Here is a 68229-nt window from a genome sequence, read left to right on the forward strand (position 1 = left end):
ATTAAGCAGACTTTCTTAATCTGGGGAGTAAAACCCAGTGTCTTATGGAGTACAGCTGTGGCTTCATTGTAGAAATAAATTATATCAGGGAACAACAGGACAGTGAGCAAAAGGTTATGACTGCATTATCTTGACTTAGGCTATCAAGCAAATCGCTGTGATGTGAATTGGGATTACAATTCTCTTTTGTAGGCAAACTATGGTTTGTCTGTACCAGGAAGTACAGTTGGGAGCAAGTGCACAAGATGAGGATGTGAGAGGGGCCAAACCCTTCAAAGGGCAGCTAAATCATGGTTTGGTCACTCTCTGTACAGGGAAATCTACCCAACTTTGGTCTGTTTATATGACTACTTGCCCTATAGATAGGTTGCTTTACATTTTGAAGGCAGGTCACTTCTTACAGCATTCTGAATGTAAGTTTATTTCCCATTTCTACCAAAGGAAAGAGAAAACTATCAAAGACCACCAAAAATCAGTCAGCAGTAAAAATTATACTTTTATTTTCAAATTGGCATCAACCAGAAGAGAACTGGTACTACATTTGATTCTATGGTGCCATTGAAAAAGGCCAAATGACTTTTGGAGAGGGCGTGCAAGCCCACAAAGAAGAAATACACAAAGAACAGATGAAAACCCCAAAATATACTCCAAAGGAAAAAAAATCATTCTAAGTTCAGACACTGAAATCTTATTTGAAAAGCTACAATGTACAAGAGACTTGACATGAATAAAAATGGCTACACAGATGCAAGTTAGCTGTTTTTCTTTCTTTTTTAACATTTTATTTAAATACAGGTTTAGGTGCTATTGGGGGAAAAGGCAAAAGTGCATAAAGAAGGCAGAAAAAAAATAAATCAAGCAGTGAGAAACCATTTCTCCCAGGGCAGGGTTGAAAAGACTAGGAGTTTTATAAAATAATGAGAGAGTATTTTATTGTAACTTTATTTGGTCCTCTAAAAATATTTATTCACATTACGTTATTTTTGTATCTTCCTCACAAAAAGCTGTCCTCTTAAGGATTGTCTATACATGATTTTGTCTTTTTCAGTTAGGAAATCAGCCAGTACTACGGTTGTGCTTCTGTCTTAGCACCAAGAAGAATGTGATTTCTCTTCACCCATCAGTCATTCTTGTTGGCACCTTTAGAAAGTTCACCCTAAGATTAGGTGGTCCCTAGACACCTGTATCCCTCTAAAAATGGTTGCGTTATAGAAAAACCTGTCACCATTCTTGTTGACCTTTTCATTTCTACAAATGGATCTCTCTGGGACATGGATATGGTGAAGAGGAGACCAAAACCCTCCTCCCTTTAATCACTAGTGCAAAGGAAAAGTAGGGACTAGGGCTTTTTATTTTTGAGAAAATATGCTAAAATGTTTGTGCTTCTATGACTTTATGAAAAGAATGATTTGGTCATTATTTCTGCCACTGATCTGAGGGGTGTGCAGGAACATCATCATTTTAAACTTGGATAGGGAGCCCCAAAGGGATTAAAAACCCTCCTGAGAGATTTAGCTACAAATCACTAGTGTGCGGTACTCCACCAGTCACGAAGATATGCAAGAGTACTTTGGGAATGACGAAATGTAGCATCCCTTTGCTTTCAAACTTCAGGGGCCTAAACATTGAGCAGGCAAGTTCTCCTTAACTCTTGCTTAACGTAAGCCTATTTCACACCTCTTGTAAAGAGACTTAAGCTCGTGCTTTTAACGTTGCATATGTATGTTCTCTCTGTACCACAAAGTCCACGGGCAAGAGGGAAAGGCAAGGTCCTGATATGCCTCTATGCACAGAAGGGGAGGAAAGGGGAAAGGAAGAGCACATACATGCAAACAGCACTGGAATGGGAGAATGTGTGAGGGCGACACGTGTCTTTGAACTTGGTCCTTGTACTTTCCAGGTGCTTGAGAGGCGACGACTAAAAACCACCAGAGGATTCAGTGGACTGAGCACCTCTCTCTCTGTATGTGCCTCTGATGGGCGTTCTTAAAAACGAAAAGGTAAGAAGTGTGCCTCCGGAGGTCCACTTGCCAAACATTTCAGTTATCCCAGTAAGAGACAACTACCAAATAAAGTGGCTTAGAGCCACTTCTCTCATGTTAGATTTAAAGACACCAGATGTTTTCCAGAGGCCTCTTCCATAGGCAGAGCTTTGCAATCACATCACAGCTAAATGAGTTATTAGACACAGGCTCTAAGACCTACTTTTAAGGGTTTGTTGCACCGCATGGCTGCTGGCTGTTTATTATTTAACTGGATTTGCCTTCTGTCCCAACACAGAAGTGACCTCGGGGAGTCACTGCACTTCTTTAAAAGTAACAGGAGAAGCAGCAATCAATATGCGGAGAAGGATGACTTTCAAGAATCTTACTCCTGCTTAGAGGAGCTCAGCCTTTGCTCTTCCATCACACCAGCACAGCCCTATAAATTTCCAGTTATATCGTAGTTCCCTGCTATACTGACAGCAACACTCCAAAGAATTTGCTTTTGGTCCATGAGACTATCCCAAGCCAGCAACAGCATCTTGAGGGGGAGGAAGAGGTATGTTTCTAGTGCAAGGCAGTAGTTCCCCTGATCCCTTCATCCAATTGCCAGGCTGGCTTGGGGGGCAGTAGAAAGAGGAGGAAGGATTGTAAACATTGCTTGGCTCAAAAAGTACAAGAAAGGGAGATGATGCTTTCTGCAAGTCTGCCTTTGGGCTGACAGGAATGTGGGTTCAGGAGAAAAGCTCCACATACGGATCTGCCTTCAGTAAGAGCCCCATGAATACTCCCCAAAGCAAGGAGCAATTGGTCCCTATGCTTACATCTCCACAGTAACTGGGATTCTTCTTGCCCAAGGCTACTGTAGTCAAGGTTACTCCGAGGAGTGCCCACCTGCCTCTCTACAGGTTAGGTGTCAACAGAATTTGGAATTCTACAAAAACAGCGGGAAGGGCATTGATAAACACCAGGAATCTGCGAGAAATGACTATTTGCAGGCATTAAGCTAGGGGAGTCTTGCATAGGCCAGTTCAAAAGTTTACTTGAAGCTACTTTTGGGGTGGTGAGGAGGGCAGCAGGAATGGTCAGAAGCATCTAGAATATGCTTCTCTTCCTCCTCAAACACTCTCAACTCAAGGGGTAGCACCAAATTAAGCTGTGCAGAGTAGTATCCCTTAGCTGCAGAAACTTGGGCAACAGTTTAGGTCCTGTGCACATTCTACTCCAAACTAATTTTCCCCAGGAATGCAGGGTGCATGTTTTCCTCATGCCCTATAATATTAAGCCTATAATATTAAATGTACACTCTTATTAAGACACGGCATCCAAGAGTCCTGGATAGAATTATTATTTTCCTCCCAAACCTCCCCTTCTGTACCTCTGCACCAGCTACTGCTTTCGCTTTCATCTCCCTTCTAGTTATGACAGATGCGCTGGTTCCTTTTGACTCCAAAAGCTCTCCTGCTTTTAACAAATGGTTTGACTTATTTCCAGCTGATAAAGATTTATAGAAAGGAAAATTAATGAGCAAGAGTCGACATGCAAACAGAGGCCTTGGACAATTTTTTTCAATGGGAATGATCAGAGACTTGCGCAAGTTACTCAAAGCTCCACTCTCCCAAAAGGAAGCATGGCAGTGGTTCCTGCCCCTGGGCCTCCCTACACGAATTCTGGTTCCACATAGCAGTTTGGTTAAGTTGTGCACATTTCAATCGGCATCAAAATCAATTCCCAAAAGGGCAGGTCCCTAGGGAAGGAGGAGGGCACAGTGCCATGCTTCATGAAAGCTGCGGGAGAGGATGGAAAGACAATTGATCTTTGATAGTAAAAAAGACACCCACCCCAAGTTCAAATGCCTCCAAAACAAGGCTATGTTGGCAGAAGATTTTTTTTTAAATGGCCATGTCAGAGGTTCGGAACAAAATAACTGATGTGTGACAAGACAGCAGAGAAGGGATAATGGAACAAGAAGCACACAAGAGCCCTCCCCCTGCTTGCTTTCAGGGTGGCACCCGAGTGGAGCTCATATAGCCTCCACATAGTTGGCTGGAAGCATGCCTGTGTCACCGGTCCGCTCAACGGTGCCATACATCCAGCCGTCATCAATCTGCTGAACATTGATTATGGTGTCACCGTCCTGGAAGGAGACCTCGTCCTCATCGGCTGCGTTGTAATCGTAGACTGCACGGAACCGCTTCTGGGGCGGGGAAGAAAAGAGCAGGGATGGATTAGAGTTCAGTGACTTTGGGGGCTCCTCGCCCACCCTTTAAGTACACTGGACCTCCAAAACTCGTGGCTCCTGAATCCCAACAGAAAGGTACATCCCACCTTATTTTTTTAGCAGGCATTTTGCAGCCCTGATCTCTTAAATCACTGTTCCAAGCTGCTGGTAGTAGCCTAGACCTAGAGTGCTCCAGCAGCCATGCTTTATGATCTTTTGCATGCATGTATGCAAACACACACAAATGTGGCAACAAAAACTTAGGTTTGATGCTGGCATGTGGCACAATCCGAGTTAACACCAACCTGCTGCTTTACAAGTTTATTTCTAAAATTTATACCCTTCCCCTTCAGTGGTCAACTGGCATTTCCAGGATGGCTTAACAGAACGGGATATAAAACTAATTACATGCAATACATAGCAAGACTGAAGGAAGGTCAGGAACCATCTGTTCCACAGGTTAGGTTTATGGAATGCTGTTCTGTGAGTTGATCTGCAACGTATGATGGGATTTGGTCAAAGGATCTTACCTTGACACACAGGGCTGGACTTAAAACTTATCTTAGGATCCTTTCCAGCCACATCATTGTAAAGACAATGTTTCAATGGCTGGAAACCGAGGTGTAACAGTGGCTTCAGATCAGTATAGGGCAGAGTCATAGAGCCAACAGGCAGCTCAGGGTAGGATACTGCCATCTCTTGGCCTGTTTTACATGGTTTCCTACAAATGCACCTGTAAAGCACTTTGTTCACTTCCAATCAGATTACATCTGCTATATATACGCTTGCACACTTTTTCCTGCCTTCCCCAATACTCAACCTTAGAGATGGAACATTTCACAGGGAAGAGCCAGGCTACGTATATCAGAGTACATAGTACTTTTTGCATCCGTGTGTGTGTGTGTGTGTGTATGTCTATGCAGGCAGGCAGGCAGGCAGACTTCTGCAAAAGGCCAGGTTTAATTAACATTTCAGTTTCATTTCTTCCTTCCTCCCACAACTGTCAGCTGATGACTGGCTACTTTCCTTCTTCCTAGATCACACTTACCCCTCCGCTAGATGGGGCGTTACGCTGTATTGAGACAGGTGCTGCTGGTTCCTTGTAGCTGTAAGACTGAGAGGCTGGTTGTGCTGGTGGCTGGTGGTGGTAAACTGTGGGACACAAAGATTACTGTTAATTGTCTATTGACCAGATTGAAACTGCAGAACCTGCCTCAGGCCCTTAGGAAACAATGCAGAATTTTTGCAGGTGAGTAAATCTGCAGTGAGTAAATGTTACAGGTAGAAATATTTGACAGCCACTGTCCAGACATAAATCTGGTACAGCATAAGAGCTTCCCCCCGCCTTCCCTCCTAGGCCTTTACTAGCTTTGGTGGAAAAAACTAGTTGGGTTCCTTTTCACTCAAGAACTTTCTGCACCTTGTTTGGAAGTGACTGCAGTTTGGCATCTTCTTGTTGCAGAAATCACTGTTTTATCTTTGCAAAGCACACAGTGTTGCCCCTTTTTTAGTTTACCTTTGGAACATGGAACTCTGTATTTTGCTGCTAAGGTCCAGAAAATGTTCAAGTAGCTATCTTAGCCTGCCTGTTCCTTGAACAAAATGCTATCAAATTCAATCAAGTTATTCTCTAACAAACCTTGAATGAATTTTAACAAATACTAAATTCTAACACTCATAAAACATGCTATTAAATGCATAATCATAAAATAGCCTAACTATAAATTCAATAAAGGAAAGAAGAAGAAGAGTTTGGATTTGATATCCCGCCTTTCACTCCCTTTAAGGAGTTTCAAAGCGGCTAACATTCTCCTTTCCCTTCCTCCCTCACAACAAACACTCTGTGAGGTGAGTGGGGCTGAGAGACTTCAGAGAAGTGTGACTGGCCCAAGGTCACCCAGCAGCTGCATGTGGAGGAGCGGAGATGCAAACCCGGTTCCCCAGATTACGAGACTACCGCTCTTAAACACTACACCACACTGGCGAGTCCAGACAATTTTCACTTGTAATTTGTTACTTTCAGCACTTCCACATTCTTCTGTAGTCTCTTGAATTAATGGTTTCTCCTAATACTTTCCCACACATCTGCAGATACACCTACCCCAGAGATCTCACACAATACTGACAGACCTAGTCTAAAGTGGTTTCTTTCATTTCAGACTCTCAGCCCTCAATTACTCTGTCAGCTGTCCACATTTGGCTAGGACTACAATTCACAGTTGCATAGTACATTTGAAGAAGCTGCAGATGGATAGCTACAATACCCGACATGACTTGGAATATTCTCTTTCCGGTAATGTCTGCTTTACCTTTCAGTCTACTTTGATTCTACCTTCAGCGTAAGCCCCACCCTCCATCTCCTTAACTGCCATGGAATTTTCCTGATCAGAAAAGCAATTCAATCATTCTAATAGGTCCTTACAAAGGCACTATGTTATCATCACACAGTGAACAGAGTCAAACTGTTGGATTTCCCTCCCATTCAAGTATGTAGGGTGGATTGCTGGTATTTTCCCAACCCCTTTTCTCCAGCACAACTTATTACCAGGGGTACTTGGTTGGACATGATGAGGTTGCTGGTGTGCTGGTGGCTGCTGCTCCACTGGCCTCCTGTAGTTGGCGCCCTCCTGGGAGTTCTGGCGTTCCGATTCGCCTCCCTCTCCACCAGGTGCACCCATCCTGCTCTTCTCAAACTCTTCATGGTACTTTATCTGCAGAGGAAGGGGAAGAAAATATTAGAGCAGCACCAATAGCACACATAGTGTGAAAGTTTTCGTGTTGTTTAATATATTCTCCACACAATCAGAAGGTGCCTTTCTGCCTGGTCTATAAAGTTCTTACAATGCAAGGCTTCTCCCCCCACCCCCACCCCAGTCTCCACTGCTTTCAGCCCTCTCTCTAGTATTCCAGATAAAACTCAGTGGTTGTGAATGGTAAACTGGCAGCTGCAAGTGAATGAACTGATAATCCCAAGGGTGGAAGGCTCAGTAATATAGTCCTATCATTCTCTCTTCAGAAACGCCCCCTTCAACCTCCCTCCCCATCTGAGAAGTCACTGCAGCACTACATATAAACCAGAAGGTGGCAGTGAACAACTAGTACTTCACTTACTGTGAACTGTTACCTCCCCCTTCTCCTGTGGCTGGAGAGTACAAGCAAAGGAATGGCTTGGCACATACCGCCAAGCTCAGTGCTAGGCTCTCCCTCCAGACATTTCAGCTGCTTTTTTATCCAGTAGATGTAAGACAGAAATTCTACAATCAGGAATACCAAAGCCATCACTACTGTTGGTTACTTGCTCCTGCATCTTAGCTGCTTTTGATGTACAGACATTAAACACCTACTACCTGAAGATGCAGGGCAAGGGCCAGCGTCAACATCCTTGGGCAACGTCCAGGGCCTGCTACCCATGCCTGCCCCTGGCCCTCCATTTAATTTTACAGGCCTAGCACTTCAAACAGCACTATAGTGTCTAGCCACCATTTGCATTTTCCCCAATGTAGTGTCACTTTACAGCAGGTCTGGGGACCCATTTTTGGCTGGTGGGTCAGATCTTTATCTCCCCACTGCCCTCCTGAAAACCACATGATGTAAGTGACATCAGGCAACGCTGTACTTTGAAGCCCCGGACTTCAAAATGTGGCATCGAGCTGCTTGAAAGGTCTTTTGCAAGCAGCCCAGAACTGCTCTTAAATGTCTGAAAACCAGAGGTTTAAAAGAGCAACACAGGACAGTCTGAAAAGGGCTTTCAAGCGACCCTGTCATGAGCTTTGGGTACATGCACCAAACTCCAGCAGGGGAATAGTGGCACACAGCCAAAATGCTGAGCAAGCTTTAACCCAGGGGTCAGCAACCATTTTCAGCTGTGGTCCGGTCCACCGTCCCTCAGACCATGTGGCGGGCCGGACTATATTTTTTTTGGGGGGGGGGGGAAATGAATTCCTATGCCCCACAAATGACCCAGAGATGCATTTTAAATAAAAGCACACATTCTACTCATGTAAAAACACACTGATTCCCGGACCGTCTGCAGGCTGGATTGAGAAGGCGATTGGGCCACATCCAGCCCATGGGCCTTAGGTTGCCTACCCCTGCTTTAACCCCTGCTCATCAGCTTATAAACTGAAGTTAAATCTTGATGCTTTAGCTGTGCATTACTGTTCCCAGCAAGGGAACTAGTGTACACAGTGAATTCAGAATAAAATCCTGTGCCCCCCCGCCAATGATATCATCTGGATTGAGTGACGTCAGCTGGTGGCAGATGGGCATTTTTGTAAAATGGCTTTGTGGGCCATGTCTGATAGCTTAAAGGGTCAGAAGTTCCTCACCCCTAGAGTCTAGGGCATTGTGGGATATTAAAATAGGTACCGTATTGGCCTGAATATAAGCCACATTTTTTCCACTGAAAAGTTAAAGTGTGTCTTATATTTGCAACTTTTTACCATATGCTTCTGAAAGCAGCTGGGGAGCGTGTGCACTCCCTAGCTGCTTGGCGGAGAGGGGGAGCGTGCGCAGGCCAAGCAGCTAGGGAGCGCACGCACGGCCAAGCAGCTGGGAGGCGGACGAGCCACTCCCCCCCCCCCATGGCCAAGCAGCTAGGGAGCACGTGCACTGCCAAGCAGCTAGGAGATGGGCACCCAGCTCCCCAAGCCGGTGCCGGCACTCGATTCTGAGCGCACTCTGCTCCCACCTCCCGGCACTACCACCCTGAACAGGGGCGGCTAGCACCAGCTTGGAGAGCGGGTCGCTGAACATCGGCACTGGCTTGGTGGCCGCACCTGCAAATAAGCCTTGAATTTTAAGGGTGCAGCTTATATGCCGGTGTGGCTTATATTCAAGCCAATACAGTAAACCCAGCCATCTAGTGTAACTTGCAGCATGGCTACCACCACCACCACCAGGCAAACCTGCCAGAGCCTACCGACAAGCAAGGGGCAACACCAGAGCCCATGCTGCCCACTCAAAATCTGAGGCACTCTGTCCAACATAAAATTACAACTTTTTCAATAATTAAGGTCAGTCCCCAATTTCTAAAGTGAGAAAAGTTGGGCCCTAAAGCAGTGAGGAACTTGAGTTTTCTACCTGGGAAGAAGCCCATCTGAGTGTTTTGATTTAAATATTTATAAAATGCAGCAAGGTGGTATACAGCATATAGAATTGCAGTAACATTGATAAAGCATTAAAAAAAACTGGTTGGGAAAAAGAAACTAATGTTTCAAAGGCCTGTCTGAATAACAGAGTTTTCAATAGATGCTTAAAAGTCAAAGCACCCCTCTACCAACCCTCTACTTCAGACATGAGGAACTTTTGTGGCCTGGTGGACCAAATCGCTCCCTCTCCCCAACCCGCAAGCAAACTTTGACAGGTTACCCATGTGTCAATGCTGATGGGGGGGGGGGGGCAAGGATATTTCCCTTCAGGAAATATGCTGCTGAAGCAGCACCCAGCATGATCACTCAGGGATGTCAGCTGATTGACATGTGGGCATGGTTGGAGGGAAATGGCCTGTGTGCTGGAGGTCCCCCATCTCTGCTCTGCTGGCAAGGCCTGCTACAGCAAACGCCAACACAACCTCAGAGCAGCTCCGCATAAAAAACAATACTCATTGATGAGGGTATGGTTCTCTATGTTGAAAGATATGCTCATTACAGTCTACGGCATGCCCACAGCCATACAGGAAGCTAGCTATATCATAAACGTTTGGGAAAACCCTGCACTGCTGAAGAAAGGTTGCTATTGGTAACAGTCCTCTATCTCCAGTTGTGTTTAGCAAGGGCAAAGTCTGGCTGCAAATTCCCTACATGTGATCATATCTGCGGTCACAACTCTAACAACTCTCTAACCCATTACATGTTATACCTCATCTTCCTCCATAGCAACACGGTCCCTGAAGCGGTAAGAGTAAAGGAGGTGGAATAAGGGCACATTTTGTGCAGGGATAGATCTGAGCCTTTATTTGGGTGAGCATCCTCTGCTTGATTAGGGAGCATAAGGATCAAAACCTCATCCCATCATGTGGATATATACTTTCCACAGCTTTTGGGGTTCAGAGGTATTAGCCAGGCACCACTCACATTTTATTAAAGATTATCTTTGCTGCCATTATAGGAATATACACAGCCATTCTTTAACTTCTCTTTATATAGCAGTGGCCCACTGCCTCCTTTAAAAAAAACAAAAAATCCACCTAACAGGATGGGGAAAGCCTTTCCAAGGTATCTGGCTCTCTTAAGGATCATGCAAACAAGCTGGAATCTACAGAGACAGACCCACATGTGGTTTTGTTGCTTCCGCAGGTTTCTCTAAGGAGTGTAGGCCAAACTGGGTTTTGCTATAAGCATCAGACAAGCCCTTTCCCAAGACACACATCCAATTGCAAACCTGGGAGGTTTGCAGCCAAGAGGGCACAGAACTGAGTCTGCAACCGAAGAGGGGAAAAAGCAGAAAATGGCAATTACTGTACTTAAAAGCTCAAAGTGTGTCTGGCAAAAGAGACTGTGGAGCAGAGGGCCTGGGAAGGGAATTCCTGTGGGATTAAACTCATCCTACAGGGCTCCCCCCCCCCCGAGTTAACCCCCAGAGCGCCAGCTCACGCCAGATGGCCAAAGCAAATTATTAAGGCCAGATTAGTCAACAGACCTCAAAAAAAGTATTTTGCAGCGAGGATTAAACAGAAGAAATCACCACACACTAATTTTAACCATGGAAGTCTTGATATTTCACATTCTCCTTGCTTACTTTATGCCATTTGTCACTTCCTTGTTTTTGATCTTCAGAACTCTTCACTCCTACTGTATGTAAATTCCTTGTAGGGAGGACCCTGCTCCCATCGGTTTAGTCACCTAGTGCAGTCTCACCCACCCAAATCAGTGTGAAAAATGGTGCTCACAGCTTGGTACTGGGGTACATGGGTTCAACTCACTTATTAAAATAATTACTGGGTGGCCTTCAGGAAATTTCATGCTTTGTCCACCATTACCCACTTAGTAAAATGGAAATAAAACCTCTTACTGGGCTTTGAGAATAATAAGTAACTACTACAGTCAAACCTCAGATCCTGGACGCCTCCGTTTTGGAATGTTTTGGCTCCCGAACACCGAAAACCTGGAAGTAAATGCTCCGGTTTTCGAATGTTTTTCGGAAGCCAAACCTCCGATGCAGCTTCCGCTTGAGTGCAGGAAGCTCCTGCAGCCAAGCCGCACCTTGGTTGTTGAACATTTCGGAAGCCAAACGGGCTTCCAGAATGGATTAGGTTCGACAAGCGAGGTTTGACTGTATAAAGAGTCACAGGTGCCTGGTCACATTGTTAATTGGTGCATTCAGAAACTGGAACATTTTCTTCCACCTCATTTGGAAGCTCTGTATAGTTAGGGTTAACATCTCCCACCAACCTCAAAACTGTTGTGTGGTAGGAGTTGTAGACCACACCATGTACTAAAAACTATATAAATTATCCATGGAAGAAGATAAGACTATTTTTCCTGTTTTCCTGAAAGAGGAAATCAAACTGGTCATCTCTTCCCACTGGCTCTCTACAAGGCGTCAAGCTGTCTCCGTCCCATTCCATCACAGCTTCCAGCAAGAGCAGGTGCCGGGAAGGCTGGGCCCATTCCTTCCAACACATATGGAAGGAGTACATAATAGAAGAAAGCTAGCAGCTGGTTCGAATCCTCCAGTGCCTGCGCTGCTGAAGCCCTCTGTGTGCAGCTGGGGGTGGAACAGAGGTCAAGAGGGAAAACAGCCAAAGATGACAATACGTAGGCAGTCTCAGAGTGGGAGGGAGAAATGTGCCTGCATTGGCTCATAAGAGCCGTGGGTGCCTGGGCACCCACAATAATATAACTGAGGGGGCCAGGTACCCACAAAGTCAATGAGAAAAGCCGGCAGGCGGCCGTGTTGCAGTGGCAGGCACCCACAATCCTAAGCGCGAGAAGGCACCCCTGCATTGGCTAGAGACACAATACAGCAGGGTTAAGCCACAGCTACTCAGTTTGCCTATGGGAGAATTTGGATTCATGGATCCCTGTAGTCTGATTCTTCAGCTACATATGGTTGATTACTATATCCTGTTGTGGAACAGTCACAAGATGTTTAGTTCAAGGTCTCATGGACGGTGTTTTTCTGAGAAGCAGGTCAAGTTCTGCTACTGTTTCCTCATTTTGCAAATCACTCAGAGCACAGGGGAGGAGAAGTGAGAGCTCAAACAGTAAAAATGTTCCAGGCTATGCTGTTGGTTCAGCAAGGTTCAGCCCTCAGGAGGGGAAAAAAAACATTTCAAGCCCTCCTGGCCAAAAAACCCCTGGAGGCTGGTAAATAATTTACAGGCAAATTCAAGGGAAAGAGGTCTGGGAGACATTAGGGCTATTCAGAGAATGGTACCTGACTCAGAAAAAGTACTTCATTTCTTCTCATGGGTAGAACTGACTGCCTCCAAGATTCCTATCATTTGTATACTACAAGTTCAAATTCTACTCTGCCTGCAGGAAAAGAAAGTAGTCAAGATCCAAAAATTAGTTTATATTTCTTGCCAGATATTTTCTTTCTATGCCTTGGTGAAATTGTTTACTAAGTTGTATGTGGGAGGAAACAGTTATGTAACCCAGTTCTTCAGCAACACTGGACATTTAGTAACCTGAGTCCACAGTTCCTGCTTAAACCCACCCACTTCCTATTCCTTTGTTTCAAAGAAAAATTCAATGTAGTGAGCGATCACCAGCGTGGTTATTTTATTTTTCCTTAGGAAAAACCAACACATGCTGTTAACAATTAAGACTTTTTGCATAAAGTGGTCTTCTTTTATCAAGTTCTGAGAAATAGGTACAATCTAGATTTTCTAAAGCACCAAGCCTTTCTAGAATATAAATTAAGATGCTGAATGGTCTTAAGAAATATTGTTGAAATAGTGTATATACTTCCTGTTTTTATATTATATTCCAACATGATAAAGCTCAAGCATTTTTATACTATTTGCAATAAAGAGAGAGAGAGAGAGAAAAGACACTTCTGTGTAACACACAAACTCACTGTCAGCATTTGAAACTTTTGATAATACCTTTAACTGTATTGTTTTCTGTGCTGTACAGAACAAGCAAGGCTAAGGCTGCGAGAAAAATTCTGCAACACTGCCCAGTTTCAAAACAACTATAGAATTTGGGAGGTTTGCAGCAGGGATTTTGAAAGCGAAAACTCGCTAGACGAAAGGGTTTTCTGTTTTTTGAGTCGTTCCGCAAGACGAATTTCCCTATGGGCGTCTTACGAGTTCTTGCGAGTTTGTTTCCTTTTTCTTAAAGCCGCTAAGCCGTTAATAGCTGCTAAGCCGCTAATAGCCGCTAAGCCGTTAATAGCCGGTAAGCCGCTAATAGCCATGCTTCGCAAGACGAAAAAACCGCAAGACGAAGAGACTCGCGGAACGGATTAATTTCGTCTTGCGAGGCACCACTGCAGTACCTGCCAAGGGGAAAACCAAAGCTGAACAGTATAATACATGCAGACAGAAAACAGAATATGCAGGGTGGCTTACGTTACTGATCTGATCCTGGGTCTTCTTGATTCGCTGCAATTCCGGGGTGTCAGCCACCACGCTGAAGCCCTTCCCTTTATTCTTTTCGAACTCCTCCTTGTAGCGGACCTGTGTATGTGAATGAGGAAGCATATATATGTATCACAATACTCTCCTACTATCAGCAATTTCTTTAAAAAATACAATCCCTGACTTGCAGGGGCAGCAAGTGGGACACCTCCATGGCAAGAAAACCTAACAGTCAGCCAAAACTCAGGGTTGCAAGACCTTGCAGGGTTTTGTCTCTGGAAGTATAGCATAGAGTCATCCAACCTCAGGAGGAAGGATGGAGTTAATCCATCTCACAGTGCATTTTTAGGTGTTCCGAAAACTTCCTAAAGGCAGTACAACAGAAGGGAAGCTTGGATGTGAAGAGGGAAGGATGACAGTCACTACAGCTCCACTGAGCACCTCAGAACCACAACACAACTGTGGGAAGAATTCCCCATCTTCAATCTTTGAAGAACTGAGACTCTCAGCATAGACAAAGGAAGGAAAGAATAGGTTGTCCAGCAAGGCATTGGAATTCGTAGACTACTGCCCCCCCCCCACTGTCTAAACATACCTATAGGCTCAGGTCATTAAGCGGATATACATTTACCACCTACCTCCAAATGATTTGGCAATATGAGCACAACAAATTCTGTTCTATGCTTCTCAAATATGTCAACATCACAGTTCAACTATCCTGTGAGTCTCTAATACAGACATCTGGTACAATGGTGTTCTGTATCATCTTCCAATGCCATCAAGATTGATAGAAATTTACAGCTATCAGGACATCAGGCCCCAAAATACTGTCTAATATGTGCTTCAGCTATCTAAAAATAGACATGCAAAGGCAAATGCAGAGGGTAGTTTATCCAGCAAGGTTCTTGGTGGTTTAAACCTCCCTAAAAAACATGAACTTTTATCTCAAGCTACCCAACAAGAGTGCAGAGGCTTAGATCAAGTTCCAGTAGGGAGACATCTGGAAAGTTTTCTCCTCTTTATGTTTGCTTGAAATAATAGTTGTTGATACCCTGGGCTCACACAGAACACTTCTCAAAACGTTTGCAACTCACAAATGCTGATCAAAAATTGCTGGGAGGTTTCAGTCTGAACCATATGATCATATGAAACAGGTTTTATGGTCAAAACAAAAAAAAATCCTTCCAGTAGCACCTTAAAGACCAACTAAGTTAGTTCTTGGTATGAGCTTACGTGTGCATGCACACTTCTTCAGATACACAGGAAGGGAAAACCATAGGCATGTAAGAAAAGCCTGCTGGATCAGGCCAATGGCTCATCTAGACCAGCATCCTGCTCTCACAGTGGCCAATCAGATGCCTGAGTGAAACCAACAAGAAGGATTTGAGCACAAGAGCATTCTCTCCTCCTGTGGTTTCCAGCAACTGGTATTCAGAAACACTGCAGCCTCAAACTGTGGAGGCAGAGCATAGCCACTGTGGCTAGTGACCATTAATAACCCTCTCCTCAGTGAATTGGTCCCATCTTCTTTTAAAACCATCCAAGCTGGTGGCCATTACCGCCCCTTGTGGCAACAAGTTCCATAGTGGAGGCAAACTGGATACAAACAAACCCCAAGCAAAAACAAATATTTTGTTTCAAAGCAGCTGACTGGCCTATGTGATATATTTTGAATAAAATTCCTCCTCATTTCCACCAACTGATCAAATAATTGATAGTCTTAACATAAGCCTGAATAATGCCTAGAGACAGACTGCTCCACAGATATGTAAGATAATGAAGTTTTAAGACGCTCTTCACTTAAAAGATTTCTTAACCTGGCCAGAATGTTATATATGCATGTGTCACAGTGGCTGCCATGTTGGCCCCACAACAGACAAGAGTTACAAAATAATTAGAATGAATTTTATGGACTCAATTTTGTCCATCCCCTAAGTTTGATTTTCTTGAATGCTTCTGCCTGATGACACTTTCCGTGAAACTCAAAAATAAAGATACAATATAATTCTTTACCCAATAACTCAACTCTGTCCTCCAAGCAAGGACAAAAACCCTAAAATCATCTGCTTGGTAGATGCGAACAGCTTTACTGGCAGTCCCAATGGGAGCCAGAATGGAAAAGAAGAGAGGGAGCCTTGTTCTCATAGGCTGTGGAGAGACAGCCACAGCTGCAAGCAGCTTCCTAGATCTCAAATGGTTGAGAAACTTCAAATAAATAGAGCATGCCAATACAGAAGAGTAGTGTGGGGTTAACAGGGACAGAGACATAAATGACTGCAATTTTAGCTAGCCATGAGGGATCATTCTCGGGGGTGTGCCAAGTTGTGCATAGCCTAGCAGCAATGTAAGAGCTGCTTCAGGAGAACTACTTGCCAGTGCAAGAAGTCTAAAAAAAACCACTTGTTTGTTTGCAATTGTACCAAGTGTTAAAAATTCTGTAGCTGATGGCTTTATCATTGGTCCCAAAGGCAGGCTATGTGGTGTAGGCAAAATGAAAATATGATGCCTTAGGTTGGTACAATATGCAAAGTTTTGACAATACACATAAGGAGCCAATATATGTAGAGCATGCTGCCTCACAAGTATATTTGCACAGTGCGAACATCAGTTACCACAATCAGTTATGTACTGGCGCAGTAGCCAGCTGCTCTGCAGAATTCTGAAATTTGGCTCCTTTGAATTCTGCCTGTGGCCGAGCTTTTTGGGAAAAAAACCTTACAGAGTTGCTTACTGCTACACTGACCCATGTTAGTCCAAAGTTACCAAGATAACTATTTCCAAAAATCAGAAGACTTCCAGCTGCCGCTTGGACTCAACCTCACCTGGGTTAACACAGAAGACATTTATCTAGGCATAACAATTCAACATTCCAGTATGATGTAAAACAATTGCCAACTTCTCTTCTGCAAGGTGACCTGAATCTCACCTGTTAGGGCTGGGCAATATCTGCTTTTCAACATTGTGATGTATCACCAGCGAAACATTGTGATACACTGTAGTGATATATCTGAAAATGAGGAGGGAGGAGGACTGCAAAGTGGTTTGAACTGGCTCGGTAGCCAGCCAGCCCACCAACTGCTTCTGCCGCTTAGTGAATGTATTGGTAGGTATTGCTTAAGAATTCCATCCCACTATTTTATTCCATTAACGTCTATTTTCACCACGAAGGGCTGGGGATGGAAGCAAAGAATTTCCCCTTGTCTTGACCTTGCACCTCTGTCATCAAATTGCAGCTCAGGCACAAACTCACTGACATAAGGCAAATAATACAATGAGTTCCTGACTCTATCTGTAAAATCAGAAATCAAATCTCCCAGAGTTGTGAGAATTAGAGAAAGGATTAAAATGTACCTTGTAAAAGGGCTACTGTATCAATTATAACTGAGAATTCAACATAGAAGTGTGATCCCTGCTGAAGTTTTGCAGACTGTGCGCAAAGCGAGACATTTCTTTTGCACACCAAAGAGTGAAGCAACAGAGTGCTACATGCAGAGGAAGTGCTCAGACAAGGCAGGCTTTCAGTTTTTTCTGTCCTTTTATGGGCACTCAGCTGGAATCAACTCAGTTCTGATGCTTATGGAAGGCCAGACATGAGTGAGTCAGGCAAACTGGTTAGCTTTTTCCCATGTCCTGCTCAATGCTGGGCTATTATGAGTTGCTAAAAAGGACTGTGAGGGTGGAAGACAACAAGAAAGTGGGAACACAATGGGGCAGCCAGAAGAAGAGAGGACTAGAAGGCATCAACCAGTCTCAGTAGAGAAGCGATTCTATTCACCAGATCAAAAAGTATGCATTTTCCGCACAGTTAGTCACACCAGTTAAAGAGCTATGGAAGTTTAAGCAAGCCATGACTACAGTCCCCTTACCCCTGAACAGTTCTAAAATTAACCCCAGTCAGCTCCAGAATAAGTGGCCATTTCAATTGTCTCCACCAGTTCATATAACTGGGTACTGGACACAAATCACCATCTTGACAATCTCAACCTTCATTAAAAAATATATGAAAATCAAGCTTCTAGCTCTTAATTAAATAACATGCTTGAAATTTTGGGAAGTATCAAACTAAGTTGGGTGGTCTGAATATTTCCCTAGAACAAGCAGAATGAACCCTGCACAATGAACACACGTGTAAATTTCCAAGGTTCACAAAGATTGTAGCCAGCGTTTGAAATTCACCAGGTGCCAGGCACATTTTGCACCTGGCCACTTGCAACCATGTGAAGATGCCTGGGCGCCAGGATGGCACCCGATGTCTCCACTATCTGGAAGTGCATGCCTGGGGATCCGTGGACCTTGACTGTTTTCACACAGTAGTTACACATCCTGTAGAATTCTATCCGTTATATTTTATCTGCACAATCACACTGAATTTCAGGAACCAAAAAGTTGTACAGTGGTACCTCGGGTTACAGACGCTTCAGGTTACAGACTCCGCTAACCCAGAAATAGTACCTCAGGTTAAGAACTTGGCTTCAGGATGAGAACAGAAATCACACGGCGAAAGCGGGAGGCCCCATTAGCTAAAGTGGTACCTCAGGTTAAGAACAGTTTCAGGTTAAGAACAGACCTCCAGAATGAATTAAGTTCTTAACCTGAGGTACCACTGTATTGAAAAATAGGACCTTCCAGCTGTTTAACCCAAAAATGACAACTAGGCATTCCGTTTTGGTGTCTGTAACCCTGGTTTAAGGAGCCATTTGGCACCTAAATTGTGTAGCTGAGTTTCTATCACTGGTTGTAGCCTCCAGCTTTCCCTGGTACAGATTTTTGCGTGTTTTTTAGTCGCACAGAGTATACTGACAGGGCTGTTCCAATACTACACTGACAATATGCAAAAAGAAAAAAAGAGTTTAACAAGCAGTAAGCCATTCTGCTTTTCTGTTCTTCTGCTCTAAATAACACAATACAGGTTTCTCTTTTCATAAAAAACCCCAAAGTCTGTACTAAAGACTAGGAAAGTCAAAATATATTAATGGCTGCCTTCACCTGAACAAAGGCAAACTGCCTTAATTCTCTTACAGAGAATATCCCCTACTTCACATGCTCTCATTTTTACAGAAACATTTACCCCCAAGAAGGATTGAGATTCCCCACTCCCCGCAAGGTACTATTTTCAACACATGAGAAAGCCAAGCCACAGGAAATAAGCCCTCTTATTTCATGGTCATATGTGGGCTGAAGGCGTTAAAATTAGTCCAACTGGTGGACTTGTTTACTCACACAGAAAGTAATTGTGTGCTTCTGGCAAGCTATCGGAACTAGCTACGCCTTCTTGGCTACTCAAAATAAATATACAGAACTCACAGAGGTATGTGGGAGGGCCTTCAGTGTGGTTATTTCTGCCCTAGATGCTTGGGGGAGGTCTAGTAGGAGCTACCAGATGGACAAGTGGACAAAAAAATCTAAACCCTCTGGCAAGAACTAAGCCACTTTTGCATCCAGCGGTTTCTAGAATTCCTCTCACACAAAAAGCAAACCTAGAGCTATCTGCCTCAGCCAGCAAACTTACAACACAACGCTATTTCACCTGTGGGGCAGCTCAGTCCACCTCCTGACCTAACACTTCAAGGCTACCACCTCCCCTGTGCCAACTCCAACTGATAGTGGTTTTGTGTTCCCCAATATGCTCACACATAAGGCCATTAGAAGAAAATAATGTGAAGAAGACAAGGTTTTACTGCTACCCCAAGCAGCAAAATATATGGAACACAGAAAATGAAAAGGAATAAAAGGCTCAGAAGGCCTAATGTGTGCAAGGGCCATGTACTGAGGAACAGTAATATAAAACTAAAAATGTAAGAACAGTGCAGCCACATGTATGTGAATGTGTAGAAATAGCAACTACAACCATTTATAAACAGTGATGGCCAAACTTGGTCCTCCAGCTGCTTTGGGACTACAATTCCCATCATCCCTGACCACTGGTCCTGTTAGCTAGGGATGATGGGAGTTGTGGTCCCAAAACAGCTGGAGGGGCAAGTTTGGCCATCACTGATTTATAACATAGACATAATAGTCACTATAATTTGCTACCTTCCACACATTCACATACCTGTGGTTTGTTAATTTTGGTTTTATTTTATATTTGTTAAACAGTGATCTATAATTGTATATGGATTGAGTATATTGCCCCCAGATCCTGTTTGATAACATTGTATTTTGTAGAAGAAATAAAAAAGAAAAACAGTGAGTTCTACTATTCTTCAGTTAGAGAAGATATATGTGTTGGGGGGGGGGAGTAGGGAAGAAGAGTATGAGTGATCCTTTTCAATCCAATGCTATGTGCTCTGCTGAAATGTTTTAACAACCTTCACACTGCTGTCCAAAAGGGAAAAAAATTAAAACTTCCCATGAATTTTCTAATAGTTGAGTTGCTTTTAGATAAGAGATTGCAACACTAAGAACAGGCACCACACAGCAGATTCAAGGACTGAGTCATTCCACACTAGACCTTGGGCTCTGGGCATCCGGGACAGAAACTTCTGGGTCACTTTGTTAGGCTATACAAAGCTCTCCTCTAAGAGAACATCTTGGCACTTGGCTGTGCATCCTTCATTCCCTGAAGCCACTACAATTGGGTACAGATGATGAAATCAAAAGCTAGCCTCCCCAGGTGGCAGATTAAAACAGAAAGGGGGCACATCAGACTTCCTAGAGAAAAACAGCACTCCCCTCTAGATGAGGCTACAAATTCAGAGAGCAGTTAACTGGCAACATGCAATCAAGTTGGCAGCCTCCTCGTCTCTCACATGGCATGAAGAGGAGAAAAAGAACCATTCCTTGATGGCCTCCCTCTCACAAGCTGCCTTGCAAAAAACTACACAGGCTTGTCTTCTAAAGTGCATTCCCCTGATCTCCTGACCTGAACACCCTGATCTAATTATTTTAATTGCTATTTTAACAGGTTTTATTGTGCATTTTATTATGAATGTTCTCAATGTTTTAATAAAATGGTTTTATTGCATATTTTGATTGTGGGCTGATATATTTTTATAACTGCATAGAAACCATTTTAGCAAGTAAGTGGTATAAGAAACAACAACATTCCCACCTTAGAAGTCAGATTACCTGCCTCAGTACAAAAATGTGGGCTCAGCAAAGAGGATTTCTAGCTAGAGGAACCCAGAGCAAGACCGTTCCAAAAAGTACAGCTGCACAAAAAGTAACACCTCAAGAACTTCAGCATTAAAACACACACAAACTGCTGAAAGACCTCCTGATTGCAATCCACAATCAATAGCATTTAGGTAGAATGTCTGCTACCTCTGCTAAACATGGCACTGTGTGACCCTCTTTCAGATGACTTTGAGATCAAGGTTAAGATAAGAAAAACAGCGATTTTGGGGAAAGAAATCCAGTCAGGGATTGAAAATGACAAGGGAAAGATTAAGCAGGTGAAGAAAAACAACCTACCTAAGCCATTGTGGAACCCTATTTATTTAACTTAGCCTAATAAAGGGTCTGCCGTCCTTTTTGAAGCAGTAGACATGTTCTGAATTTTGAGACGGTGCTGTGGGCACTGGTCACAAAATGGCTGCCATGGGGATGTGGCATAACACAACTTAAGAGCAAAAGTCATAGGTGCTTGATTACTCCACTGCCCCCAGAAAATATCATGATTGCTGTGGGAAGTCACCTGTGTCCTGTTGGTCCTGACTGTGGGGATCATACATTACACAGATACACATAGTTGCCATCCAACAGGGAGCTTTCTTTAGTACAGTTGTACCTTGGAAGTCGAATGGAATCCATTCCGGAAGTCCGTTTGACTTCCAAAATGTTTGGAAACCAAAGTGCAGCTTCTGATTGGCTGCAGGAAGCTCCTGCAGCCAATCAGAAGCCGCGGAAGCCCTGCTTGATGTTCGGGTTCCAAAGAATGTTCGCAAACCGCAACACCCACTTCCAGCTTTGCGGCATTTGGGAGCCAAAACATCTGAGTACCAAGGCATTCAGGATCCAAGGTGCGACTGTACAGTCAAACCTCACTTGTCAAACCGTTCTGGAAGCCCGTTCGGCTTCCGAAATGTTTGACAACCGAGGCATGGCTACCAATTGGTTGCTAGAGCTTCCTGTACTCAAGTGGAAGCTGCGTCGGATGTTTGGCTTCCAGAAAATGCTCGAAAACCAGAGCATTTACAGTGGTACCTTGAGTTAAGAACTTAATTCGTTCTGGAGGTCTGTTCTTAACCCGAAACTGTTCTTAACCTGAAGCACCACTTTAGCTAATGGGGCCTCCCGCTGCCGCTGCACGATTTCTGTTCTCATCCTGAAGCAAAGTTCTTAACCCGAGGTAATATTTCTGGGTTAGTGGAATCTGTAACCTGAAGCGTCTGTAACCTGAAGCGTCTGTAACCCGAGGTACCACTGTACTTTCAGGTTTTTGGCGTTCGGGAGCTGAAACGTTCCAAAATGGAGCCGTTCAGGAACCGAGGTTTGACTGTACCAGGATACATGTTGATCACAGCACACACATGTATTTCACTCTCATACATTAATGCACTTCACAAATGCACCTCTCCCTCTCTCCCTCTCCCAGACCACATATACGGTATACTGCCTTCTCAGTTACTCATACAAACCACACAAGCCACACGAATCTCTTTCTTTGTCCATCTCTCTTAATCACACACCGTGCACCCCCTCTGAAAGGCCTCTTTACCAGTGGAGAAGTGCCTGCCATTTCAACCACCCCCTCCAAAGCTATTCACATGACAACTGGTTGGCAATCACTGCCCTAATGGTTGACTGAACCCTAAGTTAGAGTAGCATACAAATTCCCGAGCAATCTAGACCAAAAAAAATAGCATTAAAACAATTACAAAGAAGGACAAGATGTATTTGTGTGCAGATATATCAAGAGAATCTACAATCTCATACCATCATATCTAAGCATCAAATTCTGTAGCCAGATCACATTAAAAGCTTCAACACAACATGTTTTTCCCCTCTTCAAGCTATCCAATGTTTCTTGTGGCTCATAACAATTCCTAGTCAAGTAGGGCATGGGACAGAATAATTTATCACACCCCTCAGAGGGAGAGATACCGATAATAAACTGTCACTATTAATTTTTAAAGCACCAAGCAGCATCCTCTAGTTGGACATTCCAGGATAACTGCTTTTCTTTTAGGCGGTTGTTGTCACCCACTCACAGGGAAGAAATGTTTCCCTCCTCTACCAAGTAGGTAGTCTATGCCCACTCCTCCTCGACTAAAGGCCACTAAGCATACTATGCACCAGGGAACTGGGCTCACTATCCAGACAATTAGTTGACTGCCACCGACAGAAAGCACTGCTTTGTCATTTTCAGGTGTGGTTGAGATTCAAAGTATGCCTACAAATGGACATTTTGCTCTGCAGATTTACAAAGATGGCTTCAAAACTGATCCACAGAGAAAACCGTTTGCAGGCATGGTTTGGATTCAAACTGTATCTGCAAATGGGGCTCACTGTGAGCATTGACCAGTTGATCAATCAGGGTTTTCTGCTTTACCAAGGAACCATCGGAAACTGAAAATATGCTCTTGATAGTTCCTTTGCAGCTGCATACTTACCTGCCCCACACCTGACATCACATATAACATCAGGTATGTGCAGTTTGGGGGAAGCGGCTTCATGGGCCAAATTAGCACTAATTAGGCCCATGAGCTAAAGGTTCCTCACTGATGTTATACACAATGTACAACATCCCAGATTCTATTCTTGCTCTGGTAACCTTCTCTGGCATTTCTAGCAGGCAAAGAGCTTTCAAGTCATTTGCCCAGCCTTCCAACAAACCTGTGCAGGAGATTATTTGTCTATCCACTTACAGTGAAGAAACAGGCTAAAGGATGAGATGCATCCTGAGGTACCATTATGATCATGATAGAGAGAGCTATGTGAAAAATAATTTGTGTCCTGTAGTCCTCAGAGTTGACTATGGCAGCCAGTACTTTGTTCAGGGTATGAAACTGTCGCGTATTCCACGCGGCGTTTTCAGCGAAGCACTAAGAGTTCCAGGTTTTTCAGTGCAGTCCTTTTAATGTGAGCTATATACAGGCATTTACAAAAGAAACAGTCCATACAGAGTACTTACAAACGAATACTCTCCACCACAGCACCACCACACTACAGCACAACCACCACACCCACTGTTAAACAGGCTTTCCTTTTAAAACAGGTGATAGCCAATCACACTAATCACACTCCTGCTGAGTCACTCTGACCCAGCAGAGTATTGCATCATCCTGTTGAAGCCTGCAGACTTATCCAGTATCCTGCGAATCCCAACACTCCTCCTTAAGTCAAAGGCTTGAGACCTAATAATTCTCTTAAGTCTCGAAATTTAGGAGCATCCAAACATTTTGTATACAAATCTGCCACATTACATTTTGTGTTACAGTGCTGTACCTTTAACACATTTCTTTCCAAAGCATTTTTCACATTTCCGTATCTTATAGCAATATGTTTACTCTTGCTTTTAAAGTTCTGTTGGTTGGCAAGCTGTTGTGCAGCCATGTTGTCACTTAGCACAGTGATTGGCATTTCAGAAGGTATTCCAAGCTCTTTTGTTAGGCAAGCAAACCATTCTATTTGTGATACACATTCACTTATGGCTGAGTACTCTGCTTCACAAGTACTTGTGGCAACAAATGTTTGTTTCTGGGATTTCCACTGAACCAGGGCATTTCCAATATATATGGCATAGCCAGTGGTAGACTTTCCATTTTCTCTGTCCCCCCAGCTGGCATCAGCGTATGCATACACTTGCTGATCATATCCTGTATCCAGCACCAGTTTGTAATCTTTTGTGCCTTTCAGATACCTTAGGATTCTTTTAAGTGCTACCCAATCTCTCTGAGCCGGGTCTGCACTTCTTTGGCTTAACATGTGCACTGCCAATGTTATGTCGGGTCTTGTCCAACAACTTAAATATAACAGAGAACCCAACAGAGAATGAAACGCTGTTGCATTCTCACATTTTTGCCCTTCTGGTTCATTTTTGTACTGGGTAGTTATGGGAGTGTCAACCTCATTTGCCCTCTCCATTCCATATGTCTTCAGTAACTTTTCAATTTTTTCCTTCTGACTCAGAGAGTAGACGCCCTCTTCATTTCTCTGAACCTCTACTCCTAAGTAATTCTGAATCTCTCCCAAATACTTCAGTTTGTATTTGTTACCTAGGCTGTTTATAAACCAAGACACTTGCTTTTGTGCAGTTGTTATTAGACAGATATCATCAACGTACAAAAGTAAATAACAAACACTTCCTTGCACCATTGCTGAATATAAACAGGAATCAGCCAGGCTTTGTTTGAATCCCATCTTTTTCAAAGTTGTGTCTATGCATTCATGCCATAGACGTGCACTTTGGTGTAAACCGTATAGTGCCCTTTGCAGTTTTAACACCATGCTGTCTTTTTCCAGCTCATAACCTGGTATTTGCTGTAAATACACCTCGGCGTCAATAGGAGCATTTAAATATGCTGAGGCAACATCAAAATGATTAACTTTTAACCCTCTCAGACTTGCCATTGCTAAAACTGATTTTACTGTTTCAGCCTTTGCTGTTGGGGCAAACACTTCATCATAATGTATCATTTTCCTCTGTGTAAAGCCCCGTGCAACCAACCTGGCTTTCCTCTGACAACTACCATCAGCCAGTTTTTTCACTTTAAAAACCCACTTACAGCTTATGGGCTTTTTACCTTCAGGCAATTCTGTAGGTACAAAGACATTGTTGTTTAGCAGAGAGTTATACTCTGCCTGCATTGCCTTTAACCACGCCTCTTTCTCTAGAGTAGGTAACTCTTGCACTTCTTCAAAGTTTTCTGGCTCAGTTACACAAACCTGGTTTATGGTGGCTGGGAACCCATAACGGTCTGGAGGTTGACCTTTATTACTTCTTGCAGACCTCCTTGGTTCATTAATCTCACCCCCTGGGCTACCTTCAGGACTGCTTTTGGGGTGGATTGACCCTGGAGATTTACCTCCTCCTGTCCCTGTTGCACTTTCTTCTCTCCCCTGCTCCATGCTAGCAGCTGGGGAAAAATGCTCAGTCTTTACCTCCTCCCTTTCAGTTTCTCTGGGAGAGCTGCCAATTCTCAGCTTTGTTTCAACTGCCTTATCAGGTATGCTCGGCAGTAAAACTTTTTCTGGCAGCAGGTTTGCATGTATCTTGGGCCAATTTCTTTGCTCATTAAAGCTGGCTGATCGACTATAACTCAAAAGGTTTTTATCATCTTCAAACCTATAGGCTTTCGTACCACTTTCATACCCAAGAAATAGCAACTGCTGTGCCCTTTTCCCACCTTTTCTTCGGTTCTTTACAGGTATGTCAACCCACGCCTTTGTCCCAAAGATTCTTAAATGTTGCAAACTGGGACTTTTGTTATAGAGAATTTTATAGGGTATGTCATCTAGTACCCTTGACCACAAGCGATTCCCAATATAGTTCGCAGTCTTAATACTTTCAGCCCAGTACTTAATTGGAAGATTTGCATCTGCTAACAATGCTTTCATTTGTGTCTGCAAGACGCCTCCCCTACGCTCTGCTACCCCATTCTCCTGAGGCGTCGCCACATTGGTAAGCCTATGTTTAATCCCTTGGGAACGCAACCAGTTTCTTAGGGAGCTTGCCATAAACTCTCCTCCCCTGTCTGTCTGAATAGAACACACCTTTTCGCCAAGTTGCCTTTCTACCCTTCTTACCCAAAACTTCAAAGTTTGGGCAACGTCAGACTTTTGCTTTATTGGATAGACCCAGCCAAATCTAGAATAGTCATCCACTAGGATCAAACAGTACTTGTTGTGGGAGACACTTGGTGGAAAAGGACCAGTTACATCAGCATGAATCAACTCCAGTGGTTTTTTGGTTTCTCTCTGGCTTGCTCTTGCTACTGGGCAAGCCCTGCTTTTAACCTCCTTGCAGATATTGCAGTCTAAGTAATTATCACAACTTTTAATGTTTTTCATCCCCCCACACAACTCCAATGTTTTGTTTAGCACCTTATAGCTTGCATGAGCCAGACGCCTGTGCAGGAGATGAATACACATATCATGGGTTGGGACATTTTGCACATTCGCAACCTTAGACTCACACTGCAGTACATACATATTAGTTCTAAGGTTAGCATTTGCCAACACTGCCCCATTTTGCTTTATCTGGCACTGATCTCCCACAAAGTTTACTTCGAAGCCTGCTTTTGCCAAGTCAGGAATGCTCAGGAGATTGTTTTGCAAACTAGGCACACACAACACATTCCTGAATGTGTGTCCCAGCTGTGGGAACACAACCTCCCCCTCACAAACCACATTAGCTTTCTGGCCCGTAGCAAGACTTACATGTTTTTTGTTTGAAGCCCTAGCATCAGTTAGCAGTCCTTTTCTTTTACAAAAGGTTTGAGAAGCTCCACTGTCCAGAACCCACAGCTCTTCATTTTCTTGACCATCTGCAGACACCCAAGCGGTAGACTCCCTCTGCTGCCTCTTGTGCTTCTGCTGTTTTTGTTGTTTTCTTGGGCAGTCCCGCAGCAGATGTCCACTGGACTTGCAGCAAAAACACCTTTTTACTTTGTTGACCACCGGCTGGTCCGCAGCAGCTCCTCCTGGCTGTTTCTCCGGCTCCCAACACCTCTGCTCTTCCCGGCTGTTGTTCCCTCTGGGATGCTCCAACAGCTGGGCTGAGGTCATCTTTCGCTCTGCACGCCTGTCCTCCTCTGCATACAACCGTCCGGTAACGTATTCCAGAGTCAGCTTATCAGTCTCTACAGACTCGAGGGAGTTGACCAGCATATCATAGCTGTCATCAAGGGAACTCAGGACTATAAAGACTTTGTCCTCTTCCCCCACAGGCCTCCCTCTTAAGGCTAGCTCCTGGAAACAGCCTGTTAGGAATTTTAGGTGGTTTACCAGGGAGTCCCCCGGTTTCTTCCGACACCGGTACAGTCTCCTGGTCAGTGTTATCAGTGAGCCAGCTGTCTCTCGCACATGGACAGCCTTGAGCGCATTCCACGCCTCACTTGCCGTCACCTTATCAGCTACATAGACTAGCTGGCTGTCGTCCACTCCAAGGATGATCGTAGCCAAAGCTTTCTCATCCTTTTCAAGCTGGGCCTCTTCTAGTGCCAGCTCTTCATCGTCGTCCTCATCCTCCTCAGGGGGCTGCGGTGGAGTTTCCACCACCTTCCACAGGCCCTCACGCTTTAGGAAGTGTTGCATGCGGACCGACCAGATGCTGTAGTTCGTGGCTGTCAGCTTCTCCAGCAACACGCCAGTTCTGGACTGCTCCATCCCTGCAGCTCACCTCCAGCACCCACGGCTAGATAACTGCCACCTGTACTCTTGCGCAGCGGAAGCGTGCTGGGCCCATAACCCTGTCGCGTATTCCACGCGGCGTTTTCAGCGAAGCACTAAGAGTTCCAGGTTTTTCAGTGCAGTCCTTTTAATGTGAGCTATATACAGGCATTTACAAAAGAAACAGTCCATACAGAGTACTTACAAACGAATACTCTCCACCACAGCACCACCACACTACAGCACAACCACCACACCCACTGTTAAACAGGCTTTCCTTTTAAAACAGGTGATAGCCAATCACACTAATCACACTCCTGCTGAGTCACTCTGACCCAGCAGAGTATTGCATCATCCTGTTGAAGCCTGCAGACTTATCCAGTATCCTGCGAATCCCAACAGAAACTCATTGACCTCATCCCCCAATGCCCCTTAATTTCTGGCCATGCTGCTCCGCCTTCATCTTATCACCATCTTGACTATAATATTTTAGAGTGCTTGGCTTGTGTGCTACACCACAACTTATTTGCTCACCTAATTACTGCATGCTTGCAGCCTGCACTTTTCACTGAGCGGTTTAATTGGGTACATTTTAATCTGCAACTCCTTCCATTTCTCCAGATTCCTCAGCTGCTGCTGCTTCTTCTTTATTGGCGCTTCAAATTCTTGTCCATCAATTATTGTATCATAAATATCATCTGTTTGTAGGGGGGATGCTTGTCAGAGCTTGTTAATTTCATTTCAGCTTTGATAATTTCATTTCCTCAGGCAATATTTTAGTAGTTTTCCTTTCTGACAGCTAAGGAGAGAGTTCTATTTTTAAAAGAGGTTGAATATACACACATCCTCTTTGGGTGCTGTTTCCAGAAGACCACTGAGGAAAATACTGTAACTGAGAGAATATAGCAGTAGGCAACATGTGAAGAAACTTTAATAGCCTTACTTGACTCTGAAGCTCGCTCTGCTGTTTAAGGCGCAGGTTTTCTGGAGTGTCTGCCACCATAGTGAAGGACTGCTTTGGGTAGTGTCTGCAAAGAGGGGAAAAAATAGGCTGTGTTAAAAAGGAATCATTCTTAACCTGGTTTGGCCAGATTAGATGAAACCAACACCAGCACAGTCTCTATACATATCATCTGCCCCCCCCCCCCCAGTCTGTGTCACTATGATCTTGCTCCTAAACAGACCAATTGTGGATTTTACTCAGCTGTTCAAGGTGCCTCTGGTCCACCTAATATAATGGATGCTGCTATACTGCAACTGTCTTTAATACTGTGGAAGATTGATAGGAATAACGCAAAAACCTAAAGGAAAATTTTGACGTAGCTTCTGTGACATCACTGAATTGGCTCAGCTACACTGTACCAAAATCCAGGGAGTAGGGAAGGAAGTAAGAGCAGATAAAATGTATTCCTGCACAGATACCTTGTGAAAACTATACCCTTAGTTGGCAAGTTTTGTACTTATGCCTCTCCCCACAATTTAGCTCATTTAAATATATCCAAATTTAGATGCAATTGTCCATTGCCTACCTTAAGAGGCAAGTGGAAAAGCATCTGGGGGCAACTGAGACAAATCAGGCCAGTCAAAATTTGTCAAACAACCTGTAATGCTTCCCTAATCCCTGCTGTTTGGTAGCTAAGTTAAGCATTGGTCCATGAATTCAGAGGGGGCTCTATGTGCAAAACCACTGAAGATGTGCATAAGGCTAAGCTAAGTACAGTATCATGAATTTAGCTTCCATGAGCATAAAACTATCAACTGATTCTTCCTCCAGAAGAGCCAACAAATCAGAGAGCTCATCAGGGGACCTGTTTCACATATATCTAAGGTGCTTGGCAAATAAGGGATACATTTCAAACTTTAATCCATAAATTTCGCTTTCATAGCATTTCCCTCCTTATTAGCAGTAGGGCACACATTTGTGCCACTGTACTGTGAGGAACCTAGATTTTCTGGAACAACTTTTTATTGGATTTTATTTAAAAGGATCATAGGTATGATAAATAATACAAATGAATAGACCAAGTCTTCTCCTGTTATCTGTATATCACAAAAATAGCACAATAAATCTGCAGTAATGTCTACAATGTATGGTTCATTATTAGTGGTCAATGTATAGGTTCTTGGTTCATGAATTAATTAAACAAAATCAAAAGGGAAACAGTATACAACAGAGGTAACAGATAACATTCAACATTGCATAGCTAAACACCTACGTAATCAGGAGCCCTTGTGGTTGTGTTTTTCCTCTTACTTACCAATGAAACAATATAAAGTATTGGTATTTTGATGAATGTGGGCAGGGGGTTCAAACAGAAGGTAATAATTTATGTTTAAGTTAAAAATTAGATAAACCAGACTAAGCCAAATGCTGATGTGTTGTTTATTTTCTGGAATACTGGGATATGTTATGAAATTACACCACACAGGGTAAAGCCATTTTTCTTGATCTGCCCACAAGTCAACCGTAGTTTATTTGTTAATCTTTCAAGGAGGGATGTTTCCCAAACTGCTTTGTATCAACTGTCTATCATTGTGCCAGAAAGGTGTTTCCAGTGTCTGGTTATGTTGTGTCTCACTGCTTGTAGTAACTGGCATATTAATTCTTTATTATTATGTAAATCCAGATTGTTATCTTGAAATATATTTAATAAAATTATTTCTGGTTTGACTTCTAATTGTTGTTTTCTTCTGGGGAACCTAGCTGTCTTATGCAGAACATTTAGCCATGATTGCAAAGTCGGCATCAGTCTGCTAAAAATTCAGAAAGTAGAAGGATGTTACATGTGGGTATACAGTGGTTGTTTCTGCATACTTAATGCCCCACAACCTTGACTTAAATGAGCACACAACCACAAAAAAAATAAAAATAAAAAATAGCGAGATCTTGCAACTACAGTAATTTGGGGAAATTAATGGTTGTTATTTGGCCTACATCTACATAGTTGGACAATTTTTGTGCCTTCATTGCACAAAAATAAAGGTTCTCCAACCTAGAAGGCATTGTAGCCAATCAAAATCACTTAGAAGAACATGCCTGCAGAAATGCAAAGTTATTTGGTGCAGAATCTTTAGCTCAGGGCTCATTTTCTTTAAAAGCAAATTTCTAGCCCTTATGTGTAAAGTCTGAAAATGCGGCCAGTGATTGGTGAATTTATGATCACATGAACACAATTCCAGTTGCTAAGGAGCGGGGGGTTTTGCACCCTTCTTTACAGCTAGCAAAATAAAACAAGCAAGGATCTACAAATATTCACAATTCTTTTGCACCACAACATTTGGGTTACCTTGATGCAAAATTCAGAGGCCTTTTAAAATGCAGTCTACATAGAACTGTTTGGCTCTGTGAATCTCATCTGTCCTTGGGCCACACCGATGAAACAGCCAATCGCTTTTCCCATCCCCTTCATGAGCACTGCCAGTGTTGCTTTCTTGGCATATAAAGTTCCACTATATTCTTGTGACGAGAATTAGCCTCCGCTCATTGGATAACCTCCACTTTTAACACTCTGGATGAACCCATTAGAAGTTAAATACTCCAGGAGCAGAGAGCCCCCTGCCCTTTCTGATTTCAAAGCACCCACTGGATTTTATAACATTCAAGTTTATGCACAGGCTGACCTCTATACCACACCTTTGCAAAGCTGCAGAACATCACAGTATTATCCACCGATACCACACAAAGATAAGACACTAGCCACAGCAAGGATGAAAAATAACCTGTGAGCACAATGTAGCAGAAAGGCAGGAAATTCAGGGTTAAAAATAGAACTGACTACTCAGAAAGACCAATTAAGAATGAGTATATGTTTAACTGTGCTTACAAAATAAGCAAGCAGCAAGCAACTGCATGCTCAGTACCAGCACTCCCCTCCCCACAAGTTGTGGGGTACAAAGTATACAATTCCAGGCCATGCTGTTATTTCTGGGAAGGAGAGGGGAATGGCCCCCTCTTGTGCAATTTAAGGACATCAGCGGTAGATTACACTGGGTGACATGACACAGAAGGGACCACCTAGCTAAGGGTATTACATCCCACATATTAAAAGGTGAAGGAGGAAGAAAGAAAAGAAGTGAAACTGTGGCAGCTAAATGCTATTCAATAAGATCTATGGAGAGGTCTAATTCTGAAGGGAGAAAATAGGAAGGGGAACAGAAAACCACCCTTTTTTTAAAAAGTGGGAAATGTGCCTTAATTTAAGGGCTGTCTGACAATGCACTGCGATTTTTAGTACTGGTGAAACAGAAAGCAGCTTGCCTGCTTGAAGACCATCTCCTAGCCTGTAAACCTGACAAGACTAATGCATGAGCAAGAATTATGCAGTTCCTATGTTTGCCCTAAAATATAAACCCCCAAAATTCCCCTTAATCCCAATTCAGGTTAACCCGCTTAGAGCAGCGAGATATTCTGCGTACACACACAGTATCGTCACAGAACAGGAGGGATAGCTAGCTTGAGCCCACATAAGAGCATTAGACCTTGAAGATTTAGGTTTTAGTTCTTCAGCTACAGCCTTGTAGCAAACCACTCTCACTCAGTGGCCCAATATGTAGTATGGAACAGAAATAGTATTTCAAAGAATAATTGCCAGTGAATGAATTAAGATAGCACCTCAATACAGTATGTGGATTAGAGTTAGATATGGTTTTCACTTTTCCTTTTCGATTAATGAGAGCATAAAAATGCTAAGTGATTTTGCAATTCTGAATCCCTTTCAAGGCAATCTTGTAATACAGTGTAACGAGATTGCTAGGAACCCAAGCTGAAATCCCTGAAGAGCAGGATCATCATGTGGACAGAAGGCTGCCATTTTGAATCCTTGTCACTTCTCTGCTCCAATTAGCTTAGGGCCAAATTTGAAGTTAAACCTGCATCTGCTGCCAAAAACAGCCAGATGTCTAGCTCTCCCTTTTCGTGAATCTGCAGCAGAACTCTTCTATGTTGTAATGCTGTGTACTACCACTAGGATTGGAGGTGGCATATGGGAGTGCTAGTTGCTGAGGAATGCAAGTAGAGAGAGTGCTCTTGCATTCATATCCTGCTTCAGATGCGACAGAGGGGAAGGTGGAAACAAGACATCTGATTTTTTTTAATAAAAAATTTGCCAGCAGTTAGAGCAACATGCAGGGTCTGTAGTAAGCGTAGTATTAAGATTCTAAGTGGGAGGCTTGAGAAATTGCTCCTCTTGAACCAATTCCAAGCCTAAATCTGAACATGTGTTGACTGGGCCAGGCGGTATGATACTGACTTTGAATAGTGTACTGCACCACAAACATCAACTCTGCAAGAAACAATCAAAGCTGGCACACACACACCCATCTTCTAGCCATTTATATTTTAGGTTATATTTGGTTTATATTTCAGTTAGATAAAATTAAGGTAACCTTTTAGTCCCTGTCTAATTGGCAGTAGTTAATCCAAGTAGCACTTCCTGGGAGCTGGCAGGGATATACATTTTGGGTGGTGCAGGTTCTAATGTTAAAGCTTATGGCCACAGCTAGTCTTAATATATCAACATATTCTAACCTTGGTGCAAATGCATTTCTAGGTTGAGAGAAGTCCTGATCATACACAGTGTATTTATAATTAACAAGTCTAAGTGGTGGATATGGTTAAAGTGTATTTTAATTTTTATATTCATCTGGTTATCCTCAATATGCATTTTTGTACTTTAAAATTAAATATTATTTGTGGCGTAGGTGGAAGGGTGGCTGCTGCAGTCTAGCTACCATTCATACAGCAGAAGCCAGCAATAACAAGAGTAAAAGGGACAAATAAGAGAGGAAATATAGGTTTCATCAGGACATTTTAACTGTCAGTATTTGCTTGTCAATGAGAAAAGATTCTATGGAAGGCAGCTACCAGATGTTCATTCTAACCTGTTGGTTAGCTTTTTTAAAAAATTTACTAAAGATACAGACTATAGACAGACACACTGGAACATTTATGGTTGTGCAGTGAGCTTTATGCTGCTGCTATGAAGAGCCAAATTTCTTAGCTTGCCATGGCAACCACTTCCAGTGCTTGTGTTCCAGAAGGGGGTTCCCAGTAGTGGCCACGTGTTTTGGTGCAGAAGAATTTTTTTAAAAAACAAACAAACAGGCAAACACACAACCCCCCCCCCCAAAAGAGATCTGTTAGCATTCTAAAGAGATGTACAATTCAGTTCTGGGAGTTGGTACTTGAAATCCTAGTATCGCTGCCAATAATTGCAGTTCAAGAGTATTTGCAGTGTAATGCAAGGGAAAATCTCACAACCACAGACTTGGCTTATCGGAATCAGGAATTAAAACATTCATGTTTAAACTTAGTTTTCTATTCTCTAAATAACTTCTGCATCAAAAACACCCAGTTTCACCAGCATTTAATTGTTTCCTGTACATATCAGGTTGGCATAGTCCCATAAACTACTGAAGGAAACAATAAGGGTAAGGGTCTGATACTAGCTCATAATTTAAAAAATTATTCTGAATGCTAAATGTTTCACATATTGCAGGGTTGTTTGGAATCACTACTTGAATCCACGTGACAGCGTAATGGATTTAACAGTGAACAGTCACTGTGGAAATTCATCCTTGCAGTAGGAACATTGTCAGTGGTTGACCTAACAGCTAGAGCAGGGGTCAGCCAACTTTTTCAGCAGGGGGCTGGCTGGTCCACTGTCCCTCAGACCTTGTGGGGGGCCAGACTATATTTTGATGGGGGGGGGGGACGAATTCCTATGCCCCACAAATAACCCAGAGATGCATTTTAAACAAAAGCACACATTCTACTCATGTAAAAACACCAGGCACACCCACAAATAACCCAGACATGCAGTTTAAATAAAAGGACACATTCTACTTATGTAAAAACACGCTGATTCCCGGACCGTCTGCGGGCTGGATTGAGAAGGCGATTGGGCTGGATCCGGCCCCCGGGCCTTAGTGTGTCTACCTATGAGCTAGACTACAGCAAAGATACTTTCTTACTAAATGCAGCATGTCCACATAGATTTCAGTTTCTCAAAAGATACTTAAGTACTGGCATTAGCAATGAATTTTTGGAATCAGGACCAGAAGACTAAATATTTGGGGGGAAACCCAAAACCAGCCACTTTCAGTAAGAGGCCCAAGTGAACAGCAGCAAGTTATTTTGGCAGAACCAGTTGTTGAAATCTGCTCTGTGGAAAATGTATATTGCTACCATAATTACTAAGCAAGAGACAGAAAATGAGTCCAAGTGTAAAGGAGGAAAAGTTTGGATTCTCCTTCATAATATGAATAAGAGTGGCCATGTAACTCTTGAATAGCCAGCATAAATACAAATGCTTAGAATAAGGCAGAAGCAAATCTCATCTGCACAAGAACTCAAGACACAAGAAATGCAGTAAATGCACTGCAGTTATTTTAAATGTTTTAATTAGCAAGTGGCGGGTCTCCAATAACATAAGCTATTTTTGTGGCTCCTACCTCTTAGTTCTACCAAACAAATGTGGCCTTCACTTCCATACTTATGCCATTCCTAAAAAAACCAAAACCCTCCCCTATCATCTGCTATCACTTAGCAAATGTCCACCTTCAGCCTTTGTAGATTCTACTTCTTGCTACCTCATAGCAAGGGACGCGGGGGGGGGGGGAGAGAATTTGTATTGCTCACTTTCTATTGAGTAAGCTAGTTATGAAAGTATACCTACATTCCCCCCCCCCAAGATAAAGAGGTGAAACTGGCACACTTTTATAATGTATCAAAAGGTAGTAAAGAGAAAATTCCCAGTACAGTGGTACCTCGGGTTACATACGCTTCAGGTTACACACTCCGCTAACCCAGAAATAGTGCTTCAGGTTAAGAACTTTACTTCAGGATGAGAACAGAAATCGTGCTCCAGCGGCGCGGTGGCAGCAGGAGGCCCCATTAGCTAAAGTGGTGCTTCAGGTTAAGAACAGTTTCAGGTTAAGAACGGACCTCCGGAACGAAGTAAGTACTTAACCCGAGGTACCACTGTACTGTATTAATTCCTTAAGTCACAAACTGGCTTGCACACATTTCAGAACACTGAGGAGGAACTCTTTAATGGAGAAAATTAATCTGATAGTGTGCAAAATTTGGGGAAAATATGTTAAGTTGGGTAGAGGGGATTAACAACAATGCAAAAAGTTCAAGGCCTTTTCTAAAAATGTGATGCACTTCAACCGTCATTACTAAAATGTATTTCCACATGAAACTTTAGAAAGCTTTTAGATAAAAAATTAAATATTAAAGTTCTTCCATTTCCACCTTTATCTTTACTGCAGGTGCTTGTGATCAGTCTTAGTTCATATAATACTGTGCTACCAGCAACTCCTTTGTAAGCTGCAAAAAAGCAACTAATAAGTCAAATAAATAATATCATCCATTGTCCTAAATTCTTGAAGGCAGGCTCCAAAGCAGGGGTTGAAAGAAAACAAAGTAACAGGTGGGAAGCATGCTGATTGCTGACCAAATACTTGACACCACACATCCTATAATACTTTGGAGGTGTAGATATGACATTGGGTTGTATACTGGAAGATCTGTATTTAAAAGGGAAAACAAAACTGGAAAATATGACAAGTTTTTTACAGTTACCTAGAAGCAGACACAATAGGTAAGTGACAGCTATTTAAAATCTTCCTACTCTACTGAAAGCAAATCATTAGCATCATGCATTGCAAAATGTGACATTTGTATGAAGGCTTGCAATTTCTGAGAAAAAGCTTTCAAGAACTGAAAAAGCAGGCTATGAGGTTGATTTGGAAGGGGGGTACAATATAAATCCAATAAATAATACAGCAGATTAATTTGGAGCACAGATTCATGAATGGAGAGATTTCAAATAGTCACTCTTAACTAAACATGTGTGTTAAAACGCCGTAGTTTTCCAGAAAGACCCGTATACAGCTCAGGAGACAGTCTTTGACAACTTTAACATCCTGCAAGTTCCATACAATTCAATCATAGATTCTGATTCAGTTTGGGAATCATTCATTTCCTTCCTGAGTTAGAAATGAAAGTATCCTTTATTCACCACCAGCAACAGAACAATTCCCATATTGATTTCTAGTGAGAATCAATTTCAAGTCATACATGCTGTTTGTGACTAATCCGGGCTCAACCTTCACCTAAAGGAAAGGTTCAAGATGAGATGATACTCCCAAAATATCATTCCAAGAGGAAAACAATTTTATATATTTAAAGAATTTTCATCCCACACTTTAGTCAAAAAAGCTCCCAGAGCAGCTTACAGTTTACTACAGAAAGTGCCTATCCTCAGGCTTACAATCTAAAATAAAAAATAATAAAAATTGACACAAAAATAAAATGGATTGGAAGGGAAGGGAAGGGGGGAAGCAAATCCATGTTCAAGTTCTTAGTTACAAGTTCCTATAATGACCTGCTAGGACTGAAGAGTTCAAGAACAGAAGCCAAAAGCTGCTGGTCTCTTAGCTGTACAGTGGACCCTCCGGATACGAACTTAATTCATTCCAGGGGTCCGTCCGTACCCCGAAAAGTCCGCATCTAGAGGTGCCACTTCTGCGCATGTGCGCGGTGCAATATAGCGCTTCTGCGCATAGGGCAAAACCTGGAAGTTTGCCGCGTTCGCAACCCTAAAGTTACATTACCTGAAGGTAACGTAACCTGAGGGTCCACTGTACTGATAAGAGTGGCTCTGCATCCCTTCTCTACTACAGTCTGATGTAATGGTTGCTGCCAAGCGATAGCTGATGGAAGAAAAGAGCCTGGATTCTCAGCAAAGCTAGTACGGAACTAAACAGAAGATCACTTCTGGGATGGTTTCTTCCAAATGACAGGGGCTAATTGAATAATAGTTATTCATTCATCAGGCAATAGCATTCATCAAACATTAGCACTCCAGCAGCACAACAGAGTAATGAGATCTCCCTAGTACAGTGCCATTTTTAAGAGCAACAGGGATGCAAATAAAAAAGCTGCAATATTCAGATCAGAGAAATAGCACTAGACAGTTGAGGATTATAAAACAAATGCTTTGAACATGCCCCCAAAGAGAGCAAAGACCTAAAAGTGCTGATCTTACAGAGCACCACAGCATTTGACTTCCTGTGTGCAATTATAACTGCAAAACAGAGGGAAGGACATGGGGACAGCCACATGGAGTCTAAGAATGATGATAAAGTATATGGGTGGTGTGTTGACCCACCAGAACAGCAACAAAAGAGACCAACGAGGCAAACCAGTCATGCATTTCCCCCCCTCCATGGCGATAATAAATCGCTTCTACTAAAAGGAACCACATTTATTAGTTTCCCAAAACAGAGAAACAAGAAATAGATGCTACTGAAAGAAACACGGAAATGTAGTCATCCAATAGTATTAATTCATCCAGTAAAAGTCGCAACAAATAAACAGACAAAAACCGTTTTAAAGCAGCTGCTCTGCAGAAAGGAGTGCTGCATCTTCCTTCCAAGCAGGGGGAAGAGGAAATAACTGTGCAACTAGGCCACTCACTTCCTGCCATCTATTCTACAGCATTTCAAGAAATAAAGAGGTCTGCTCAGTGGGGTGTACATAAGTGAGCCTTCCAGATTCACCACACTCAAGCAATTCATTACCAGCACCCACTTCCTTTTAGTGTGGACGGACAATAGCCTGTTCCAGAACTCTAGGAAACTTTGCTGCTTCTGTGCAGAAAAATCATGTTCTGTTCTGAACTTTCCTCTTCTTACTAGTAAACTGGAGATGTAGAGAATGAAGTGTGCTTTTATGCAATAGTGTGCATTGTTGCTCTGTAGAATATCATGAGGCATTTACTAGTGACAAGGTATGTTTTGTTTCTGAAGTAAATGTATGTGAGAAATGAAGAGCCAGATTTTACACCCCTCCCCACTACTGTATTATAACTTGTCAAAACCGAAAAACCTAGCCTACTTGATCCTATGACATAGCTGCATCGCAACAGGAACAGACTCCAGCCTGCAGCCTCCTCTACCAAACCAGCAGAGGCCCATTTTGATCAGTGGAATTATAAACACACTTTTTACAGAAAAGTTCTGGGTCACAAAAAACCAAAGTTTTAAAGGAGGTGTTTTCTTCCATCACAAGTAGTAACTTTTATACTAACACGCCCTTCAGAGGTTTGCATATTTAAATGTAATCAATACAGCATGTACGTAACCCAACCCCCTTAGTAAAATGACACCTAAAACAGAACATTTGTTTGTCTTGAAATCAAAACTGGGGTGAGCCATTTATTCCAAATTAAGGTACTTCCAAAACAGCTAGAAAGCTGAAGTATTGTATACATGAAGTCACATAAAACTCAATTACTGAAAAAATCTGAGGGCATGGCATTTTTGTGTCTTAATAGTCAACACTTTGGACATGATGCTTTCATTTTATGCTAGGACTGTACTAGCATAATAGAAGCTAGATATAATGTTAGCTTGTGGAAGTTTCCCCTTCACACTTGAATCAGTCTTAGCTTGAAGGGGGGAGGGCAAATGGAACTGAGCTGCTGCAGGATGTTTCTTTTCATACATTAAGAATCCTTGAACTGAAGAAGAGAGAATTATACAATCTCTCAAATGGAAAAATTAGAGATGGAAGAGTTCTGAGTCAGCATTGTCCAAGGAGTTCACATGCCCACACAGCCATGAAGTTAACTAGGTAACCTTGGGCCAGTTACACACAGGCAGCTTAAGTTACCTCACAGAGTTGTGAAGACAAGGGGGGCTAACCCACATCCATGCATTACCACCTCTGAGCTCACTCAAAGAAGAGTGAGGTAACAATGTAAAACCATGCAAAATTCCATTACTGGAAGCCCGAGTCAAGCTTATACAGTTTTTGATCAGTGTATTTTAATTTTTGTTGTAATCCTTACATTAACCCAGTAAAGTAAGCCAGAATTATCCCTATATTACAGATAGGGGTCAGAGAAATACTAATTAATTCACCAAAGTGGCAACAGTCAAATCAGGAGCTTACCAATTCATGGCTCTATCTTTATATGCTACACTAACTCTGAAAAAGTGGGGCTAACAGGGTATATCATTCAATCTAGCTTTTCAAAGACACTATTGACAGAAGATGCTAGGAAGTAAGCCCTTGAGATCAGAGCAAACATGCCCTGTTCACCCCACCTCATTGATGAAGGAAAGCCTCAGAGGGCAAAACCACACAGCAAAGGCGCCATTGGAAGGTTATGTTCAGATTGCCGTATGGCATCAAGGCAGCAAAGAGGAAGCCCAGCCTTCTTCCTACTGCTCTGCCTGAGAAATAAGCTTACGGCCTGGCAGGAAGCCAGAGCACGGACAGAAGAAAGCCTGTATTAGACATGTTTGAAAAAGCAAGCTTACTCCTGCCAGCATAAACGTGGCCTTTTCCCTCCCCACTCCACAGAAAATGATAGGACATTCATTGTACAATTCCACTTTTTATGGCGGATGTTTAGAAAGGAGGGCCTTGTACAAGACTCTGTCAGCACTGACCATAGTTGGAATCCCCCCACCCCCAAAATATTATGCCAAAGAGTACATATATTGGGGGTTTGGTCTCAAACTGCTATTTTACACACTTTATATAAAATCTAGTGTTTTATATTTGGTAAGGAACAGTGTGTCTGAAGAGGAGATGAGTATAGGGAAACATGAACACTAATTAAAAGAAGGGCAATTCCTTATCTCTGAATCTCAAACTTTTGAGAATATACAGTATCTGTCTATTTTCAATCTTGCCCTCACATACCTGAGGAACACACCTGGTCAAAGAAATCCTAGCCAAGTTAATAATATGCCGTTTAACTAAATAGGAAGAAACAAGCATAAAATGAGTTAAGAAAAACAGTGTTTTAAATAGCGTATATGCATGTCACAACAGCAAGCATCTTAGAAGAGCCACCATCTTTTCTTGTGAGAAGAAAAAGGGCTCAATTCTTCTAAGATGGCACTTACAACCTATATTTTTTCACTACTTCTATTACAATACTTTTAATTCTGCTGCCTGATTAATGGGGGGACATCAATAACAAAGTGTTTTTAATCAATTAAATTCTGCAGACCTAATCAGAAACCTAATAATATTTTCCATTAAAGTTTGAACCCTAGTTGTGAAGGTTTTTGTTTTGTTTTTTAACCAAAAGATTCATAGGAATAAACAAAAAAATAAAAATTGCCCAGTAGCACCTTAGAGACCAACAAAGTTTGTTCTTGCTATAAGCTTTCGTGTGCATGCACACGAAAGCTTATACCAAGAACAAACTTTGTTGGTCTTGTTAATGGAGAAATCTGAAGGCTCCCTTGGACAAAAAAACAAGGACACGAGCCAGGAATACCAGAGCAAAACAGCAGCCAGTAGGCTTGGTCTTTATTGAAGACTGTCGTGACAGGACTCCCACCTGCCACAAGGTGGAACAAGATGGAAGCCCCAAACAAAAGAGCCCCCAAACTTTTATTAGCTGCTAATCCCCATGTCACACACCCCAAACTACATCACTCATACATCACGGTTACATCATGAAAGGGGAGGTCTGGTGGCAGTAATCTTAGCATCCTGGACCCTGCCCCATGGTTCTCCTTGCCCTCCACCAAACACCCATCAAGTGTAACAAAAAATATATTTACATTTCCCTGTTTCCCAGCCAAGTTAATCACACCCTTTTGTCTTCATCTGGGTTTGTTATTTCTGGAATGGCTACCTATCTGGCACTCAGGTATCAGGATGCCAGGGATTATCACTCAGGCAGAGGGGCTGCTGAGTAGCTGAGCTCACATGTCTCTATGAATTTCTGAAGTTTTCCCAGGGAGCCAGTACATAAGATACATTTATCAGTGAATTGTTACGTTTGGTATCGTGCAGCAAAGGCCCTTTGAATAGACAGGAAGAAACTGTGATGAAGTGTTTCGTGGGGACAAATCACAAAAGTCACAAAAGCGATTGTGCTGATTTTGGTAATGGGCTGCATGTGCATATCTGCTGGAGGGGCAACCCCCCCAAACCTATACATAAATTCCTGCAACAGTCTCTAAGGTGCTACTGGACAATTTTTTATTTTTTATTAATATATTTTGACTGCGTCAGACCAACACGGCTACCCACCTGAATCTAGAACCATAGGAATAAACAATTCATGTTACCTCTCTTGATGGATGCCGAATGTGTACAACTAAGCTCAGAAAAACCCAGTAGCACTCCACCTCTTAAAATATCCTTGCTCTGGACATGGATTCTGGGTGCCCTTAAAGCCTCTCTTGAAGTTCTATCCCACATACACACTTCCTGAATTGCTGCCCATAAAGTGACAACACCGAACTCTGCTGCTCTATCTAAATACGCAAATTTCCCACCCAGTGCTGCTGAAGTTTTCAACAAGAAGAATGGGGCAAGAACAAAGCTTTAGCATAGTCTAAGCCAGTGTTTCCCAACCACTGTTCTGCGGCACACTAGTGTGCCGCGAGATGTTGCCTGGTGTGCCGTGGGGAAAATTCGAAAGATTTTTTTTTTTGGTAAAAGTCAAATTAGGTCCTAATCTATCCCTCGAGCGCCTCTTGTCTGTTATTGTGACGCATGAAGCGTGTTCCCGCCCACTCCCCGCCCTCCCTTGCTTCTCTCTCTCTCTCTGTGGCGCTCTCCGCCGCTTCCTGCTGGGCATGCGCAGCTCGCCTCGCGCTTCCATTCCGGCCCCTCCTTCCCCCGACTACCCCGCCGCTCCGTTCCTTTCTCTTTCTCACATGTCAGAGAGCGGCGGCGCGAGCGCGGCGGTTCCCTCAGGGCTGACGGAGGGCTCGAGGAGGAGGAGGCAGGACGTGGAGGCGGAGAAAGCGGCGGCGGCCACCCCCCACCTCCGGCTCGAGGCCCGCGTAGAAAGCTGAGGGGGAGAGATAGATAGAGGTGGGCGGCGGCGGCGGCGACCACGACCAACCGCCACAGTAGTTGTAGCGGTGGCGACGGCGAGCAGGGACTCCCGCTCTCTCTCCGTCGTGTCTCTCTCTCTCTCTCTCTCTCTCTCTCTCCCGGGCCCGTCCGTTGAGTCTCCCGCGCGCCTCGGCTACAAGATGAGCATCGAGATCCCGCCGGGTCTGACTGAGCTGCTGCAGGGCTACACGGTGGAGGTGCTGCGGCACCGGCCACCGGACCTGCTGGCCTTCGCCGCCGAGTACTTCGCCAAGCCGCGCTCTCCTTCCTGCCTCGCTTTGCTGCCTCCTCCCCCCCACCCCCAAAGCTTGGAGGTTCCCCGGCGCCGACCCGCAGGTTTGACCCCCTTCTCACACCTGTTCGCGCTCCTTGCACGGAATGGGGCGGATGGGGAGGAACGGGGCTCGCCGCTGCCTCCGCTCGCCCTCCCCCCCTCCGCCGGCGGTCCCGCGATTCTTGGCTTTTTGGCGGTTGGCACAGAAGGAAGGCAAGGGGGAGGGGGAAAAATTGAATCTTACACTTTCGTGCGTCCCTCCCGGCGTGACGCTGCGCGCTGACGTCACGGGGCTGTAATGGTGGTGTGCCTCGAGATTTTTTTCATGAAACAAGTGTGCCTTTGCCCAAAAAAGGTTGGGAAACACTGGTCTAAGCTACCTTCATGGGCATAGCAGGCTGAATGGAAAACCGAGGTTTGGAGGTGATGAACTGGAGGAGAGGAGGTCACCTTGCAGCCATCTTGACTATTAGTGACATAAGCAGGAGCATGGCAATTGTCATGGGGAAGACAGCATCTGTCTTGATCAGGAGACCAGTTGTGAACTAAAGTATCCCATATCTCCAGACAGAAGTGGCGGTTGGAAGCATAAGCAAAAACACTGGAAATGAGGCTTTTCCAAGCATTTAGATCTGTCTAAATGAGCCATAAGTGGCTGGTAAAACACAGCTTCATTCTATTTGTTACAACTGAGTGGGTCTTATAGAAGCTGAAGGGGAAAATTAATTTTTCCATCTCTTGAGAATGCCAAGTAACAGACATGGGTCAAGGGTTGCGGGCAGTCACCATTTTCACAGGCTTTACTCAAACCCATGTTTATAATAGCAAACCACTGCGGCTAATCACATGTTCTGTTTGTTTCTTAAATGTATCTGTCACTTCTTAACAATATTCTCATCTCGCTTTCATCTTTGGACCAGATGATGTAGTTATTCTGGGCTGGATCCAGAGTTAAGTGTGCTAATGGGACTGGTGGAAATCTACTTCCCACCACCTCCTACATCTGGCAGTCCCCGCTACCCACGCATGCAACACAGGGACTCAAGGGAATTTGCTGAACGGGATGGGCTGTGGTGTGGGGGCAGCCTCAAAATGGTTGGAGGCAGCTTTCCTGAACAGAATCTTGCCACATACTTTCGCCTGCACTTATGTATAACTTCTACTCCTTTCCAAAAATTCCTAACCCTGACTTGCTCCCAAGTCTTTCCCCTCCCCAAGCCTTTTCAGAAAGCTTCTGAAGCAGCTTTCTTGACCCAAATATTTTCATGCCATCTCTTTTTATGATCTCCATTACTTTCCACTGCAAACTTGGTTTTGAAGATTTTCATCTTCCTGTTCTTTTGCTATTGGCACTGTTGATCTTTCCCTTTCATGTCCTCTTCTGAAATACTTGCTGCTTTCAGAGCTTTTCTTGAATCACGGTCACTAGTTAACCCATATATCCTTCTTGCTATCCCATGACTTTTGCATTATCCATCTATGCTTAAAATTACCAACATTCTAGCACCGAGCACATCACTTTGTGGACTGTGTCACTGTTGCAATCCCTTCGGTGCCATGTTAAGACATATTTATATGCCCAGGCCTTAAGTTAATTTTATTGCCTTGCCTCTACTTGCTTTACAGCAGGAAAGGAGGAACTTTTTGGGATGGAGGGCCACATTACCCCAGTGTAAAACTGTCAGAGGCCACATTTCAATAGTGGGTAAAGCCAGACCTATACATAATTATACATCACTGACACTCTCACACAGGTTAAATTCTACTTCCCGTGGAAAGACACATATGTTAAATTCTCAGTAACTGCACTCAGGTTACATCCTCCCCCTTCTCCAAAGACTTTTAAAAAACCAATCTTGTAAGAACGAAAGCTTTCCTTTTACCTGTCAAAAAAGTTCAGCGATCCCAGAATACAATGTACAGCTGAACAGCAAACCTTGCCTTACAACTATTCAAAGTCTCAAACTTCAAAATGAAATTGCACCCCAAAAATTGCATGTAAACAATTGCAAAATGTATGGAGAACTTTTTGCACATTAGCAAAGTGCAAGCTTGAGTCTTCATGTAGCTAGAGTTTCTTACTTCCTACAGCAGATCTCCTTGCACAGGAAGGAGTTGCAATTTCACATCTTGCAAAGGAGGTTGCAAAGAAAGTCTCTCCCCTACCTCCCAATGCAATGGTACACTCTCCCTTTCTTTTTGGTTCCCTCTTCCCCTTTCCCCCAGCTAAGCTGATTGCACAGATCAGCTGTTTAACATGAAACAGCTGATGGGGGAGGAAATACAGCTCCCACCTGAAGAAGTGATGGGTGAGAGGGGCCAGAGAGGGCCAGAATAAGTCCAACTGCAGGCCAGATCTGGACTGGAGACTCCCCTCCCCTGTGCTATAGTTTCATTTTGTTATGAAGGATGTGGAATATGATGTTTATACTACTGTATTTTTATTATTGTATACCACACTGGAATTTGTCAGGATAAAGTTCAGAATTTTTGAAAAATAAAATAGGTCACCTATCATGCTGTTGGCACTAGCTTCCTAATGAATAACAAATTCCATTCTCTCAGAGTCACTGACAAGGGTTTAGAAGGATACTTTGAAAGGATGGACTAATTAGGATTAATACCTCCACAGGTATCAGCTCAGCTTCTTTCCTTGTGTCTCTTGCCTGCCACATTCAACAACTAAATTGCATTGAGATTTCCAGATACATACAGCCCCTGAAATATACTTTTCACTTGCAGCTATACACAACCAGCTTTACAGAGTAGAAGGGCAAAGTAATGTGAACACCAGCAACTTACGCATTGCAATACGGCTTCTTCTCATAGCCCTTGTAGTTTTTCATGTTGAGAGTCATCTTGCAGACCTCGCAGTGGAAACATGCTTTATGCCAAAACTGGGAAAACATGAGAAACAAGTGTTAATGTAGAAAGTTTTATAGTGGGCTACTTCTTCCTAGCTGGAAAATGTCATTCCCAGCAGTGGCTATTAGCCTCTAGAAATTACAATCAAGCATGCTGCAAGAAGACTCTTTCTAGTATCCTGCAGCACTGTCTCCTCCAGAGCTTTCCAAACTTCAGGTAAAACACTTTTTAGATATGTGTCATTTCGCAACACAGAAACACAGTTTTACTAGCAAACCAGAGGTTAAACTAACCCCTTTCCTGCCCTGGGAGCGTTCACGCAACACAGCTACACGCTGCGGCCGACACACTAACGTGCCATGACACACAGTTTGGAAAGCTCTGGTCTGCTCCATTATGAAGATCTGTTTAGACATATGCTTGACCAAAGAGCTTTTCAACAGCATTTACTCAACCCAAAAACACACTGTGTTTAAAGTTTAAAGACAGGCTAGGGAAAACATTCCTTTGTATTCAGTCAATGACCTATTTGTTTTTCAACAAACAAGCATTAGCAGTTTATACAATGTGGTCAGCGCTAACCAAAATTGTATTATATTGGCACATGATGAGCCTTAGGAAATATTTCCAACTCATCACCTGACTGCGAGTTCTCTCCCCACCCTCCCCCAACAGGAAGTTGCCATATGTGGACTTAGCACAGAAATCTAATCCTGATACGCTGAGGAAGGTCTCCTTTCACAGTAACTCTGAAACCACTGTAGTAGGCTTTCCATATGGTCTTGAAAGATAGCTCATCATGCAAGATTGATGCTAAAGCAGCCTTGATTCCCAGATGCTCCTCTAAATGAAATATTTTATGTCTTATAAAAAGCAGACTAGGAGAAAAGCTCCACACTGAGAACAGGTAACACAGAATTGTCAACCAGCAACTATACTGGTAATAAGAAGAAATACAGATTTCCACAACCACATGGTGAGCTGGAGATCTCTTATAGCCAAGCAGCATGCCAGTTTGACTACAAGATACTGGATTTTGAGAGCAAGAGCAGAAATGCCTCTACATTTTGAAAATCCATGCTAATTTCTCCCACTTTCCACAGCTTGGAAGTGCAATTACACACCTCTGTCTAACAAGCTAAGCAAACCTGAAAGTCACTTGTTTTATCTTAAACACATTCTAAATTCTACAAACCATTCTGGACAGTTCTGAAAGTTATTCAGCACTAACGGCTTAGGGGGAGGGAATAGGTGAACTATTGTGGGAAATAATGCACATGTTCAGGAGTGGCACATCACCTAAATGATGAAAGGGATGTAATCATTTTCAAAAGTTCACATGCTCTGAGAAAATGTACGAGATCACAAGTACTTTACAATATCCTTCCAAAACATATTTTGTGAATGTTTGTGATCATACAAAAAAGTCAATGGTTCAGAAATAAAATTATCTTTAAAAACCCAGACTGGGATATTAAGAAGAAAAAAGTTGGAACATATTTCTAAAGGTGGAGAGCAAGAAGTTTGGGCAATAATGCCTCTCTATGCCCCTTCTTAGCAGCATGAAAAATAGAGATATGTCCGTGGGTATGTAAAAGAAGGGGCTTCTAAGCCAACACACTATCAAAAACTTCACAGGGACTCCTTTTTGGCTTACTTTTCATCTGTAAGAGCTAAAAAAACTTGACTTAAACAAACTTCTGTAGAAACTATCAGATACCATGCAAAGTGAAGTTTATATTTTATGATGTGATTGTACCTAGTTAAGTTGCTCTGTCCACAGGTTCTACCAGCTGACCTGTGCTTCCTTCATGTGCAAAAATTTCAGCTTTTAAAAGAAATATTATAATAAGCAAATGCCAGAATTCGATTTAATGACCAAGATCTACAGCTAGGTTTGCTAGTCTTGTAAAACCAACATTTAGTGGTGGCTGCATTATATTGAAAATACGGTATGGTGTGAATGAGAGAGGACCACACCCAATACTTAAACATGCCCACAACCTAGCATGAGATGACTCAGTATTCGAGCAAAGCAAGCCTGTCTCACTTTGATCGCCCAGGGCAATAGATTTGCACCTTCACCTATGGCTGATGGCCAATTCCTCTTGCAGAAATGAATTTCTGTATTGTGCTCAACAGGCCCCTCTGGTTGCTAACAGGCAAAACTTGTTATTAACTCTTCCTGTTATGTAACCTCTAGCAGTTTCTAATGCACATATATGAAACCTTAAGATTTTCAGACTCATTTATGTTTATACATATTTAAAACTGCATTAGCAAGAGAGAGCAAGGGTCACTGCATTCCTGGAATGTCTGGCAAGTTTTGTACCCCAGACTGGTAGACTTTTTAGTATAAGTAAATAGTTTAAGATTTGACAAAATCAGCTGTACCCATTTTTTTTGTAGTCTATTGCAACAATTCAGACTTTGGGCAATAACAAGTCTTTCATTACCAAAAGGATGCAGGGTTGAAGAGAGCCTTAAATAACTTTTCTAAACCACAGCATTTCCACCTTCAGTATGTATGCAGACTTCAGGCTGTCTAAAAACTGCATCTCAAGCACATAACCAAGGAGCATGCAACTCCAATACTGCCCCAAGACAAAAAGCTACTCAGCCTTCAGCATTAGGATTCTGTCAAGTATGTACTCATAGTTTGCAATCACGTACAAGCTTATCCCTGGGTAATAGCCATGTGGCTTAAACTTTACCTTAAACATAAAATGGAAAACAAACTAGTGTATTGTGGGGCCATGCTCACAATTTACTTCAGCTTAACAGAGATGCTTTAAATCCTCAACAGCTTCTGTCTGCATATAAAGTTTAAAATTCAACCACCACCCCCAGTCACAGAGGAAACAAATGCTTGAAGAAATACAGCTAGTCAGCATTAAAATGTTCCTCTCACCCTCACCTTTTTGAAACTTGGAAATTATACCCAAAATTAAGTCACCAAGATCACAGAATACTCGTGTAGAATACCAGTACTGTAAGTTGAAGCTACTTGAGACAATATCTGGAAAGTTGATATGACAGCGATCTGCACACTAAGGAAAACCAGTAAACCTAAGACAAATCTACATTTCAACATCACCTGCCATTTGGATCCATATATGGTTATATGGAAGTTAACCTTAACTCTTCAGAAATGCGTCTCCTTACATAGCTGGCAACTTCCCCCTTTTTTAAAGGGAAATTCCCTTATTCTGAATAGGATTCCTCACAAGAAAAAGGAAAAGTTGACAGCTATGGTCTCCTTAATGGCAGCCTGACACTCATCTTATCTGCAATGCAACTCCTATGACCTACTGCTTTGAAATTAGAACACACGGATGTATGCCTTGAGTTCTGATGCTGACCAAGGGAGCCAGTGTGCCAGTTTCTGCATTTGCTGAAGCACAGCGATCTAAAACAGCAGTTCTGAACTTAGTGTTCAGGCTCAATTCCACACCAGTTCTATCAGCATTTTGTGAAAGCCATGCAAATCCCCACTATGAGATAAACACTACCGAACAGTGGGCAGTGATGTATGTGGGGGGATAAAATCTCTTCTTTTATGAAGGTGGGACAGTTTCTTTCCTCCTCTTATTTCCCCATAAACATTCTTCTCTGAAACACTGGCTCAATTATTATTATCAGCAAGCACTAGTACAACTTGCTCTGAATGAAAACTAGACCAGCGACTATTCTGCATGTCAAATTATACCCCTTCACTGCATTCAATAAAAGGGGTTTTTTGCTTTCTATTGTTCACACCAGGAAACTCAGCAGGAACCTCAGCAACACACAGTTGGATTAAGAGACACTCCTCTACCACCTCAGAACACAAATATCTAATCAGTAGCTATAGCTTGTGGAAATATTACCGGTACAAGATGCACATAGCACAGTGCCTATAACCCAGGACTTCTGATTCCTTCTCTCCCTTTTAAAAACAAACCCTTCTTCTCAAAACATCCATGTTTAAGACTGTAGGAATTTTGCATCACCCCATCTGAATTTTGTATTAATCTAGTTTTTAAAAAAAAACATTTGATTAGGACAGTCAGCAGGCTTATTTCTTTCAACCTATGCCTTCAGCATTCCTTGATAAAGCAGGGGGTGGATGTGATTTTTTCTTTAAACAGAGAAGAAAGGAACACAGGTGATATAAACCCTCTTCTGCATGTAACTGACTATCCTGACACACCCACACCCACCCTTTAAGGTCTGATACCAGAGAACATGGCTTGGCAAAAAGCACCTGGGTTCAGAGGCTATAAGGAAGTACCGGTAAGTGGTGCACTTTTGTGAGAATTCAAGTTTCCTTCATCCACATGGCCCTTTTGCTTTAAATATCCAAACCAGATTAGGATTTAAATGAATCTAGTTTAAAGTGTATGAAAAGTTATACTGACAGACTACTGCAAAGTGATGGTGGGATATGCCTACCACAGAGCTGTAACTACAGGGTGGGTGGGCTGGCTAGTCACATTTTTTTGCCAGGGTGAAGGCTCCAGAGGGGCACCATTGAGGCTCCCAGCCTGTGTGTGTGCCAAACTGGGTCTTTGCCCTGGCTGAAATAAAGCCTAGTTTTGCCCCTACCTACCACTCTGAAGAGAAAATGGATGCAGTTACACAGCTAAGTTTACTTTAGACTGAGAACAAGGAATGGGGGGAGGAAGTTGAATTTCTTGAATTTGGAGTGATGTGATTGAGATATTTGCATTTTTCAGACACATTTTTCTAAGTCTTACAAAGTTTTGATGGAGAAATAATTAGTGTAACTAAGACTAATTACACGTATTAAGAACTACTAATTATTCTGGTATTGACAATCATTCGCAAAACTAAATCTGGTCTCTTCAATCTTGGAATATGGCATAGAAGATTAAAAAACTTAAACAAACACAAACAGCAGCAAAAAGGAGTAAGTCTGCCCTTTAAATAAATCTATAAAACCAATTCTAAGTTTTTAAACTCTGAAACACTGCTGAACAATCCATCTGGAGGGAGGAGGCAAGGGAACAGAATCTAAATGTAAAGCAGATGATAGCTTGTTAGTCCCTTTTCATTTTGTCTGTTGAGACACCCAGCTGTGTTTGTAACTGTGGAAAATAAAAAGCACTGGAAGTTCTCTTTGTTACTGGCTTTATCAGAAACTAGTTTGAGAACATTACAGAAAAAATAGTTGAGGTGATGTGGCACTTACACTGCTTCTTAAAATGGGGTTCACACAAGCAGCTGAGAACAGCTCAGAAATTCCTGTCTTTTAACCTTAGCAGTCAAAACTGGAATAACTGGAATACCTCCAACACCACATTCAGTTGTTCCATAGATTTTTTTTAATGGAGAAATTGAGAAGGTGCTTTTCTCCAATATTGTCACACAACCACCTCTTCTTGGACAGAAGACTTGGTAGAAATGCTCTAAGCTATAGCTTACTTATTTCCCAATCTAATTCACCATCAAATAAGGAAAAAGGGAAACAAGGGGAAAGACAGGGGAAAGATAGACTGCAGATTTGTTTAGGTAACCTCAATGCTCACACCCTTCAGCTAAAGGGGAAGACTGTAGTATTTGAGGGAGAGGGCTTGGGGAGTACTAACAGTCACTACTGATAGGGAGAAAAGCAATCTAAGAGAGTGCCAGATGAATGATCTAAGAATGCATATCCTTTGGTGATTTGCTGTGATGACAGCACATGCTCTTTGCCTTTTCCCATATGTGTCCCCTAAAGCCAGATTCTTTCTCAAAAGGCAGACTGTTGTGATTCAAGCTATCTACTGGTATCTAAATATCCACAGTCTTATTCCATTGTTTTAGGAAATGGGAGCTGTCAAACCTACCAAGACTAGGAGTGAGACTACTTACTTGCTCTCTTGTGTACACACACACTCTCTCATACACATACCTAATCTAAGGTTACCAGATTTTTTTCAATGAATCCGAGGGTACTTTTCAACTTCAATGGATTTTGCATGGGGACTGATTTGTAAATCTGGAGACTGCCCCCGGGAAACAGGGATGTCAGGTAACCTTAACCTAATCAATCCCAAACTATATCTTAACCACCATATCTGACCAAATCTCTGCATTCCTCAAGTTATTTCAAGCTTTGTCTACGACCAGGAACCCAGGGGCGGGAGGCAGGGAATCTGCTGCCACAGATCACAGTCCTCCTTAAACATTCCCCATACTGTCTCCCTGCAAAGCTGCAATCCATTACTACTGTGCACCCCATGGCATAAAACATTTGAATTCTAGCAGCTGCTAAAACCTGGTTGCTCCTCATCACACCTTGCAGGCAATACACCACTCTAATACCTTTTATATCCTCCTCAACACCTTTCAAAGTTGCCTCCTTGTCATTACTAGCATCCTCTGGGCATCCACAGAAAACCTCCTCCAATTCACCAGCCAAGAAACTCATTCTCGGGATGGGTGGGGAGGGAAGAGAAGGGGATCTGATGCCTAAACCAGGGGGAAATCCCTGCACTCGTTCCTTTCAGTGAACAACCTGTTATTGCCACCTTTCTGGGTTGGGTGTGTGCGTGTGAGTGAGCGAGCGTGTAGTACATACATATACTGTATACACACACACCCCCCTTTCCTCCAGGCTTTCTGCTTATCTGCCATGCCCTTTGGCCTACACTCCAATCACCAACCCCCCACCCGCCAAAAAGCAACTCTCCCCTCCCTTCTCCCTTTTTATTCAGCCCCTTAGTCTCCCATTCCCAACCCCTCTGACCCCCCCTCCGCTCTAGCCATTCATAAACCGCCCCCCCTTCCTTTTGTGCCTTACACCCTCCTCCCGGCCCCCCCCCCCAAGACCATAGACTCTCCCCTCCCACCAATTCCTCACTTCGGGGACTGCCCACTCGACCGTCTTCCCCAAGAGACCTCTACACTCCCTGACACACACCTAGAGGCTCCCCGCGACCCACCCTAGATCCCCCCCTCTCTTTTTTGCTGGGGTCGTTTCCCCTCTTCCGCCTCACCCACCACCCTCCCTGTTTCCCCACTGCTCCTGCTCTCCCCTTCCCCAGCTCAGCTTGAGGCACGCCCCAAGAGCCTGATTTCAACCCCCAAAGCCCGCCCCACAAACGCAAGTGGGGGGGGGGAGGAACCCCGCACCCCCAGTTCAGTTTGCCCTCAGCCCCTCCGCTGATTCGCAGCCCCGCCCGCTCAACGGTCGCCGCCGCCGCCCTCTCCTCACCCGGCAGCAGCACCCACCTTGTCGAGGCAGTTCACCTTCTCGGTCGGGTACACGATCTTGCCGCAGCGGGCACAGCTGGGGTTCATGGCGGCCGAGGCGAGGAGGAGGAGGAAAGCGTGTGTGTGTGTGTGGAGGGAGGGGAGAGAAATGCCTGCGCGTGTGAGGAAGGGAGGGAACCAGGAGAGGGGAAAAAATAGGGGTGAGGGGAGAGAGAGACAGACCCCCGCGGAAGGCGGCGGTGGGAGTTGGCCCCGGCTGCCTGGAAATCTGCGCCCGTGGCGAGGCTTGTAACGCGAGCGGGAGGAGGAAGAGGGCGTGAGGGAAAGAGAGAGAGAGAGGAAGGAAAAGAAGCCGCCTCGGCAACGGCTGGAAACGACTGAGGGGAGGGGCGCGGCCAGCCAGCCCAGTCAGTCAGTCGCTCCCTCACGCGCCTCCGCCCTCGACGCGCCCGCGCGCGCGCACACCAGCCAACCGTGGGGGCGGCGAGGGAATGGCGCGCGGGGTTGCGGCGCGTGCGTGCGTGGCCTGAAGCAACGGCCAGACTAAACGAACACACACACACAAAAAAGGCGGGCGGGCGGCGAGTCGCGAGAGGGAGGAATAACCCGAAAAGGAGGCTAATGTCTGTCAGGAGCTTATGTGGGGGCGGCGGCGGCGGCGGGGATGACGGTGGTGTGTCTCCCTCCCCCCCCCCCAATCTCCTTATGGTTCCCCACCACAGCCGGGCTCTTTGGAGAATTAAATCTTAATTCCATGTCGTCAGGACTTTATTGAGTCGTATCTTCTTCCTCTTTCCCGCCGCCTAGTAAGCTGCGCGGGACTCGTGGCTCCTGAGGAGAAATGGCCTATAGGATGTAGCGCCTGTCTAAAGGTCGGGTCTGTGGTCGTCCCGACCCTCCGCCGCCGCCGCCCAACGTGCGCAGTGCGGGTTTACTCCCGAGTAAAACATGCCTAGGGCGCTAGGCTGTAAAAGGTGAAATATGGCCAAACACACCCTCAGGCGGAGTCGGGCGTTTGTTTCTCTGTGGTGGCAGCGTTTTTGAAATAATGACCCGCTCTCTGCTTCCTACCACCGCGCCTCTTTTCCCTGGCGGCCTTCACGACATCGATCTCTACCTTTCTCACTTTCCTTCCCTGAAGAAGGAGGTCGGAGATGAATTTCCAGCAGGTGTTACTTTGCGGGACATGCTATACCTGTTGAAATGGCCGCCTCTTCTAGTAAAGGCACCACCCTGTCGTCTTGAGTTGCTGCTGTCTGCCCAGGGCTTTTAAAAGCAGGGGAGAGAGAAGAGAAGAGAAGAAAGGCTATGTTTGACTAGGTCATTTTATTCTGGACTTGCTCAGTCAGTTGCCCTGGGAACGCGCTGAGCAGGGGGGTACAAAATGCCAAAACGTTAACAAGTAAGCAATAGGAAAGTCTGCACCTGTTGAATGCCTGCCTGTTGTGCAGCTTTCTGGAAACGCAAGTAATGTTGCCAGTGCAGCCTGTATTTCTCAAGGCTGGCACATGTCCTCAGCCCAGTATTCTTGAATTGACAAGACGGAAGACGCCTGTGCGTGAATTGGTTTTATGTGTGTAGATCAGTGCACGCTGACCAACACACATTATACCATGTTTATGGAAGACAATCTTACTTGGCTACGAGTGATCGCCAAAGAAGAAAGATACCTGAAGGAGCGTCTCCACTCCCATCATTCAGCCCAGCCCAGACACTTGAGGTCCAGCTCCAAGCGTCTTCTGGCGGTTCCCTCCCTGTGAGAAGTGAAGTTACCGGGAATCAGGCAGAGGGCCTTCTTGGTAGTGGCTCCTTTCCTGTGGAACACCCTCCCATCAGATGTCAAGGAAATAAGTAACCATACAACCTTTAGAAGACATCTGAAGGCAGCCCTGTATAGGGAGGTTTTTAAGACTTGATGTTTTTATTATGTTTTTAGATATGCTGTACGCCGCCCAGAGTGGCTGGGTATAAATAAGATGATGATGATGATGTTTTCAGCGGGCCCTGTATTGTCTGCTGTGACTCCATGGTCTGAGCCTGAGGGCTTTCACACTCCTGAAATCCTTTTAGATCAGAGGTGAGGAGCCTATGGCCCAACATCAGATATGGGGCTGGCAGAGATGTGCTGCTTTCCCTGCTTGGTAAATATATCCCACCCCACCCCCCAACACCTAGGCGCAAACTTTGATAGGTAGGTGAGCATAGCCACCTGGCAATCACCTGATGTAATTTTGCATTGCAAGGAATTAGGCATATTCCTTTGTAGGCAGGCACCCTGGAAGACAGGGTGGGTAGAAGGGGCTAGGCACCACCCCAACATTGGCCAGAGGGGTGAGTTCCATTGCGGGAAAACCAGTTGTAAGTAAGTTAATAAAGAAAAGGGAGAGTTGCAGCCCACCTTCTAGCACCCAGACTGCCCCTTCTTACTTGTGGGATCATAGTTTTGCTGGGGAAGGAGGAACCACAGAGCAAGAAAAAGCGGGCAGGACAAGCCCAGAAAAGTGAACCTCTAGTTCTACAATTCTCTAATATTAAATGAATCATGTCTTTTCAATACAGTTGGGATGTCTTTTGCAATTTATTTTTAATTTAGTGTTGAACTTTCTGTCTGTCACCAGTGTTCCAATATATGGAGTTTGCAAATCTTTTATCTCCCCTTTTCCTGTCCTATCAATATCTCTTGAAAGCATTACTGCTCCACATAGTTGAATTATTAATGTGTTTAAAGGTCTATCTACACTAGGTGTCCGAGGCAACTAAAAACAACAAAACATAAAATTACAATATAATTAAAAATGTACAAAAGATGTACAAGAAAGTGCAGGGGAAATCATTGGCTAAACTACTAAGACCAGAGCTACCAATCCAATAGCAACGAAATAATCGGGCCAATGGCTTATCTAAGCAAGAAGGGGTGTATTTATTTATTTATTTATTCCATTTCCTCTTACTCACTCTTAAGAACGTAAGAAGAGTCCTGCTGAATCAGGCCAATGACCCATCTAGTCCAGCATCCTGTTCTCACTGCCTGTGGGAAACCAGTGAGTAGGACCCAAGCACAAGAATACACTCCCCTCCAGTGGTTTCCAGCAACTGCTGTTCAGAGGAGTACTGCCACTGACCTTGGAGGCACAGCAGAGCCATCATGACTAACAGCTATTTCTTGAGAGCCTTTTCCTCCATGAGTTTGTCTAGCCCTCTTTTAAAGCCATCCAAGTTGGTAGCCATCACTGCCTGCTGTGGGAGCAAGCTGCATCATTTAATTGCCGTATTTTTTGCTCTATAAGACGCACCAGACCACAAGACGCACCTAGTTTTTGGAGGAGGAAAACAAGAAAAAAAAATATTTTGAATCTCAGAAGCCAGAACAGCAAGAGGGATTGCTGCGCAGTGAAAGCAGCAATCCCTCTTGCTGTTCTGGCTTCTGAGATAGCTGCGCAGCCTGCATTCGCTCCGTAAGACGCACACACATTTCCCCTTACTTTTTAGAAGGGAAAAAGTGAGTCTTATAGAGCCAAAAATACGGTATTTGCTGCATGAAGAAGTACTTTCTTTTATCCGTCATGAATCTTCCAACGTTCAGCCTCCTTGGATGTCCGTGAGTTCTAGTATTATGAGAGAGGAAGAAAAAGTTTTTTCTCCACCTGCTTTTTCCATGCCATGCATCAATTCATAAATTTCTATGAACTATAAAGCCCCAAATGCTGCCAACTTTCCTCATAGGGGATTCTTCACCATAAGTGTTCCAGAGTGGGTTTACAATAATATAATAAAACCGTATTAAAATTAGTTAAAACAGTTCACAGCAGAGAAATAAGAGGAGGGTCCTATCAATATATCTCAGCTGTCAGAGGTCAGAGTTAAGAGGCAGTTCTTTAGCATATGAGGAAAGCTATTCATAAATGTGCCAGATGTACCTCTGTAGGGAAGGAATTTTACAACTTAGGAACTGAAGCAGAACCATCTTCTGGGTTACCCACCCCACTCCCCAAAAGTCCTAGGGCAGTGGAACTACCAAGAGGGCCCCATCTGCCAATCTTAGCACTGAAGAGGTTCTTTAGGGAAGCAGTCTTCCAGATATATGTGGTCTAAGTCATTTCGGGCTGTAAACACTCATGTGAGCAACCGTGAATTGAACTGGCTGTCTTCACCTACTGCAGAAAACAAGACTTCAGTAGAAGGTTGGCTCCTCTCTAATTATGGTAAGTAGGGGGCATATTCCAGGAATCTCAGTACATGGAGATTATTTACCTCTTCCCATCTATGCCTCCTCCCCTGTAAATGACCACATCACACACCCATTATTAGGCTTGAAACAAGCCTTCTATGTTAGGTTTCCTCATTAGGGTCTGAATTTGGGACCCTACAGTAACAATTTGTGTTCAGTAAAACTTGCACTTAGAAGCACAGATTTGGAGCCAAGCTATAACTAGGTTGACCCTGAGTTCCAGTTTAGTTTTACTGTGCAAGTGTTTCCAAATCCACTTCAGTGCCTCTTGACATGAAAGCATAGACGCCTGGAATCACAAATGGAAAAAGACTGTTAGGAAGATTCTCTAGCCAGTTGGTTGTGTACTGGATCCATCTTGGGTTTTTTTGCTTAAAGAAATTAAACCACCCAACAATTTACAATCAATAATACAAAACATATGATGCCATCAGCAAATGTTGGACATTAGCACCCTCTGGTGTTACATCTTGGTAACGTCAAAAGAAATATTTGTGGTTGTGAAACATCTTTAGCAACAACATACTGTTTTTACACATAAAAACAAATACATAAAAACAAATAATAGAAGTATTTCCTGGAGAAGGAAGGCATCTGCTATGTCAAATCATTTTGTGCTTCTTCCATCCCCAGTCTCCAAACAGACCTAGGTTTCCCAGTCGTACAATACAGTCCTGTGTGTGTTATACTATTATTCCTTACATTTACATTTATACAGTGGCACCTTGGGTTACATACGCTTCAGGTTACAGACTCTGCTAACCCAGAAAGAGTACCTCGGGTTAAGAACTTTGCTTCAGGATGAGAACAGAAATCGTGCTCCGGCAGCGTGGCAGCAGCAGGAGGCCCCATTAGTGAAAGTGTGCCCCAGGTTAAGAACAGTTTCAGGTTAAGAACGGACCTCCGGAACAAATTAAGTTATTAACCTGAGGTACCACTGTATTCCATCCCCTCTTAAGGAGTTCAAGGCAATACACATGGTTATTCCCACCATATACTCACAAAACAAACCTATGGTGTAGGTTACGCCAGGATACAGTGCATGGCCCAGGATCACTCAGTGAGCTTCGTTGCTAAACGGATTTGTACCTGGGCCTTCCCAGTTCTAGTCTCACATGCTATCTACTGCACTAGATTCAGTGGCTTTAATGTTGTTTACTCTCAAATAAGTGTGCATGATATCACTGTAGCCTTAAGGTGTGTTTCTGGATTTTAAACAGCTGTACGGCAGGAAGGGATTTGGCTTGTGTGGTTTTACCTGCCACTAAAAGTAATATGCTTAGATCCCTACATGTGTTCCCCATCGTAATGGCTATTCACTCAGCACTGTGTTTAGTCTTTGCACCTTCAACAGGTATCAGAAAACAAAGAATGTAACTTTTCATTTAAGGCAAAGTTTCTAGACCTCATGACAGTAGAGAAAAGCTTGGAAATGCGTAGGTTGTATCTGCTGCTGAAATTTCAAGGGTGGGTGTTTGGGGACGTCTTCTCCTATGGCTACTACTTCCTCTCCTTTATGTGTTTTACAGAAGCAGTTCCCTCTGTTCTCAGTTCCAATTTTGAACTGTTTTCAAGACATGCGCGCGCGCACACACACACACACACACACAGTGTGTGTAATGTGGGCGTACCCACAATCTTTTGGCTCTAGTGGGATAAAAATATATTTCCTCTGAAACACATCTCCATAAAATGCTTATCTGCTATCCAGCCAAAAACTTATTTATTAGTAGGATGGGTATTTTGCTTCTGTTCATACAAGCTTAGTGTTCTTTGTAATTTAATTTATTTATTCTCTTACATTTATATACCAACTTTCCTCTAAGGAGCTCAAAGTAGCACACATGTTTTCTCCCTTTCTCAATCTGATCCTCACAAAAACCCTGCAAAGTTGGCTATGCTGAGTTCTGTGATTGGCCCAAGGTCATGGCTGAGCAGGGATTTGAACCCCAGTCTCTCAAACCCTGGCCTAGATTGACACTTTACACCACACTGGCTCTGTTTGTTTTTGTTTGTTTCTTAGGCAAAAGGTGGGGAAGGGTAAAGGATTCCGCTTCCCATAAGAGATTCCTGCCCTCTTAGAATCAAGGGCTGCTCAGCCCACCTACCCCTGACAACAGGACAAAAACAACAAGAGGGTTTTCGGCTCTGAAAACAAATACCATAATACTAACTACTGTGCTGTTGACAGCAGCCTGCTTCTCTGGGTCATTGCTTGTGCCCTGGGAGTGCCCAGGGCAACAGCTCCATCAAGAAAGAAGCTGAACTACTACTCTGCCAAGAGTGGGACAGTGCAACTGTGTTATTCTCCCAACCCAGAGGTCACTGGATCAAAACTGCTTCTGGTTTTTGGTGCCAGCTTTCTGCTTTACTGTGAAATCTCACAAAGCAAATTGTGGCCCTTCTTCTGGCTATTCAAACTGTCCCCTCCCACCACCGTCCATTTTAAAAGAACACATTTTTGCCTTTCTCTGAAAACAAGGCACAGAGTGGAGCAAGGGCAAACAGCTTCCTGCTCTGTCAGCACAGTGACCCAGCCGGGCACTTTCGTGTATTGTCAGCAGACTTGAAGGAGGAAATTCTAATTTCTTTAGAATGACAGGGCATGGCAAAACAACAGGGAAGAAGAATCCACAGAATTAAAGAGATCTCATGGAAGTGAAGGTTCCCAGAAAACTGAACAGTTCTCACTCTTATTGCTTTGTGCAGAGTGCAAATGTGTCTACATACCCTCCAACATTTAAAAGTTTGAGGAGAGCTGTGGCTCAGTGGTAGAGCAGCTGCTTGATATACATGCAGGAGGTCCCTGTGAGGTTGGGAGAGAGCCCTGTCTTAAATCCCGGAGAAGCTACTCCCTGTTAGTATCAACCATACTAAGCTAGATGGACTGATGATCTGACTTTGGTACAAGGCAGCTTCCCATGTTCTTTCCTATGAGTCTGAAACCTTTCCCCCTTAGTGTCTTCCGCACAATCACATTGAGGGAGAGATTTGGGGTGCATCCCTGCCCCTGACCCCTGCTGTTGCATCTCCCACTGCCCTGTGGGTGTGGGCGAGGAATGTCTATAAAGAGGAACCTTGCTGAACATAGCAGACTCGACCTATGATGTGCACAATCAGTTTTCCCAAAGGGTCAGCCAAAATCTACCCTCCTGTAATTTAAGCCCATTAGAGTAAGTGCTCCCAACTCTGGGTCGGCAGAGTACAGGTTTGACTTATTCTATGTGGCAGCCATTCTCTGCTCCAGACCAAATGTACCCAGTTTTTATTCACCCTTTCCTAACTGTGTGTTGTGTGCTTCCGACCACATTCTCTTAAGTTGTCTACAACCTTAAAGTGTTGCACTCAGAATTGAAGGCAGTATTCCAGATGAGATCACTTCAATAATCTGTCCTCTGTTGATTTAATAAACCTCGGCGTTTGCTCTTTAGGTTAAATATATTCTTGCAAAAATCAACCCGAGTCTTGCAGATCCTTAAAGCCTCAACAAAACTCTTATGGCATAAACTACTTTACAAATGTCAATAAAGAGTATTGCCATTGACAATTCAGAGCTTAAATGTATGCAAAACGAACACGACATTTCAAAACAGGAATTGGTGTTAAAACAATCAGCGCTGCTGAGTAAATTCAGTGGAACAAGAAACCGTTGTCTGTATTCAGATCTAAATTATTCTACTTATTGAGAAGCTGGAGTTGTAATTTTGCAGTTTCATCCTGGAATTTCCATTTGAAGTTCCTCCAGAAATGTATTCAGCAGCTGCAGGATGGAATATGACAAGCTATGTACTACGTGGCAAGGTATTGTCCATGTATAGTAATTTATCCATGTGTCAACTAGAGATATGGTGGATTTGTTCTGTGAGATATGTATCTTACCTTTCCACCAAGTGGTGTCCAAGGTGATTGTTCCCCTGTGCAGCTGTCCTCCTACTCAGACTAAATAGTTAGAGACCAGAAGAATAAAAACTCTAGTCATTCACACAAATTGTAGTAAAGCAAGCACCTAATGCAAAATGCATAGACATAGACACATATGTAGACACATACAAACCAGAAGGTGGTCATTAAAACCACTTGTAACAGAAAGAACATGAACCCGAGTTTGCTTATTTCCTCCTCTCTCCCAATCCATTTTCCTTTTGTGTCAAGACTTTTAAAAATTATAAGCTCAAGGACAGGGGCTGTCCTTTTTTTAGTGGTTAGTCACTGGGAGCCTTTTCTGGCTGAAAGGTGAAATAAAAATAATTTAAATAAATAAACAAAATAAGTTGCCTTCTGGTTTGAAGGAAGTCTTGTAAGTATTATCTGTCTCAAACCTTTCCTTTTAGAATAATAATAATAATAATAATAATAATAATAATAATAATAATAATAATAATAATTTATTATTTATACCCCGCCCATCTGGCTGAGTTTCCCCAGCCACTCTGGTTGGTATATACAGATGTTCTCCAACCAGTGATACTCTTACACCAGGAATATTCTCATACGTTGAGAGGTAAATCACAGATATTTGCAAGCTGCTCTGGGAGCTCTATTTCTGATAAATAATGCCCCCCCACACACACACAATGCAGCAGAGGAACGCATCCATAGCTTTGGAATTGTCACCATGTACAAAAAAAAGGGGGGAGAACATACTGACAACCAAAACCATCTCAATTCCTGAAGCAGGATGGGTTTTAATGGGTTGGAAGGATATATTGCAATTAATATATCCTCTCCTGCCCATTAAAACCCATCCCACAAAGGTTATGGGCTCAGTACTGTGTAGGAATACAGATTTTGTGTTTTGCAGAGATTTTTTGAAGTTGTTGCCTGAGTCTTTCTGAAGTGGGGTGAGGAGGAGGAGGAAGCCAGATTACTTATGGACTTGATCAAAAACCTAATTCCTGTGCTTTTAATTTTGTTGTCAGGGGTAGGACTTTGGAACTCTGCACGACTTGTCACACACGTGTGAGCCTGGAGGGATAGACTGCAATTAATATATCATCTCCTATTAAAACCTACCCTGCACCTTAGGCGTTTTCTCTCTTTTGAAACGAAGGAATCGAAAACGCAGGAACCCCACAAGAAAATCCCCTCTTTTCTGCGCGCCGCCGAGGGAGGCGGGGAATCAGGCGAAAATGGCTCTCGGGACTGAAAACCGAAAGCTACTTTCGCAATCACGTGGCGCCGCGGAGAAGGGCGAAGAGGCTCCGTTTTGCGGCTCGCCGGAGAGGAAGAACTAGTCTGGACGGGGGTCTCGGAACAAAAGCGATCCTGAGAGGTGGGTGCTTGGTTGCGGGGGGCAACGAGGGGCTCCCTCCCCCGCACTCCCAAAGGAGATCCTTCCTGGACTTCCGCATTCCAGATCCCAAGCGGGAGACTTTTCAAGCTGGCCAAGCCGCAAATCCCGTTTCGCAGGGATCCCGCAACGGCAGCTCAAGCCCCGTTGAGGCGCGTTTACTTGGAAGTAAATGCATGACTGCACGGAATTCAGCAACGCCGGTTTCGGTGGGACCGGCCTCTAGTTGCTATATTATTGGGTTACAGCCAAACCATGCAAACAGGCCCGTTGCGCGGGGCTTTTGCGGTCTTCCTTTCTGCTTGCTTATAAAATCATGGAATTTGTAGACTTGGGACCACGAGGGTCCTCTAGTCCAACCCCTGCAATGAAGGGATCTTTGCGCTTAATCCAGCCCCGGACTCCTGGGAGGAGGCGTTGCTGGGTTTGTTTCTGGCCTGATCCAGCAAGGGGCTCTTTGTGTTCCTGAAGATCGGAAGCACTTTGAAAAGGCCTCTAAAAAGATCAAGGATCAGAGTAACGCGCTGTCTTTCTCCGTCTCTCTCAAACACACATGCAATCGCTGTCAGCCATACGTAACGCTCTCCATCAAGGACAAGCTCTAAGATAAAGGTAATGGGACCCCTGACCGTTAGGTCCAGTCATGGCCGACTCTGGGGCTGCGGCGCTCATCTCGCTTTACTGGCCAAGGGAGCTGAACCTATTTATCTACTTGCACTTTGACGTGCTTTCGAACTGCTAGGTTCGCAGGAGCAGGGACCGAGCAACAAGAGCTCAGCCCGTCGCAGGGATTCAAACCGCCAACCTTCTGATCAGCAAGCCCTAGGCTCTGTGGTTTAACCCACAGCACCACCCATGTCCCCAAACTCCCCACCTGACTGCTTGAACATGGCTGAGGGACTTGGCGGACCACTTAATGATTTTTCTGCCTGTTGTAGCAAGTCGTATGCAGTCCTAGGGGCTGTATGGTTTTTAATTGTGTTTTTGCAGGCACCACCACCTGAATGAAGCTCATGGTTGTCTGCAAACTAGAGTCTGGGGTCCCGTGTTAAAGCACACAAACAATCTCTCTCTCTCTCTCTCTCTCTCTCTCTCTCTCTCTCTCTCTCTCTCTCACACACACACACACACACACACAGCTTTTCTCTCCCTACGCCCTTGCAGCTGTGTTGCAGTGACTCATTATCCTGCCACTCCCTTCTCTCCCCTCATCAGATTTCATTGTGACATCCTCCCCTCTCCTGCTCCCACAGTTCCTCCATGGGTACTCAAAGACCTCTCATCGTGCCCTGGCTAATGGAACAGTTGGACGCCCGGCGGTACCCGGGGCTGTCATGGCTGAACCCAGAACGGACCCTGTTCCGAGTGCCGTGGAAACACGGCTCACGGCAGAATATTTGCGACGAGGATTTCCAGCTCTTTGAGGTAATCTTGGAGTGTTTCCTTTGGTGTGTGTCCCACATCGCATCCCACTGCCCTGGCAGGCAGCCTTCCTCAACCTGATGCCCTTCAGCTGTTTTGAACTACAACTCCCATCGTCTCAAGCCATGCTGGTTGGGCTGCTGGGAGTTGTAGTTCAAAATGTCTTCAGGGCGTCAAGTTGGGGAAAGCTGGGGAAGAGGTTTCCTTCGTGTTTTAACTGTAACATTCTGGTGGGCGGGAGGAATGGGGTTCAAGGGAGAACAAAACAAATTATTACTACAGTGGTACCTCGGGTTACAAACGCTTCAGGTTACATACTCTGCTAACCCAGAAATAGTACCTCAGGTTAAGAACTTTACCTCAGGATGAGAACAGAAATCGCATGGCGGCAGCAGGAGGCCCCATTAGCTAAAGTGGTACCTCAGGTTTAGAACAGTTTCAGGTTAAGAATGGATCTCCAGAACGAATTAAGTTCTTAACCCGAGGTACCACTGTATTATTATTTACTGAACGAAGCAGCAGACGCTAGCTTGGTGTCAAGAAGGTCTCTGCCCTTCCTTCCCCAATGATCTTGCGTAGGCTTCCCCTCTGCCTTGCACCATCCACAAACAGAGATAGGATAATGGATCCCACAGGGCATTCACTTCCCTCCCAAGATTTACTTTCAAAATATTTGGTGAGGACGCCTCTGAGGGTGGTTCAGAAACTTCAGCTAGTGCAGAATTCAGGTTGCTCACCGGAGCAAGACGGTTTGAGCATATTACACTGATCCTGGTCTGACTGCACTGGCTACCAATTGCCGTATTTTTCGCTCTATAGGACGCACCGGACCACAAGACGCACTTAGTTTTTAGAGGGGGAAATCAAGGGAAAAAATATTATTTCCCTTCTCGGGGCTGCGGGGGAAGCCCAGGTTCCCCCCCCCCCAGCCCCAAAGAGCAAAGAAGCCAAGACAGCGAGCGGGATGACTTCTGCCATAGCCACACAACCTCTCCAGCCGGGAGCTAAACCTCTCCAGCGCAGCTAAAGAAGCGTGGCTAGAGAAGCCAAGGCAGCGAGCGCGATCCATCCCACTCGCTGCCTTGGCTTCCTCTTTAGCCTTGTGCAACCTCTCCCAGCTGGAGAGGCTGCGCGCGGCTATGGCAATTCCCCCACCTCCCGCAAAAGCCCACAGGAGCCGCACACCCTTTAAGGAGCGCACGGCTCCTGCGGGCTTTTCTACGAGGGAGAAGGGACTCACTGGCAGCGCCAGTCCCTTCTCCCTCCTGGGGAAAAGCCTGCGAGAGCCGCGCGAAGCTTGTGTGCGGCTCTTGGGGGCTTTTCCTGCCTGCCTCCCCCCTGCATTTGCTCCATAGGACACACAGACTTCTCCCCTTAGTTTTTAAGAGGGGAAAAGTGCGTCCTATGGAGCGAAAAATATGGAAGTTTCTGGGCCCAATTCAAAGTGCTGCTTTTGACCTATAAAGCCTTAAACGGCTCAGGACTGCAATGCCTCAAGGACCGCCTCTTTCCATATGAACCTACCCAGACCCTGAGATCATCTTCTGTGGCCCTCCTTCGTGTGCCCCCTCCCTGAAAGGTCCGGAGGGTGGCAACACGAGAACGGGGCCTTCTCTGCAGTGGCTCCCCCTCTGTGGAATGCTCTCCCCAGGGAATTCGCCTAGCGCCTTCATTATACACCTTTAGGCACCAAGCAAAAACATTCCATTTTAACCAGACCTTTGGTTGATCTGATTTAAAAAATAATAATTGGGGGGGGGGCGCTATTGTTGTTTTTATTTTTATTAGGTATTTTGTGGTTTTATATCTTGATTTTATTCTATGAAGCGCCTTTATACCCCCGGGTATATACATTCAATAAAGAATAATAATAATAATTTGTGGTGTAAAAGGTTACGGGATTTCAGCAGGAAATTACGGGATAACCACTGATTGGAAACGAAGCAGTGTGTGACTTCCTTGGGCCACATCGTGAGCACAAATCACTCAGAATGTGCAGTAAAATCTGAAGGGACCTCCAGTTTTGTGGCAGGTCGGAGAGTCCTGGGGGCAGCTGACCTAAATCCATCTGTCAAGATGATACAAGGGTTGAAGGAGGGAAAGAGTTGACCGTGAGCCTTTCAGATAGACTGTCTTGGACCCCTGACCATTAGGTCCAGTCGTGGCCCACTCTGGGGTTGCGGCGCTCATATCACTTTACTGGCCAAGGGAGCCGGCGTACAGCTTCCGAGTCACATGGCCAGCATGACTAAGCCGCTTCTGGCAAACCAGAGCAGCGCATGGAAAAGCTGTTTATCTTCTTGCTGGAGCAGTACCTATTTATCTACTTGCACAGGCATGCTTTCGAACTGCTAGGTTGGCAGGAGCAGGGACCGAGCAATGAGAGCTCACCCGTTGCAGGGATTCGAACCGCCGATCTTCTGATCGGCAAGTCCTAGGCTCTGTGGTTTAACCCACAGCGCCACCCGCGTCCCTATGAAATCTCCCTACCTAACTGCTTTCTTTCCAGGACTGGGCCATTGCCAGAGGCCGCCATCGCCCAGGCATTGACCAACGGACGCCCTCCGAGTGGAAAAGGAACTTCCGCTCAGCCCTGAACCGGAAGGAGGGGATCCGCATGTTTCAGGATAACAGCACAGACTCCGAAGACCCCCACAAGGTGTTTGAAATCCTGCATGCCCCAAGTAGGTAGATCGGACAGAGCAGAGGGCTTCCGATGGGGATCACTAGGCAAAAGATGCGAGGAGGAGCCAAGGATCAGACCGAGAATCTCCTCTGTTTGTAATCTTGTAGATCTGAATGACTCTGCCCAGGGGGCAGCAGTCGGTGATGTTTCGCCTACCCTGTCTGGGAGCACGGGACTGTGCGGAGACAGTTCTTCCCCTTCTCAGGTCAGTGCTTCTACTTTCCTCCCTGTCCCAGTCCCTGCAGCCATGGGATGGGGAAGTGGAAAGAAGAAGCAGAGCAGCCTGTAGAGGAGACGCCAGTGGGAGGAGGACAGGGAAAGAGGAATAAACAGTCTGTGAACCTTCTCTATCCTGTCCTTCAGGGCGATACCCTGGAGAGCATGCTGAGTTCCCTGGAATATTGCAGCCCCACAGAAGGTGAGTGATCAAGATACTGGAAAGGGATTGGTTTGGATGCTGCAGGAAATAGGTGAGGTATAAATGCATCAAATAAATATAATAAAAGCATGGAGAAGAAATGAAGGGGAAATTCTAAATCAAGCCACGTTCAACACTCAGGCCACCAAGCTTAGTTTACTTAGTTTTGCTTATTTGCTTATATAGATGCTCAGTTTTCTTGGAGACTCTGAACAGAGAATCTTGGGGGCCGGTGACCATATGCATAATGGACGTTGTCCGTCCCCCCACTCCAAAAAAACACACCCTGGCACCCTTCTTCTGCATCTGCTCTTATACAGTGGTGCCTCGCAAGACGAAATTAATTCGTTCCGCGAGTTTTGTCGTCTTGCGATTTTTTTCGTCTTGCGAAGCACGGTGTCGGGAAAGTTTTGGAAAAGCTTCAAAATCACCAAAGTCTTCAAAAACCTCAAAAAAGGCTACCACACCGCGTGCTATGAGTTGCTCCTCGAAGTCAAGTCGCAACTGTATTAACGGTGTTAAGAAAAAGGAAACAAACTTGCAAGACGTTTCCGTCTTGCGAAGCAAGCCCATAGGGAAAATCGTCTTGCAAAGCAGCTCAAAAAACAAAAAACCCTTTTGTCTAGCGAGTTTTCTGTCTTGCGAGGCATTCGTCTTGCGAGCTACCACTGTATTAACTTTTGACACAGCTCCATCATTAGAGAGAACATGCAAGATTGTCTTCCATCTTTCTGCTGAGCAGCGTTCCACTTCTTGTCTTTTTGAGTAAGCACTGGGATGGAGCTGGGAATGGTAACCTGTACCCTCCTCCAAAGGTTGCTAGACTATAGCACCCATCATGCTTAGCTATTGCCATGCTGGCAGGGGCTGGTGGGAACTGGAGTCCAACAACTGCTAGAGGGCCACAGGTTCCCCACTCTCTAGTCAAGTAATTAGGGGTTTCACATACC

The 68229-nt window shown here is 44.1% G+C and overlaps 2 protein-coding genes across 2 annotated transcripts in view; one reads left to right on the top strand and one right to left on the bottom strand.

The window, feature by feature from the left end:
• Window positions 1-483: 483 nt before the first annotated feature.
• On the bottom strand, window positions 484-53640 carry LASP1 (LIM and SH3 protein 1). Its single transcript, XM_028701772.2, has 7 exons — window positions 53254-53640; window positions 45973-46067; window positions 28950-29034; window positions 13724-13831; window positions 6749-6914; window positions 5252-5355; window positions 484-4179 (listed from the first exon to the last, which is right to left on the bottom strand). The coding sequence occupies exons 1-7, from the start codon at window positions 53320-53322 to the stop codon at window positions 4006-4008; spliced, it is 801 nt and encodes a 266-aa protein (XP_028557605.1). The 5' UTR covers window positions 53323-53640; the 3' UTR covers window positions 484-4005.
• Window positions 53641-62444: 8804 nt separating this feature from the next.
• The window catches only part of IRF3 (interferon regulatory factor 3), a 14296-nt gene continuing 8511 nt past the window's right edge, over window positions 62445-68229 (top strand). The window contains exons 1-5 of the mRNA XM_077917396.1: window positions 62445-62735; window positions 64007-64178; window positions 66685-66859; window positions 66969-67066; window positions 67225-67279. Of these exons, the coding sequence (XP_077773522.1) occupies window positions 64014-64178; window positions 66685-66859; window positions 66969-67066; window positions 67225-67279 (493 nt within the window). The 5' untranslated portion in view covers window positions 62445-62735; window positions 64007-64013. The remainder of the gene's footprint in view (window positions 62736-64006; window positions 64179-66684; window positions 66860-66968; window positions 67067-67224; window positions 67280-68229) is intronic.

Source organism: Podarcis muralis, chromosome 13, assembly GCF_964188315.1.
Source record: "Podarcis muralis chromosome 13, rPodMur119.hap1.1, whole genome shotgun sequence".
Taxonomy (NCBI): Eukaryota; Metazoa; Chordata; class Lepidosauria; order Squamata; family Lacertidae; genus Podarcis; species Podarcis muralis.

Excerpts from the sequence above, each read along its gene's own strand:
- LASP1 (XM_028701772.2), bottom strand. The coding sequence starts at position 53,322 with ATGAACCCCAGCTGTGCCCGCTGCGGCAAGATCGTGTACCCGACCGAG. Across the intron at positions 46,068-53,253 it reads AGGTGAACTGCCTCGACAAG|TTTTGGCATAAAGCATGTTT; the intron begins GTGGGTGCTGCT and ends ATGTTTTCCCAG. Across the intron at positions 6,915-13,723 it reads CCCAGGATCAGATCAGTAAC|ATAAAGTACCATGAAGAGTT; the intron begins GTAAGCCACCCT and ends CTTCCTCTGCAG.